Source organism: Nycticebus coucang, chromosome X (assembly GCF_027406575.1).
Source record: "Nycticebus coucang isolate mNycCou1 chromosome X, mNycCou1.pri, whole genome shotgun sequence".
NCBI classification, from domain to species: Eukaryota; Metazoa; Chordata; class Mammalia; order Primates; family Lorisidae; genus Nycticebus; species Nycticebus coucang.
Window position 1 is genome coordinate 170,870,650 of NC_069804.1, and position 72,089 is coordinate 170,942,738.

Here is a 72,089-nt window from a genome sequence, read left to right on the forward strand (position 1 = left end):
CCGGTTCTGTGATTTGGGGCCATTTGCTTGCTTTCTCATTTCTAACATGGAGGTAACATTAGCACCTATATTTAAGAGTTGTCTGAGGATTCATTGAAATGAAGGGCTTGGCCTAGGTGCTTAGAATGTCAGATGCTGCTGCTGCTACTGTTTTTTCTTTTCTTTTTTTTGATTTTGCTACAAAGTGCTTAGCTGGGTAGGGTTTGATTTTGTGCTCAAACTGCATGGTTATATGATAGAGATGTATTAATTAACATTATTTATAAATATCTCAACAATAATTTATTAATGTCTCAATAAAAATAGATTATGTTCACAATCAAGGCCATTTCTGAAATTCTCAAGAAAATGATAAGGTCTCATAACTGTCTCTGGCAAATAAAAAGACATGAAGCAAATATTGTCTGCTGTTGTTGTTTGTTGCTGTTACCACTTTCATTAATATTCTTTTCCTTTTTGCAGGAGATAGAAGATTGAGAAGGGAGTGAAGATTGAGAAGGGAGCGTAGAAGAGGGGGAGAGGCGGAAGAGGGATGCAGGCCCAGTGCACATTTGCCACCTAGTGACCAAATCGAGTAAGTACTGCATTCGTGCGTTGCTCAAAAACAACTAAAACTTCACCCTTTGTAAGAGTGTGTAAGCTCCCTGGCGAATAAGCACATACACATCAAGTTACAGCACTCTCGGCTATATCCAACAATAAAAATAATCATAAATTGAAAAGAAATTTTTCTTTCTCATTTTCTCCCGTCACCCCACATTTTCCTGTAGGCTTCATTGAGACTGTGTTCTACAGCAGTGGTCTTCACGCTTTCTAATTATTTGCCACCTGCAATCATTTTGGAAGATGATCTCCTCTACAACTTCTAAAATCTCTTATCACATGTTTAAATATTTGCAGCTATTATTTCTAGTATATAGTATGTATAATTTTAAATAAATTGAGTTTATCATATTTTTGAATGCAGTCAATGAAATAAAAATACCATAATTACTTGATACTCATCATTGTTGATTTAAAAGAAAAAACAATGAACAGGGTCTTCTTTAACAATCAGATATTTTATGTGAGTTTTCTATCTCCTTGAAATCATTCTATTCAACTTCCTTCACATAGTTTTTTCTAATGTAATATACTTTGATGTTGAAAAGCTCTTTATTGGTTACTGTCCATCTCTGCAAAAAGTATACAAGGATTGAAATAAGTTTTCTGTGACTCTAAGTCTCTAAGGTATTTTATCATCAAATTATTAGGACTATACAGTCAATCAGAAGAGCATAAAATATTGCACACTCTGACAAGTAATTAGCAGAAATTAAAACAAGAATTGGTTGGGAGCACCTCTCTCAAGTAAACATGACTTTATTTTTCTCCATATTAGTTCTTGAATCTCAGGCTAATTCTTACTTCCATGAAATAGGCAGCAGTGTAAATTGTGTTCCTGTTTTTTATTTTTACAGATAAAAGAAATCAGAAAACATTGTTCCCATAAAAGTAGAAAAGAGTGAAATGAATGCAAAAGTAATGGGTCAAAAATCACACAGTGATCCATCATTGAAAGTAATTTTCAATGATTAAATAATTTTTAAGTAAAATTTTTGACAACTCAATTAAACCTATCTTCAATTCTGTGAAAGCAAAGATACCCTTTGATTTACTAAAGGATTTATTGCTGAGACATTTACTTCTTCAGTTTCAAGGAATTCTATAAAAATGGCTTTCCCTAGATATAAAGTGACTATTTTATCTGTACTTTCATTTTGAGGTATTATTTTAAATTCACTATTATTTATGAAAAGTTGGGAAAAGCAAAGTTTTTAGGTCAATATCTCTTTGCCTATTCAGCAGTTTTCACTAAATGCCTTTAATTTATTACATCAGTTAAATATAAAAACTTGAGGCTACAGATTTGAATCAATAATTTTATAGAAAATATTTATAATTTAACTAGGCAAGGCAGTGTTCATATGAAAATAATTAGCCAAATCAGATTTCAAAGAAGTGCCTGACTTCAATTTTGAGTGAAGAAAAACTGGCAGTATGCATTTTAAGGAGCCTTACTAAAACCAGGGAGAAATCGATTATGGAACCCCTCATGCTGACTAGGTAGGTAACTAACAAAGTAAATTTAAGATTTACATGAAAATGAAGTTTCTGTCAACTTCAAAATAAATTGAGAAATTAGATAATAATCTTATTTCTCGTATATAATTTAAAATTAAACAATGCAATATGTAGCTAACATTATACGTCATATGTGAAACAAGGAATTTCCCTTGGTAAACAGGTATGCCTGTGTTTTCAGAATATTGGCAGGGAGTTTTGGGAAATAATTAACTAAGAATAACATATAAAGAATAACATATAAAATCCACAAATTTTAATAGACCACAGAATACAACTTTTTGACTATAATTTACAAAGAAGTGTGTGTTGCTAAAAAATAGTTTGTCAGACAGCTAGCATATCATTTTCTTTGTGATAACAGGAGATAGAAAATGTGCATATTAATTATAAAATGCAATGAAGATTGCTTTTAATTGGAAAAGATATTTCAAGATACTATCTGAGAACATATGTTCTCTCAAGTTTAGTTGAATGATGTACATTATCTGAAAGAATTCACATATATCTATGTATAACTTTTACCAGTGTAAACATCTTTTAGTAATGGCAATCAGTCCAATTATATTGAGAAGAATCAGCATCAGCAACATACAGTGCTGTTAGGTGGTGCTTTCCTTTCCAGATGAGGACACATTTTAGTGACCTGTATTGAAAATAGGTAAAAAGTAATGGTTTGTTTTCAGCATGTGAGGGATAAAAGTTGTTCCTACGCAGATTAATTTTAGGTGAGAATACACATGAAAAGTTGAGAATCTGAGAGTGGATTCCCTGACACTCTCCCTATTTACACTATTTTGTGTTAACAGTAGCCTGGTTTGAAGACCACTGTTCTAGACAGTCACCAGCAGGATTGCTCTAGAGCAGTATTTTGTTGCCATTGTTAGAATAAATCCTAGTTCACGTTCACAAGGGTGCTGTGGAAGTAGCTGCCACCTTTGCATTTTTGCTGAATGCCTTTATGATTGATCATGTTTCAGCAAAATGTCCTAAAAGGGATTATTTTGTTTTGTTGATAATCACGTATATTGACCAGACCTGTGTTGTCTGCTATGAGGCCCACAATCATGTGGCTATTTAGCATCTGAAATATGCTGTAGATGTAAAATACACACTAGATTCTAAAGACAGAGAAAACATAAATAAAGCATTTTACTGTATTTTTATATTGATTACATGTTGAAATGATAATATTTTGGGTCTATTGAATCAAATAATCAAATCATTACGATTGATTTCACCTGATTTTTAAACTTTTTACAAAGTTACAACATGAAAATTTAAAATTACTTATTTGTAGGGCTCACTTTATATCCACTATATGATAGCACTGGTCTAAAGCTTATATTGGAAATGTCTAAATTTCTCTAAAACCACAACTATAGAAAAAACTGTTCCCTAATCTGGCCCAGAATATGTTATTCTAATATAACTAGTACTTTTTACTAGTTTTTGTTTTTCATGTTGGGGAATTTCTAGTAGTAATTAAGAAAAAAAATATTAAAAAAATTTCATTAAAGGTATTTGAAAAGTGGTCTTATTAGTACCTAGACATTTTCCTAGTATGAACTTTGGAAGGCTCATCTGTAATTTCACAAGAAGCTTTTCAAACTCTTCAAAATTTCCTGTGGGAGATGTTTCATTTGATTCAAGACGTGAAGTATTTCATCACATCTGAAATATTTTTATGTCATTATTTCTTATGTAACACTAAGAAAAAACACACTTCTATGCAAACTGTCATGTTCTACTTTCATACTCATAGAATTTTAATTTTATATTTACTGAAGGAATTCTTTCAGAATTATTTACACATACAGTTCTATTATATATCATGATAGAACAACAGCTGTGATGAAGTTCAAACATATGCAGACAATGCCCACTTTCATTCCCCTATTGGCCCACAATGAGTGTATAATGCCATTAATGATAAGGCGCATTCTGATTTCAGAGATGTCAAAAATGTGGAAAAAATATGCATCTTAGAATCCATTAAAAATGGTAAGTCATTTTCGTCAAGAATGAAGGATTATGGAAGGTAGGAAATCAAACTCCAAGACATTAGCCTGAAGCTCTCATTTAAAATTTTATCATAATCCTCTTAGATCACATTTTACATGAATTTCATCATAATTAGTTTTTGATGGTTTTCCTAGCATTCTATTCTGTTTCCTGGTGTGGAAGTGGGAGGGCTGGGGAAGAATGGTGACAGGTGGGACCAGGGCTGGGAACAGCCTGGATTTTTCCTCCTCAAAAATGTCTAGTACCTGTGTTGGGACACTCACTTAGCATAGCTTTGTGAGAGGTGGTGCCTTCAATGGCCTTTTGTTCCTCATGAAGGGGTTGACAAAGAAATCCTTTCTCCTTGTCATTGTTTAGTTTAATGTAAACATAACCAATGTGTCCTTGATTGAAGGGCCTAAGAGGGGAAGGAATGCTATTGAACTGCTTTCCCAGTGTTTGTTTCATATTGTATTTGAGAGGGTCAGCAAGATGCATCAAAATTCCCCAGGAAATACATTATCTCAAGAGCAATGAAATAAAAGCCAGCTTTTCCATCTAGGAATTGTACTATATCCATGATTCTGATGACACTCTTTATGATATAAAAGACTTATAAAAAGTAGCAAAGGGAAAATTTTTGTGAAATAAGAAGAATAAGGGAATTGATGACATGTTTTCTCCTTTGTCCCTACAGGGAAATACTGTGCTAAGACTTAGGTATCTCTTGAAGGTTCCTAAGTGGCCAACTTCATAGGCTTGTGACCTGTGCTTCCCCACAGGGCCCTTGGCATAGAAGGGCTCCATGCTTTGCTTAATGTTCTGCAGTCACTGTCTTGAAATTCTTTTCCTTTTATTTATTTTGAATTAATATAAGGGTACATAGGATTAGGTTACATTATTGGTATTTGTTAGGTAAAGTCCGAGTTAGAGTTACAATTCTTAATAATTTTTAGAAAAGAGGTGTCCCATTTTAATTTAGCACTAGGCCCTACAAATTATTTAGCTGATCCTATTCAAAAGGAGACACTTTCTACTTGCCAGTTAATTATTAGCTAACATTGTAAAATTAAGTTAGAAGCATTGCTTTTCTCATGTTGTGCCCTGAATTATTGCTATCATAACATAGTATTCATAAACTACTACTGCTGCAGCTGTCGTTGTGAAGAAGAATAGTTGTAGAAATGGTAGTTAGGAGTGGTAGTATTATTCAGCAGTACCTTATATTGACTCCCCGTTTACTCATGATATGACCTGGATTATCATCTGTGTCTCTATTTTCTCATCTGTAAAATTGTGACACAACATTTCCCCTCCTTAGCCCAGACAAAGCACTGGTTAGAACCAAACTGACATGCCCATGGAAGTACTTTGTGATCTCCAAAGGGGGAAACAGTGAAAATTGAAACAGATGTAAAAGATAATTTACTCCTCTTTCACAAAGCCTGCAGTCTGGTGGCATCCATCTGCCCAGGGCCCCCCGGGCTTAGGCACATGACTACAGAGCAAATATCCTAGGGAACACTGGAGCTTTTAAATCCTAAGAGCCCAACCGAGGCATCTCACTGCCCTCAAAAGGGCTAGGTCCGGGTACCTGGATGGAAATTGCAGAAATGCAGACAGGCCTAAGGGTTCACTTGGAATAAAGGAGAGGAAAGAGGAAGTGCAGCCTGGAAAGATCCTCCGAGCCCCTGTAACAGGGTAACAGGCACTTCATCTTGGGTACCAGAATTAAGGAAAAAACACCCAAGGATGTTGGCCAGGTGGCCAGCCATGTTGACACAGACATTTTCTTATTGTCCGGAACAAAATCGTATTCAGACTTGCCATTATCTGAGTAAAGAAAGGGAACTTTTGTCTCCATTGTGTGATGAAACTCATTTTTCTGGATGTAAAGGGGGAAAGCTCACAATGGAGACCTTGAGGAAGTCAAGGTCTTTCATACCAGATGGCTGAAGTATGCAAGAATGTCTACAGATGACTGACTTCCCTAGTACATCCGGAGAGTCTGATTTAAACAATTACAAGGGTTTGCTATACAATTCCGTGGGGAGAGATGAAAGTAGCACTTCAGAGGAGGCCACAGAAAATGGCTTTGAAAGATGAGTTACAAATCATCTTGGCAATGTTTTTCTCTTACTGATGGGAGCTTGTGATCAAGTATTTGCTTTATTTCACATTATCCTTTCTACAGTGCTGGCAGAATGGTCCGTGTTTTCCTCCCCATCTCTCAGCCCTGATCAGTCCTAGGAAATCAACTTAATTTAACCTTGTTTTATCTTTTCATGGGTCTTCTATTTTTATAATGACTAAAGTGAGTATATTGGTTGTATCTTACTTAAAGAATGCTTTTCCAGGGGCACTTTTTCTTTATAAAAGTTTATTGGAAAATTTTTATATAAATTGGATTATGATTAAAATTATTTAATGGAGCTTATTAAAAGGCTCTGTGCTGAATATTTTGCAAAGCTACCAATTAATTACACCTTGTTTATTTTTAATATGTAGGGCTTTTAGTTTGATCCATGGAGCGTACTTTTGTGATTTCTGTGAGAGAAGGTTAAAATCCAATAGTAAGTGACTTTACTATTGGCAAAGTAAGGATAATTAATTCATTGCCACTTGAGATTTGCTCTTAGATTTGTACATTGAATCCAGGCTACTCAAAGGCAGAATAGAAACACTTTTTTGGGTCTCCCCTTAATATCTATTTTTATTGTACATATCCCTCGTAAATCCAAGCAGATACCTTTTTAATTTTTCCTTGTCTGTATTTTGCCCTGTTGGAATGTGGCCTCATTTGCAAGTGAAGAAAAATGAACTATTTAAAGGCCTCCTAGTGTGCATTCAGGCAGTGATTCAATATCTGATATTTGTTCATATACATGTAGGCAGAAAACTGCTTCATGACTACAAGGTATCCCTGTAAAATCCTTATGCCTTGACCTTGTGACCTTGAGTCCACAACACACACAGTGAACAGCAGAAAGAAAATTTCCTAGTCTTTATGATAGAAGTGATATATGGAGACATAGATAGGTGATAGATAGATAGATAGACCTGGTAACATGCCAAGTTCATTATTAGATTATTTTGATTAGATAAGCATGAGAAAAGGACACACAAGTAATAGAGGGAGACGGGTAGTTTTCACAAACTCTGAAGTTTGAAATAAGGGCTAAGGATGAAAACCACAGTCTTATCAGCTTGTGCAGCAGGAGTCTTTGCCCCATTTATTCTGCTTTCATTGCACGTGGGATGAGTTTCTTTACCCTGAACTTGGTATTACCTGGTGTGAATTTTTACCCAAAAAAGTGACAGACAGCCTTCCCAACTAATGATACATTTACAAGATATGCAAATATTTGCACAGAGAAAGCAAGCAAGAAAATCTTTATTATGAGGCTTGCATAGAGCTCAGTTCATCTGGCAGTATTCACACACAGTATTGTGAAAATACAAGCAAATGATCGTGCCAAAAGATTGGACCAATAGAGACAGTGAAGGACTGTTCACGTTAGGAGCACAGCAAGCTTTCCTCCAAGAAAGTCTGGAGGCTTTCCCTCCACCTTCTCTTCTTGACCTTGAACTTGATAGGATTTTGAGATGTTCCTACCGACTATGCAAAAATTGCTGAAATTGTTATTGTGTATGGTAGAAAGGAGGTTAGGGATGTGGTATTTTAGAAGTTAGCATTTATGAGAAAGATGTTTGTTTCCTTGCTAAAATGATACAGTGTATTTGTTTGAATATTTCTGTTGAGAAATGGTGAGGAGTTACTGTGTCATTAGAATGCAAGGGTAAGGTAGCAGGACTGTACAGGCAGTTTCCTAGTTAGAAACATTCAACTTAACTTACAACTCACAGGAAGGGAGGCTATTACAGGTAATAGGTAAATACACCTGTTCCAACTTACATACATATTCAATGTAAGAACAAACCTATAAACCCTACTTCCTTTGTAGCCCTGAGACTGTCTGTATTTGCATCATTTTGATTATTTTAATTAATTAATTTTTTGAGATAGAGCCTCACTCTGTCACCCCAGGCTAGAGCACCATGATGTCATAGCTCAAAGCAACCTCAAACTCCTGGGCTCAAGCGATTTTCTTGCCTCAGCCTCCCAAGTAGCTGGGACTACAGGCACCAGCCACAAGGCCCAGCTAGTTTTTGTAGCTCCCTTCCTGTGAGTTGTAAATGTTGAATGTTTCTAACAAGTTCCCCAGTCCTGGAGAAAGTTGAATGTTTCTAACTGGGGAACTGCCTGTACAATCCTACTACCTTACCCTTGCATTCTAATAACAGGGTAAACTCATCATCATTTCCCAACAGAGATATTCAAACAAATACACTGTATCATTTTAGCAAGGAAATAAAGATTTTCAGCAGAGACTGGTATCAGAACTGGCTGGTATCAGAACTCCTGGGCTCCAGGGATCCACCGGCCTCAGCCTCCCCGAGTGCTAGGATTATAGGCGTGAGCCCCTGTGCCTGGCCTTTCGCACCTGATTTTGCACACTAGATTCAGGCTGGGAAAAGGAACAAAGGCCAGCAAACCAATAGCAAATACCCAATGTCTGGTCTGTGATTGGTTCAGGTCAGAGACTCCCAGCTGGCTAGCAACTTGGCGTGGGGAGAATGAGTGACAGCTTAGAATTGCAAATAATCCTTAAAGGCCATTTAGAGTAATCCCTATATATTGATTTTGAAATTATCAATAAATGGCATTTCCTACCTCTGCTTGAACATCTCCAGGACTGGGGAACTTGGTGTTTTCTGAATGTATTACATTCAGTTTCTGGCCTTGTTTATTAGATAGCTCTTCATATTGGAGTGAAATCTGCCTCCCTGAGCGCAGGTTCTAATCATTTGGGCAAATCACCTGCATCTCTTTTAAATCTTCTCTTTGCCTAGCTAAGTCTCTCGCCATCCTCATTTGATGGCGAGAGTAGTCTGTTTCCCCCCTTCACAATCCAGATGGCCAGGAACCAAAGGCTCACACAGTATCCCTGGTGCAGTCTGACTACTCATTCGTTACACAGAACATCATTCTTCTACTGACCGTGTGACATTTATGGTCAGATCGCATCGTTCACTCACCCAGAGTTTCCAGACAGCCTAAACTCAGCTGGTAGAAGCCCCAACACTGCTTCACTAAGAACTATAGAGAGAAGCATGTTTCTAGCCAAAAGTATTTTACTTACTGAAAATTAGGTCCTGGTGACACAGGGTGGGGTAAAGTAGAGGTCTGAAAGTTATGTGGCATTGTTTTGTGTTGAGAACTTTAGTATCTTTTATTTTACATATTCCTAGTTTATTCTCTTTTCATTTCATATGGTGCCTGGGAGACCAGGGAGACCAGGCCCAAGGAAATATAGAAAAGCGAACCTTAAATAAGATTGAGGAATTGTAATCTTGCGCATTGCTCACAATGAATCAGAGGTGAGCTTGAAACCCCTTTCTCCTTCATTCCCCACCTCCCTCACCACAGCATCAGGAAGGGATGACACTGCCTTCGAATAGAGGAAGAGAGAATTCGGTCACTTAAAAATACAGCATTTTGATTTCTTCCTTTCTCTAGATTAAAAAAATTGATTTACAAATAGTAATTGTATAATTCATGAGGTACAATGTGATGTTTTGATATGTAATTATTAATCCATTACAAAATTATTAAATCAGGCTAGTTAACAAATACATCACCTCATATACTTGATCATTTTTTGTGATGAAAATGTTTCGAATCTACTCTTAGCAATTTTGAAATATACAGTGCATTATTATTTAGTTTAGCCATCATTCCGTGCAATAGCTCATTAAAGCTTATTCCTCCTGACATTTTGTACCCTACAACCAACATTTCCTTTTCTCCATTCCTCTAGATTTTAAGTAAGAGGTTTTTTTATTGCATGGGCTAAAAACTGTGATATGTTCTGTATCTAATTCAGTAAATGTTAATCCCCAGTAGAAGGTAAAGAAGATATGATCTGGCAGATTCATGCTTCTTATCACTGAATGAGAGCAGGATCCGGTGTGAAATTACATTTTAAGAGGTTCACATTCCTGATGGATTTATATAGTCAGCATACACTGAAACGATCACTTGCTTAGAATTGTGTAGTTAACACTCTCTTAAAGGGTTAAACTAGAAAAAAAAAACGACAAGAAGATTGACAACTACAAATGTGTTTATGAAGACAGCAGAACTATTTGTTATTAAGAATGTTCTGTTAGAAGAGTCATGTGGTAGTTTCGAGCAGCTGCTGAGGACTTTGCTTTCTTGTCCCATAGTCATGATTAGGTATTCTGCCTCCTCCCACTCCACCCTTGACATTTACTACATTTACTATTCTGTCTACTTCCCTTCTTGGGAATGAGGTTCATACGGTATCTACCTTGCAATCGCATTTGATCATGCAAACATCTGTCTCACTGCACCACTTCAAAGCCAATTTCAAATGCAGTTCCTTCCCTTTGCTCTGTCTTTGGTGTTCCAAAGGACAGGGCTTCTAAAGTGCAACTGAACTCATCTTAAAAAAAGAAACGTAAATACATTTTTCCTGCATTTTCAAGATTTTCCAAAATAAATGCATAGGTATTTTCCTAGTAGGAAAGATAATTAGTGCAACAAAAACTTTAACTATAAGATGAGCTGAAATTTGTACATTTTCAAAAATCGGATATCTCTGGACCAATGAATAAAGAATTCCATCAGTGTGCATTGAGTCCTGGCCTGGCTTTTCATGCGGCCAGCACAGTCATTGTGCACATGTGGAGCCAGGTGTACTGGCTTTGATCTTTGTTCTGTCTCAGACGGCAGTGGGATGGATGGCTGTGCCCAACTGCCTTCACTAAGAGTTGCCACCTTTTTCTTGTAGAGGGCAGAATTGGTCATGGACAGCAAAATTTCTCTAGCTGTGCCTGGGATGCCTGGCCTGTTTGGCCACATCCCTCCCTTGTCTGGAATAGCTCTCCTTCTGTTTGTAAGGAGCAGAGTACACTGTAGATGGCAAGGCCTCCTGCAATTAAAGGGGCATTTCCTGCTCCTTTGCAAGTAAACAATCTTGGATAGAAGAGATATTAATTTCCACCCCGGAAGAAACCACCCCATGTTTGTTTTAATGAAATATTATTGAAATTATGAGCTTGGAATTTAATATATATATTCAGGAAATAATGCTTTTTGTTTAGAGAAAGTCGAACCATTAAACCAGCAAAAGTATTTCATGCAGTTTCATTTTAATGGCGGCAGGTCAACACTTGATGTGAAAGTGCTACAGATCTCTCTCTCTCTCTTTATATTCATCTTCTTTCTCTTCCCTCAACCTAATCAGTTAAGGGTCTGCTCTCCAACATGTTCTATTCATTTTATTCAGACGATGAAACATCTTGAGTGCTGGTTAAGTGCCATTTGTACCATTGCTGTGTACTGTCAGTACACACATCGAATAGGAAGTCTGAAAACAGATTCAACATCTAGCTCCACTCCACTGAGTGATCTTTAGCTCATTACCAGTTTTCTCATTTGTTAAATGGGAAGAACGATAATGTTTTCTCTGCTTACCTCAAAGGGTTATTGTGAGGACAAATGAGAAAATGCACGTGAACACACATTATAAAATTGAATGTGATCTACAAGCGTGAAGTATTGTTATTGTCAATTGTAATGATAAGCAGAATTAACTTTCCAGATGTGGAAAACAGTATTCATGTAAAATGAGTGGCATTTATTGCTCCAGTACAATTATTAAAGCTCTAGATTTCAGTGTTCACTTCTGTTTCTTGGATAAAATTTGCAGATAGCTTTTAATATACTTTGTAAAGATAAGGATAATTCAGCTGAATTAGATTCCAACCTTTTCTTACAATTGATCACTTCTCCTGAGTATAAAAAGAGGTGATTTCCTCAATTCTAAAAAGCTTTTAGGTGACAAACCATAACATATCAAATGTAACACAGTTGTTCAGATGTTACATTTTGAGTATTCATAGTTAAAGGAATATAAGACATTTTTGACATTGAGAACTTTCCAAAACATTCTATAATCCTGGATAACAGGGAGATGGGAAACATTTATCATAATTTTTAAAATAATTAATAACAGAGGAAGAGGCATTGCAACCTGAAAAGCAAAATGGGTTCATTCTGAACCACACAGGTGCCAAAATGCAATGACTTTGATATTGACTCGCCCAAGAAAGACTTGAGAAGCCTGAATAGAGAAGCAATTTGAGGTTCAATAAATTATCCAGACACCAAAGAGAAAGGCACACAATACCCAGTTTGAGCCCAGGGAAGAAGACTCAGAGTCTTTATAAATTATAAGAAGAAGTAGGGCAGGAGGAAAGAGGGTGATGAAAGGAGGAAGAGAAGCAATATCTGTGGATAACTACTTGGAAAGTATTTTAAATTTTGCAACTTTAAAAATGTGCCCTAAATGTCCATCCATGGATAAAAGGGTAAAGACAATGTAGTCTATATATACAGTGGAATACTATTCAGCCTTAAAAAAAGAAAGAAAGAAAGCTTGTCCTATGGGAGCATGTGAATGAACCTGGAAACCATTACATTAAGTGAAATAAATCAGGCACAGAAAGACAAAAACAGCGTGATCTCATTCATGTGTGGAATCTAAAAATGGTGGACTCGTAGAAGCAGAGAGTAGAATAGTGGTTATCAGAGGCTGGGGGAAGGGAAGAGAGGAGCTAAGGAGATATTGGCCAAAAGGTACAAAATTTCAGTGAGGCAAGAGGAGAATGTTCTGGGGATCTATTGCACATCCTAACCATGGGTAATAACAATATATTGCATATTTGAATATTGCTGGAAAAGTAGATTTTAAGTATTCTTACCACAAAAAATGATAAGCATACGCATCATCAATACATGTGTTAATTTGACTTGGCCATTTCATAACATATTCATATTTCCAAACATCTTGTATACTATAATTATATATAATATATCATTTTTTAAATTATAAAAGTTCATTTTTCAGAACATATGATTATTGACAGAAGATTAAATAATCTTCTGTCAATAATCATATCACTATGAGTCCCAAATGAGACACATGGGTATAAAATAAGGCCTGAAAACTTAAACTGCTTTGGCAGTGGGCAGAATAAATTTGGGAGCGGCCTCGATGTCTTTCTATGGCTGGATGAACAATTTACAGAGGTGGAAATTCAGAGGAAACCAGAAGATTAACTTTGTATTTGATGCAGGGTATTAAGAACTTCCTAAAGAGATTCAATCAAAACCTTATTACAATCTCCTAATGCTTTATTAATGTATCAGACATTTTTGGCTTTTCAAGTTTTTCATTTAAACTTGTATTCATGAATATTATTAAACCTCTTGGGATTAAGGTCTTTTAAAGAGTCTTGTTTGCAAAGCCCCATTATTCAGTTCTCTGCAGGAATTCAGAAAGCCCTCTGCATGTCTACCCCACAGCCCTCCTTATTACACAGGGGCTTACAAAACTCCTTTGGCATTTTCTTTTTCACTCTTTCTTCACATGCCCCTGCCTTTGCCTACAGTGCTCCCCTTCCTAGTTCACTTGAACTAGTTCACTTCCTAGTTCAAACTCATCCCATCCATCAAGAGTCATCTCAAATGCACCCCTATCTTCCCTTCCACCACAAGGCAAGAAACAAAGCCTGCAGTAGTCTTTGCTATCTCCAGGTCTGCACAGTCGGTAGGAACATCTCAAAATCCTACCAACTCCACAGTCAGAAGGAGGAGATGGAGGGAACCAAGCCCCTATACTTACTTACAAAGGTAGGTCCTTTGCGTTCCTAATATCAACAGGCCCTCACTGTCTTTATTGGTCCAACTGCCGGGCACGATCATTTGCTTGTATCTTCACAATACTGTATGTGAATACTGCCATGAACTGAGCTCTGTGCAGGCCCCATAGAAAAGATTTTCTTTCTTGCTTTCTCTGTGCAAAATATATCATTAGTTGGGAAGGCTGTCTTTCGCTATTTTTGGTAAAACTTCGTACCCAACTCATACTGGGTCATATCAAGTTGGACAAGCAAAATATGTTCCTATTCAGGGTAGAGGAACTTTGCATCACTGTGCAATGAAAGCAAAATAAATGGGAAAAAAAGCTCTCGCTGCAGAATCTGGTAGCTTTTCATCCTTATCCCTGATTTCAAGTGTTAGAGATTCTCAGAACGGTCGCTTCTCCCTCTGTTATCTGTGTGTCCCTTTCTCACACGCACCTAGTTGAAATGACCTAATAACAAATTATGCAGATATACATCCGTTAAAAGATGTGATATCAGGGTGGCGCCTGTGGCTCAAAGGAGTAGGGCGCTGACCCCATCTGCCAGAGGTGGTAGGTTCAAACCCAGCCCCGGCCAAAAACTGCAAAAAAAAAAAAAGATGTGATATCTCCCATAACATTGCATAAGGCATGGCTTTGCATACTTAAGATTTCATTTGTTTCAGCTTTTTGTATGTTCCCTTCTACATGCACCTAAGCACCTTAAGGGTGTAAGTTGTATTTCCTTTACTTTTGTGTTTGATGGAGCGTCTAGTACAGTGCCTTGTATAGGAGTGTCCAGTGATTGAATGCATAAAGGATAAAATCAGCATGGATATGTTGGTATATATCCATGTGTTGGCTATTTGCGCAGTTATTTACTGGTGTAACAGGGAACAACCATGAACAAGCCAACATCAAGTGAGACAGATCTGTCCCCAGGTAATGTCCACACAAACCACTGAGGAGGATAATTAACAGAAACGAAGGAGGGCACAAAAACATTGACCCTCAGCCCTCTGCAGTACACATAGTTGCACGTTCAGGAAGTTTGTGTTGATAGTGTTGCTTTTTTTTTCTTTAAAAGACTTTTGGATACCACAGGCTTGTGAATATCAGGAAGGTGACTATTAGTATTTAAGTGACCTTTACTCATACTTACTTCCTAAAAAACAGAAGAGGGACTAAAGAGGTTGTGTAAATAACCAGTGGCCTGTAACACCCCAAATACCCTTTTGTGTAACACAGGTCTGTTAATGAGGTGTCCAATTGCTCCTCCCAGATGTGTGAATTGTTCCGGAAAGCAATCACTCCATTCAACTGGGAACCTCCTGAGTTAACTTGAGTTTTTAACCACCTCATTCTTTGTGTACTGAACCTAGCAATTAAGACATCAGATAAACTATCCCAAGCCTGTTACACTAAAAACAGTAACAAAGTAAGAATGTGTTATTTAAATTTAATTTAAACCTTATTTTTTGACTTTTTTGAAACTGAGATTCACTCTGCACCCAGGCTAGAGTGCTGTGTCGTCATCCTACCTCACAGCAACCTCAAACTCTTGGGTCCAAGTGATCCTCCTGTCTCAGCCTCCTGCGTAGCTGGGATTACAGGTGCCACATCCAGCTAATTTTTCTATTTTTAGTAGAGCCAGGGTCTCACTCTTGCTCTGGCTGGTCTTGAGCTCCTGAGCTCAAGGGATCCTCCTGCTTCGGCCTCCCAGAGTGCTAGGTTTACAGGTGTGAGCCATTGTGCCTGAAAATTTTAATTTTTTAACATAAAATAAAAAATGTCGGATAAATTTTCTTAAATTAAATAAATTTTCATTGCTGGAGATATAATTTTCTTTGTTATATACATCAGAGCAGCGGTTCTCAACCTGTGGGTTGCAACCCCTTTGGGGGTTAAATGACCTTTTCACAGGGGTCGCCTAAATACATCCTGCATATCAGATATTTACATTACGATTCATAACAGTAGCAAAATTACAGTTATGAAGTAGCAACGAAAATAATTTTATGGTTGGGGGTCACCACAACATGAGGAACTGTATTAAAGGGTCGCGGCATTAGGAAGATTGAGAACCACTGCACTAGAGGAAGGTCAATTTCTTTGTTTCATTCAGCATTTGAGAAAACACTTCTTTGCTAATCAAGCAAAGAAAATTAGATGCCACCTTTTGAACTACCTTTTTTTTTTTTTTAGAAGAGTGAGAAAGACTAAGATTCCAGAGCCATTGTGCTGCTACTAATTATCAGTACAATGTCGGACAAGCCTTCTACCGTTGGGCCTTGATCACAGTATTAATAGGTAAATGTGTCAGACCAAATATCTCTGGGCCCTTCCAGTTCTGAGTGTCTGTGGGTCTGTGAAACATCTTTGCCTTTATTGCTGTATATAGTGTAATTTTGGAGTGATAACCAATAAGGATGTAAAAGCAATACACTTTTAGGGAGCATTCCTTTGAGTAGAGTCCCATGGTAGAAGAATGCCTTTGCTTCTAGAACTGTATTGTGTACTGCAGAGGCTATGTTGTACATGTAAAATAAGCACCACCATTTCAAAGAATTAGTGTGAATATAGCAAACTATTCTATTATTTTTATATTGATTACATGTGGAAACAATATTTTGCATGTTTTGTTATATAAAATGTTAATTTACCCGTTACCTTCCTTTCTCATATGCTATCTAGAAAATTAAAAATTACTTATAGACTTCTATGACATTTCTGTTGGACAGTTCTGGTCTGGAGGGTTACATCCTGCTGCATGTAACCTCAGTTCTGGTTACTCGGAAACCTCTCAAGGTTGAAGTCATCCAAAACTAGTGGCGCTTAGCTTTGAATGCACACTGGAATAACACTGGCACCTTTGAAAAAATACTGATTCCCCTCTTCCCTATGATTTCAATTCAACAGAATCATAGTGCTCATTCTTTTATGCTCTAAATTTCCACCATAAAGCTACGGGTGATGTAATCATAAAGGAATAAGACTCTGTTATGTGAATGCCAGAAACACATGTAAGCTCAATTCGGGCAACTGGTAGATGAAGGGGGAATGCAACTCTTAGCCCTGACTTTTTACCAGTCTCGAGAGCAAAAGGGCATTCTTTCCAGCTCTTCAGTTCTTAAAAATCGAGCAAACAGAGAGGAAACAGAAACTTGAATTAATTCTGTTTTAACTGCTGCTGCTTATTTGAACTTCTGAAAATCAGCTTACTGCATTCCATCTGGCCTCCCATGGTGATAATTGGCATTGCTTGGTCTGTTTTCAGAGGGGAAAATGGGGCTCAAGGAAGGTGACCATCTCCTTGATTAAGGGAATTTCTTCCATTAAATTTCTTTTTGTTTCACTTTGTTTTCTTAAGTTTTTTTGACTCCTAAGGGAACTAAAAAAGGGAAAGTAGATAATGTGGTTTGATTGGGATTGGACTGGCCTATAAAATAGAGCAAGAAGCCATAAATTTCATGTTAATTTCTTGTAGTGTCTGCTGTGTTTTTTAGCCTCACCCTCAAATTTGGGGAGTCACCCTCTCTGAGGTCTGCCATCCCCAAGTGCTCACTACTTCCACAGTTACTTGTGATTAGGCCCTACCATGTAGCTGTCCTTTTCCTCTCCTGATCATTGGCTTGCTTCTCACAGCTGTAGGTACCTGGCCAACCTCTGCAGATAACTAAAATTAGAGTCCTAGTAATCAATGAATTTGGAACAGATTTTCAAACTGATAAAAACTCTAGACTTTTCAGCCAGGCAATGCTGAATTGTATCTTGGGATGCTGGGAAGTCACAGAACTTCCTGACTCTACTTGAAAAAGAAGTGATGAATTACTGTGATCATGAATGCCTAACTTTGGTGCCCCCATAAATGGTGGGCATATCTTGTCTAGGCAGTGGAGAGTTAATAAAGCTTCCAGTAAATAATCCTATGTGTTCACAGTGCCCTGAGGATCTGCCAATCCTCTGAGTAAGATTTTTGGTCAAATATCACTTCCCTGGTTAAGTTTAAAGTGTCCACATTGTCTAAGTTATTTTGGAATGACTCTGTCAACTTCCTAGCTGGGTGGCTTTGGGCAAATAACTTCTCTAAGGCCCACATGTAAAATAGGAATCATAATATTGCTTATTGCATATTCTTCTTGTGAGGATTTCACAGTTACTCTATATATTTCCCAAACCTTGCACAGAGAATAGCAGCTGAGGAAAGGTTTGTAGAATGAATAGATGAATGAATTCATGAATATGCATGTTGTTGTGCAAGTACATGCTTATCCACTGATCCTCTCTTTGAATCAGTCTGAAAGTACCAGGGTTAGTCTTGGAGCTAATTGGTCAAAGCTAATTAGTTTCTTTATCAAATATTTACACTCAGCATATCTCTATTCCCTGGCATTTTCATAAAACAGATGCTAGAAATAGATGGACCGTCAGCAAAAGCACATCCTACCAACTGTCTTTGAGTCTCACACTGGCCCCAGTGCACATTTATCTTGCAGAGAGAGATATTTTAGGGGATTAGATTGTCCTCAAATGTGAAAAATAATGAACAGGTAGGTTATAGTTGAATAAAAGTAAATTTTACTAAATAAGTACTTGTTAAAATGGACAAGCATGTCTTAGATTGGTAATTGTATACTATTGAAACATGCACATTTAAGTGCTTGAAGAAAAAAGTAGAATTCTGTGATCTGCTTATATAACCTGTTCCCAACCACCAGGTTGAACCAATGGGTAACTAGGACCAAACTTTTCTTATTAAGAACAGCTATAAGAGGATAGTGATAATAACTGAGCAAAGAGACTTACATGGAGCCATGGATTTAGATATTTTTATGTAGTTTCAAAAGATAACATCTGTTATTTAGGACAGATTTTCTGAAAGTCCACCCTCATACTCTAGTCACAACCTAAATCACATTTGAATGAAACTTTGGAGAGGGTAAAATCAGAACCTTCTTGTATTTAGAGGTAATTGTGGCTACAGTGAATAAAAGTGACATGTTTTGAAGTTAGGTCAAGTGTAGAGATATTCAACTTTGGCACACTTCAATGGAATTCCAATTATAAAGCCAGATCACCTCTGCCCCTTCATTTTATTACTTTTTAATCTTACGAATTTTTTTCTGTTGGCATCTTCATCATAGGAACTCTATGGAATGGGGGAAGGGAGAAAAAAATAATAGGACTTTTCACATGTGTGAGACAAAGTGAGAAAGAAAAAAGAGTAAGGGAAGCTGCATGTACAGCTGGCCCAGAAGGTTCTATGGTGAGCTGGCTCACAAAGCGAGTTGGGGGTGTACGTGCCTGGGTGAACATAAGGAAATATGCATTCACAATGTCATTACTTTATTTTCAATTTAGTTAACAGCTTTTCAAATCAACATGGTGTTTCATAGCAATTAACTATAATTACAAATCAAAAACATTTTTATGGATAATTACTTTCCAAATTCTTGTTCCATCATTTTTCGTTTAATTCTAGAAGAATTTAATGATGCCATTTTGACAAGTGCTTTTAAAACTGGCTGTGAATGCTATACCACTTAAATATTTTATATATTTTCACAAACTTTTCTCCAATCTGAAAATGTCTATAAATGTTTGCAGGGACTCTCTGTTGGCTGGTCACACTCTCTCACGCCTATGATTGCTTGGAAGGGACTGTCCCTTTTCCACTGCCAAGGAAAAATGTTTCTGACAATAGAATGACAGGGCCAGTTAATCAGTGGCAGACAAGAGAAGAATTGGCTCCATATTTTCTGATGGTGATCGGTCTCTTGGCAGCAGGCCACCAAGTGAGTTACTGATCCATTGGAACCCAGCTTATTGAGTTTTGGTTTTCTGTCACCAGGCTACTAAATTTGTATGCCTGGGGGAGCTTAAAAATTTTTAAACACTAATCTGTGTAATGTAACAGGTTTAAACTATCCAAAGTGAGATATATGTTAATATTGACAATGAGGTAGCTAAATGGCAGAAATATTGACCACTTGGATTTAGATGTATTGAATGAGTCTCTGAAATTCAATTAATGTGTCGAGACAGCATCTGAAATGCTGTTAAGCAGTACTGATGAGGAATTCCAGTAAAGGATTTGCAATTAATTTTTAATCAGAGAGGGAAGAAGAAAAGGGAGAATACAGAAGAGGTAAGTTCAAGTTCTAGTTCAGATGCTTATTAGCTATATGACCTCACTTTGCATGATTTCTTAGGAAGATAAATTAGATAATATGGGCCAAAGCATCTGGGACAGTACTTGACACATAGTAGATCTCAGAAATGTCCTTTTTCTTTCTTCCCATAAATCTTGGAGTTTTATTATTCTACAAAAACTCAGTTTTGAAGATCATTTCATTCTGAGAAACTTTACTTTTTTATTTAAATTATCAATCGATGGCATAACAACAATGACCCACTGTTAACTTATGTACCCATAGCATTTTTTTTTTTTTTGAGATGAAGTCTCACTATGTTGCCCTTGGTAGACTGCCGTGGTGTCACAGCTCACAGTAACCTCAAACTCTTGGGTTTAAGTGATTCTCTTGCTTCAGCCTCCCGAGTAGCTGGAACTATAGCTGCCCACCACAATGCCCGGCTACTTTTTGGTTGCAGTTGTCATTGTTGTTTAGCAGGCCCGGGCCGGGCTCGAACCCATTAGCCTCGGTGTATGTGGCTGACGCCCTACTCACTGAGCTATGGGTGCTGAGCCTGGACCCATAACATTTTTTATAATCTTATAAAACCTTTCATAATCTTGTAAAACCTACCACTGCATTATAACATAAGCATTTTAATCTATGACTTTTCTTATCTTATTGGGTACTAAGATAACTAAACAATTACCTTTAATTATTTAAAAATATTTTTTAATTATTAAATTCTTTGATGTGAAAGACAAACTAGAATTAAGATACAATTGCCCTGGCAAATGAACACACAGTTTATTTTTCTAGAATAGTTGCAGCTATTGTATAATGTACTGTGTGAAAGTAATGTTTTCTTTATAGGTTTTTATTCCTTTGTCCTATACTCTTGGAAGATGTTGATGTTCGTTCTCTTAATTTCTATAGTGACAGAGCAAAGAATAATTACCTCTAATTTTGCTACTGAGAGTGATATGTGATGGTTGCTTGTCTGTATAGGTGTAAGAGCCAGACCCATAGCTCATAATCTATCACATACAGTTCCCTTCAACCAGTATGGTTAATACCCACCCAGCTCGGCCTTTTCTATGTATTCTTGGACAACACCTATGAGCTCGTCATTAAGGGTCCATGGTCATTGTGATGAATAATTCCATTCTGGTAGTATTTACTGAGTCCATTTACTGGATCAGGGTATCTGCCAAATGATGGGACTGTGGAGATACCTGAACATAAAGCTCTAACCTCAAGGTGCTTCTGGTCTATCAAGGGAGCTAATGCCTGTCTATAGGTAACTCTAAAATAAGACTTTTTAAAAAGTGTCACATGGAAGAACAAATTGCTTTTGGAGTTCAGAGAAAGAAAGGAGTGAATATGTCTAGTTGGGGGACTTCAGGAAAGGCCCTACTCATTCATTCATTCATTCATTCATTCATTCACCAAGCTCAGGAGCAAGGCACAAAACATTGCCCACTCTCAAGGAGTTTACCTTCTAGGGGGAAGTAGATACCTGGATCGGTGACAGCATCCTGGAATATGATTCAGTGTTGTAGATAACTGAGGTAAGAACAAAGTGCTGTGAGGTTACCATCTTTGGGGAAACCAAAGTAGTCATCGTTGAAGCAGAGTCACGGTTCATCTGGTTTTTCTTTAGTGAGTTCATGGTCTAGTGAATGTGCACAAGTAATTCCAACACCAGCTAAAAGATTCTAAGTGCCCTAAGAGAAATTAATATAAAGAGCTCTGAGGGAGGTTCAAGGGTGATATTCTTCCAGCTGGGATATCAGGTAAGGATTTACCAAAAAAGACAAATTGGAAAGGTCAAATTGGAGGTGGGTCTTAAAGGATGAGTAGAAGTTCAACAGAGAAAGCAGAGGGAGAGATAAAACATAAGGAACAGCATGAATAGAGGCATGGCTGTAAACAGTGTTTCCTTTGAGTAACTAAAGTGGAAACAGGTGGAAGAAAATATAAGTTAGTGCCAGATCTCAGAGGTATTGAATGCCAACATGGGTCACTGGAGTTTATTGAGTAGACAATGTGTTGTTGATGGTGGGTCTTTTCTTCTTCTAACAGTGCTTTGGGACTGAGGCAATAGTAATTAAAAGTGAGGGCACTGGAATCAGACTATGTGGGTTAAAATGTTGCCCCATCATTCACTTGCTGTATGAACTTGAGACTCAACCTTTGCATCAAATGAGGATGACAATAATACTACACCCCAGAGTGCAATCAATGAGGATCAATTTAGTTTGATCTTATTAGAATAGTGCCTAACAAGAGGGAATACTATATAAGTGGCAGTTGTTGTCATCAGTAGTAATAGTAGCAGTAATAGTTGTGACATAATTGGTAGCAATTTTAGGGAATTCTTATACTGTGTACTTATAGTTCACACTTGGGATGACCCGACATGTTGGAAAAAAGCCAGGAATGAATCTCAAGAACTATTAGACAAATGACCAATACCATCCTCTTTGCACAGACTTGAGTGGAAACACATAATAGCCACATAAATAGATAGCTGGTCTCAACAACTAGAAATGGTCTAATCAGAATGTTGGCAGCCACGACAATGGAGACAACCAATAAAATGTTCCAGAGTCATGTCCAAGCTAGAGAGTTTTAGAGAACTCCATCTATGATACTCCTAAATCATCAGGAGAACTTGCAAATAGTAGGGTTTACCTGTAGTTAAACTTAAGGCTGGGCATAAAGTCTAGCAATAGAAGCATTCCATTCCATGTCCTAGGTGCTTTAGTCTTCACAGCTCCACTTCGAGTTGAAATTTTAATATGAAAGTGCAGCTATCTGTAAGTAATACTAAGCGTTACCTTAGGGGGCTTGTTTATAAGAAACAGGAACAACCTGGGAATGATGATCTGCAAAGCTCTCCAAACAGATTTTTTTTTTTTTTTGCACCAACCTTTTTGGCCATTTATTTTATTATTATTTTTTCCTCTTTCTATTTTTGGACACACTCAAGTATGGTTGCCTTTAGCAGCAGGGCCATGATTTGGTACATTTTTATTGTGTGCCAAACTGCAGATGGATGCCATCATAAACATGATTCTTGCTTATGAGTTGGCCTAACCTTTGGTTCTTGGTCAACACGAAGCCCACAGGCTGCTGTTATAAGACGGACATACATTATTAAGTACTAGAAACACCCAGAAGTTCCCCTTCTCAAATGGGATTTAGCACAGTGAGCTCAAAGTTCCCTTTGGAGATTCACTGAAAGCCCCTGGAAATTGCTCAGACATCAAGCAATTAAAATAGATTTCCTTTTGAGACTTCTGTGACTTACGGTCTAAAAGCTCTATGCAAACATAGAGCCCAATAGTTGGGATTCATATTGGAATGAAAAAACTGTACATCTTAATCAAAAAAGGATTTAGAGTAGCTTGTGCCAGATGTTCTGCCAATAATCACACAGCCCTCCAAGGTTTAAGCCTTAGGTGTCTTCCAGCCAATTTATACACCTTCCATCAGAAAATGGGTCTAAACTAACAACATCCTGCAAATACAATAAATTATTTTATGTTCAAAAAAAAAAAAAACACTAACATCCTGTCTTTGATAAACATTAATTAAACCTTTACCTAGAAAAGATGTGTCTGCCTCCTTAGAAACTTTTTCTTGAGAGTGGATGTTTTGGATGGCTCAGGTTTAAAAAACTTTGCATGCAAATTTCCTAGAATAAACGTACCTATGGCAAATAGAGACTTGCAAAATCATTCATAGAATAGAAGTGAAAAAGTGGAAATGACAGAACCCAAGTTTGGGGCATTAGGTTCTGCAAAAAGAGCGTGACTTTACCTGTATGACTTTGAGTAAGCCAGCATTTAGACTCAGTTTCTACATTTGAAAAAATCACGAAGACCTGCTTACATCACAGTACTGTGGTGAGGAAGGAATAATTTTAGGATATTGGAGTTTAGTAAATATATTTTTTTTAAATTACAAGGTGATAGTCAAAGTAAAGAATGACTATATTAATCATCATTGTCCAAGACCTATGGCTTAAGAGTTAGCAAGTCAGTTGTCTAGAGACAAATAATTACAAGGGTTTATGTGAAACTTAGTAAATGTGGAATGTAAATGTCTTAGCACAATAACTAAGAAAATGCCAGGAAGGCTATGTTAACCAGTGTGATGAAAATGTGTCAAACGGTCTATGAAACTAGTGTATGGTGCCCCATGATCACATTAATGTACACGCAGCTATGATTTAATAAAAAAAAAAAAAAAGAGAGAGAAATATATAATGCACTCTTATCTTTCTCCACTAGATGGCAGGCGAGCCCCCTGGTACATAGCGACTTGAACTAGGGCTCTAAAAACCAAAAGCAACATTCCGGTTTGTGAGGCAGTGTAGTTATGGACAAAGGACGAATTAGAAGTCATTAGGAGCAGATAGCCTGCCTGCATTGTTAAAATGAAACTCATTCAAATGCCATTGGTTTTTTATTTACCAAAATTTCATATCTGTAAAAACATGGTGTATTGCTTTTGACAACGAGAGAAATGACAGCTAAACAAGTAATTTCTCCAAATAAGGAAAATGTTTACTTCATTCTGGTTTCAGTCCATGGATTTAACGACTATTTGTAATACCACTTAACAAGTAATGACTTCATCTGTATCAGGAATTGACAACATGCTTCTGTAACAGTAAATATTTCTGGCTTTGCAAGTTACGTGGTCTGTGTCAAAACAACCCGACTTTGTCCCTGTAGCCTAAAAACAGACTGAGATAATATGAAAATGAGTGGATGTGGCTAGGTTATAATAAACTTTTATTTATGGACACTGAATTTTGAAATCCATATCACTTGTACTTGTCACCAAATAATTCTTCTCTTTTTGTTTGCTTCTTTGTTTGGAGAATTTAAATTGTAAAAATCATTCTTAGCTCAAAGACCATACAATGGTCACAGGCAGTAGTTTCCAGATCCCTTGACTAAGAGTTTTAGCTATCAGATTGTCAATCTTTTTGCTAATTTATACACATATTTATAGCTTTCATAGTAAATATTTCAAGGTAGTAATTTTTTTTTTTGGCTGGTATAAATTACTAAAAATCTATGTGGTATTTTTGCCGACCTCTACTGTTGTCTTGCTTGTTGAAGACTGTAGGAAAAAGATTTCAAATAGTCATTGCATTTTCTTAGAGTTGCCAGAAAAAAAACAGAACACCAGCTAAATGTGAATTTCAATTAAACAACACAAATTTTTAGTATAAGTGTATCCCAAATATTGCATAGGACATATTTATATGAAAAAAATGTACTCAATGTTTATCTGAGATTCAATTTTAACTGGGTGACCTCCATTTTGATTTTCTAAATCTGACGTGGGTTCTTGTGTTTAAAGAATTTTCCCAATCCTCATTTATTAGGCCTTAAAAATAGCCAGAGATCTGAAGACAGGAATCCTAAAGCAAAAAAAGTCTTTAGGAGTGGGGAGACATATGCATTACAATCAAGTAACTGCCTGGAATGTGTTTGGCATCCATTTTCCAGAGGAGCACATTCCAGTGGCAAGTCTCTGTTGGAAAAGCCTTTTAAACACCTTATAAGAAACTCAAAGTAACTATGGATAACTGTTTGCCCTTTTTACATTGCACAGGGCTTCAGAGAAATTTGAGGACTTAACAAGGAGTTGCGTGGGAACAGCAAATCCAGTGCACTCAATGCTTGTGTTAGGGGAATGACCTTGTTCAGGCAGTTTCCTACAAGAAACCCCATTTTCCTCTAAAAGCTTTATCACATCCCTTAATGGAGGTTTCCAGCGTGCTCAGGCAGCCATTGGTAGGGCTTGCTTTAGCGGAGTTTCTTTGTGTACCTGTTAGGAGTCCCTACTGGTACTCACTATTGACCCATGTTTAATTTGCTTGGTGACTTTTTACAAAAGACATCGATTGCTAAATCCTCCTCCAATCTGATTTTCCTTCCCATTTTAATATTTGCCACCCTGGTGATCTAGCCAATCAGCGGCTGTTCTTCCAATACCAAACAGACCCTTGCGGGGGGATGTCCTATCACTTTGCCATTGAGGTGGTTAATCCCTCTGTGCGGACTGAGTGAGGAGGGGTGTGTGTGTCGGGGGATGAGGGTGTAACTGAAGAAAAGTCCTGCGACCTGGTCATAAGTGCCAGCACACGGTCCTCCCAGGGGGTGGCAGGGAGCGGGCGGCCCGCCCAGCTTGGAGGGAGGAAAGCCGCGGGCCGGCAGGCGGACTGCCGCTGGAGAGGCTGTCGGTGGGGGCTGATCTCTCCGAAGAGCAGCCTGCTGATAAACACAGCACTCAAGGGCACTGCGTCAGGGGAGGCACACTGCAAAGACCAAGTGCAGCCTCCCCAGAGGGGAGGAGATCAGTGCCTTGGAGGTTCAGGAGGGGCGATGCTCGGAGCAGCCAGACCCGGTAAGCCGACATCCTTCTGGTATTTCATTTTAACCCAGCTGCTTTCCTTGGAGGCTGCTTCAGACTTCGGAGACCAGCATCATCGTGAGCTCTCAGCCAGCCAGGCAGAGCCGCTTGTGCGACCTCCTCCTTCTCCCCCGCCGTAAGCGGCCGGTGCTTCGGCTCCCGGCGTCTTCCTCCAGGCTGCCTTTTATCTCTTTTCTAGCTGCAAAGTCGTGTAGGTCACTTAGGCCCTCACTCAAAGCACCAGTTTCAGAACTGGGGCAAAATGAGTGAGGCGCTAACCTCAAGCGCAAAAGTTAAGAGGAAGTAAGACACTAATCAATGTAAAGGTTTTCATGCAATCTCTTTAAAATTCAAAGTTAATGCAAACAAATTCCTGGGGGGTATAAGGTATGAAAATATTAAACACAGAATCTGCCCCATGGACTTGCAGGACTTGGCCCTACCCTGGTCTCTGGCCCTGCCAATCAACTCGGAAGCGACTCTGTCCTCTCCGTGGTGCCAAGTCCTGGACGTCTGTGGTAAGCATCACTTGGCCATCCCTTGCAACATACTAGATTTTCGTTGTGTACATGGTTTTTTTTTTTTTTTTGCGCGTGCAGAAGGGGACAGGGACTGGTGCTTCACCACCATAAGCCTCAAGGAGAGCAACCTAGTGCTTTGCTCACCATTACCACGGGGGACAATGGGGGACAATGTGGAGTTTGGAGGAAGCTGACGGTGGGAACTTGTGCGACTGTCCCAGGTTGTAAAGCTCAGCATCGGGAACGCCACAACTCCACAGAATCAGGGAGCAAGGGGAAGGTGTGCCATTCAATTAGGGCTTAAGAACCTATTTGCTAATTAGATTGAATGCAAAATCTGTAAAGTAACCACAAATAGTAGGGAAAGACTTGGAGATTATTTTACTGACAAAGTGGTACCTCTGAGCTTCAGGGCGCCTTGTTCCTCTCTAGCCCATCCATATGTATTTGGTGTTAGTGCAGTTCAGCAAGGGTTAAAGGTATGATGATAAAGTACTTTTAATGCGAATCTCCCCTCACCCTCACATAACTCATTTACCCCTCCCAGCCGGCGACCAGATCCTATGCTGGTGCTGGGGGAGAGGGGCTGTTCATTCCCTTTATCCCTGGAGCCATTTCACACTAATCTTGTATAGCTTGCTCCCTTTCGGGTTAAAAAAGGTGAAAAGTGGCCCCGAGTAGCCAAGGAGTAGGAGTTTCTTTGGCTGTATTTTTAATTGCTTCCTTTTGACTTAGACTGGCTGGTAAAAAATGGAGATCAGAAAACTATTGTTCAAATATATGTCTTTGCTTTAAAAAAAAAAAAATCTTTAGAGGATTTGGGTGTGGCCAGCTCTCCGAAAGGAAGAAAAGTGAATTTGTCTGAGCACTTGCCTGATCCCTGGACTGCTAAAAAGTTTTCTTCCCTCCTGGAGCTATTGTCAAATTCTACTTAACCCTAAAGGGGAAGGAGGCGGGGAAAGCGGTCACTATGGGCTTGTCATCCCACAAGCGTCACTGTGGGCTTCGTCATCCCACTTTCCTTAGCTTTTGCATTTCTTATTGGCCCTGTTTAGTTGTTCCAGCTGTCGCCAGCAGAGGGCACTAATGCTACATAAAATCTATTTTGACTTTATGGTGGAAAATTTTCACAGCTATTTTTAAAACGTTTTCATCCAGTAAGAAATATGAACTATTTCCCACGAAATTTTAATGTGAAAAATAGATTATTATTATTAAGAATTTACTGATGTCTATTTGGTTAATGATCCATTAAGCCATATAAGGAAAGTGAAGATGTTTCATAATTCTTGTACATATAAGATTAAAATAGCAAGAAAATAAAAGCAGTGCGTTAATAAATGTCAGCATTATATCCCTAAATTTTTAAAGACATACCTGGGACTTTTGCCCATAAGGATGACACTTACATTTTTAAATAAAATTAATTTTTGGATTTATATTATTCATTTGGAAGAATGAAAACTAGAACATGAATAGTCATATAATCTTACAATTTACAAATCAGTTCTGTAAACAGACATAAAATCCAGTAAAACATGATATTACATACAGTGGGCATCTAAGAAGTAAAAATGTAAAAGATTTATAATAAAATTGCAAAGAATATGTGTGATTTTGAGTAGGATTAGAATTGGAACCTGTCCACTGTGTTCAGTTAGTATTTGTGGAAATTTAATGGAACAGTTGGTTCAATACTAATTTACTTTTTACAGGTTTGATAGGAATATATGAAGTCAAGGGGAAATTCAAATTGGAGAAAGTTGAACACTCACACTTTGTATTAGAACCTATGAGCTATTCTGGGTGTTTCATTTTAATATGGCTTTTGCTCATTGTTAGTCTACTGGTATAATAAATATATTACAATAGTGGAGGCCTTTATAATTTAACCAGAAGGATGGTTAGGATGATGATGATTTTGGAGCAATTAAGAATGGCAAGAACAGATCTTAAGGTCATTAGTTTTAAATATATTATAGTGGTTAAGAGTGTGGAGTCTGAAGTGAGATTGCATAGGTTTAAATGCTAGGTGTTGCTATTTAATAAATGTGCGACCTTGGATAGATTACATAACCTCTCTGAGCCTCTGTTTCCTCCTCAACAAAATAAGGATAGTAACACTAACATCTACCACATAGGCTTGTATTAAATGTTAAATAAGTTAATATAGGCAAAGCACCTGGAACAATGCCTGGCGTAGAATAATTCACCTTACAAGAAACTTATTATTCTTCCTATTATTATTGTTAGCTATATTTCAAATTGAAACATTATGGATAATTTCCCCTTGGCTTATCTTTTAGATCTAGAGTTCCCTCAGTTCACTGGCATATAATATGTTCATTTATTCTTAAGTAAGTATTTCTATCCATATTCAGTAACCTGTGATTTTTAAACACTGGTTGGGTAATACGGTTCTTGGATAATTTTATAAAGTATACTGGGTCTTTTAGCCACCATAGAATGTTTCGAAGACACCCTTTTCCCTGAAATTTTTAGATAATCTATAAACTAGCTTGTATCAGTCAGGGTTCTACAGAGAGACAAAACCAATAGAATGGAAAGGTGGAGAGACGACAGAGGATTTATTAGGGCAATTGGCTCATGTGATTATGGAGCCAGAGAAGCATTAGATCAAGGGCCTGGAATTTGGTGATGGCCTTTTTGCTGTTTCATCATGTGCCAGATCCCACCTCTTAATACTGTTACAGTGGCAATTATCAACACAAGTTTTGGAGGGGACAAACATTGAAACCACAGCACAGTTCTATGACAGAATTTTTACATGTACCAGAATGTTAATGATAAGTAATCAGACATTTTAAGAGAAAGCAACTTTGCTCAATGAAGAAAAACGCAGGCATTACAAATTTCAGCTCTAAAGGAGGCCTGAGAGATCATGACTGATCGAATCAATTTATAGTTACTGTCAGAAGCCCCTGTCAGAAGCCCAGACAGGGGAAATAGCACTGATCTTTAACAACTGCTCAGATTACTAGGGCACCTCTACCATAGAAGGCAGGTTTTAACACCAACTCTTTTGTTACACTCAGTTTGCCTGAACATTTCATTTCCTCCCTGGTCTTGAGGTCTTCCGTCTAATCCTGAGTCTGGAGTTTGGATGCTAGCTGTGTGACCTTGAACATACCATGTGTCATCTTTCAGCTTCTGCTTTTACAAATACGAGGCCATTGTGAAGACAAAATGTGGTCCTATTATAAAGAGTCTGCCTCATAGTGAATACTCAACATCAAAAATGTTAGTTCTTTCATTCCCTTGACCTTACCACCTTTCTGCTTTGATGTTGCGTCATTCAAACACAGACAGAAGACCTCAGGACCAGAGAGGAAATGAAATGTGAAGGTGATTCGACAGTAACTAAAAAAATGGCATTACTGCATCGGTTCTGCATATATAGATAGTAGAGGTGCAGTAGTAATCTTAGCAGCTATTAAAGATCACTGCTGCTTCCTGTGTCTGCGCCTCTGAATGAATCAGCTGTAAATTGATTCATTGGGTTGTGATCTCTGAGGCCCTCTTTAGAGCTGACATTTTGTAAGTCATGTGGTTTACAATTTATGTGGATGGGGAGATTTGAGAAATACACACATACATGCACACACATTTATGTGTGAACAAAGGTACAAATGTGATTTTGATCAAGGCCAGTAAATAAACCAAGAGAATCTTTTTTTGGGGGGAAGGGTCAGTGTAGTACCAAGTAATGCAGGAAGTAAGAATTCTGAGGAAGTCACTGACAGTTAAGTCCAAGGAGTTTGTAATGTATCCTGTAGGTATTGGGGAGTCCCCAAAGGTTTTTTTGAGCAAGAGCAACATAGCAGAGATACTTTTTCTGGAAATAACAAGCTTGTGGCTATGAGGGTAGACTTGGTTATAGCACAATCAGTCAGAAGATCTATCATAATAGTCTGAAGCCAGATAATGTAGGGCCTTGTTGACCCCAACTGTGTTCCCTAATCAGCATTGTTTATCAGCTTTGACCTTTTATCTGGACTAGTTGTATATTTTTCAGATGATTTCCATTTTAGTCTTAGATCCCATGACTTTTGTTTGCAAGTGGTAATTCCGTATGCCCATTTGATTTCTGTAGCATCTAATGAAATGATCTTGTTTCTCGAAATCACAAAGGAGTAGAATATTTTATACCTTGTGAGTGCCAAAACTGAGTAACAAGGAAAAGATAGGTCTGATTTATCCTAAAAATGTGCCTTTCTTATTAATTGCAAACATAAACCTTATCATTAATATCAAGACAAGTAAACGTAACTCCATCTCACCAAAGGAATCTGGCATCTGAAGCCCACCATGATTTTCCTCAACCTACTTTTCCAGTTTTACTTTTACTACCCACTGCAGCCACCCTTTATTTCAGCCTCACCTCTAATCTACTCTCCATACTTACCCAGCATTTTTCTGCCTCTACATTTGCCCTCCTCTCTCACCTCCTACCTGATTGCCCTCTTCTCTACATGCTAGAAATTCTTCCCTTTCTTCAAGGTCCAATTCAAAGCAGCTCATTTGGAGAATGTTGCTTCCAGCTCTTATTCTCTGTACTGTCAGCACTTATTCCATACAATGAGGACTTATACACTGTTTCAGATACCGTCAAGGTGTTCCTAAATGGTTAAAACACAGGGCAACACGTGGCACTACAGTGAAATGTCCTAAGTGCTGTAATCAGAGGAAGCAGGGGAGGCAGGCTCTGAAAGCTTCCATCAGAATTCCAGAGCCCACAGGAGGGAGCAGGAACACTTCCTGGAAGAGGTGGTGCTTGAATGAAGTGTTGAAGGTTAAGAAAATCTGGATGAGTGAATTAGCCCCCTTTGCTGGGTGACATGTAGATTATAGAGGAGGAAAGGAAGTGTTAGTGAAAGATGAGTCTGGGAAAGTGAGCAGGAGCCATCATAAGGGGAGAGACTGGACTTTATTAGTAAGCTGTGGGACTAAGGGAAGTCTTTTAAAGTGGAGGAATTACTGGATGTTTTTACTTCTGTTAGACTTCTATCAGGATGTTAAGACTTCTGTTTTAGAAAGGTCACTTGAATTCTTAAAAATCAGTTGAATGGCACTTTTTTATCAAATTAGTACATGCATTGTGGGTGGGTTACAAATTTTGGGAAAGAAATGAGATTCCTCATGGGAACCTCACCATTGGTTACCATTCTGAGTATTATGCTTTAAATGTTAAATGATTCATGATGACCTATAATTTGTGAGCTCACCACTTCAATGCGTGTGGGAGTTTAAATTTTTTTGAAAGAGGAAAATCATCATTCTGAGTAGCTTGATTAAAAATGAATCCCTTAAGACCCAATGTCCTTTCATAACAGAAGCTGCAATTAACTCAGTCCTGTTTGCCCATACAAATCTCCACTGGGTGTGGCATTTAAAAGAAATCCCTTATTCTTCTTGGTTAAAATGCTGAGAGAAGAAAAAACATCCTGAATTCCTCCTGCCCTTTTGAGCTCTTGAGCAGTAGAGCACCGACTCCTGACTAGGGAGGTCAGTCAAGCTTTATTTCTCCTTAAAGAAGATGCCAGGTATTCTGAGACTCACAAGGATCAGAAAAATGACATTACACTCTCAGCCTTGTAGATAAACGTACTTTACAAAAATATCTTGAAAAGAGATATGCTTGATTACACCGTTATTTATTAGCATCCCAACAACTTCAAGTTTCTGTACAGCTTACAGAACAGAAAGGTAACATAGGAAGTTTATTTCAGAGGCATTAATCTTCACATGGACTTAGCTCCATCATCTTATAACAGTGACATATCCTTAGCAAGGGCAGAGAATATAAAGGATGAAACTCCAACCCTAAGTGAATCTTAGGGGTAGAGGCATATTTTAGCATTTGAAATTCAGGACTTAGGTCAAGATCTATCAGTCATTCTCCCTATCCAGAGTTAACCAGTTTGTATGTTCTCAACACTTTGCTGCTTATTTCGTTTCTTAAGTCCCCATCTGTTGTATGGAATAGAAAACACTTGTTGTCAGTATTATGAAGTCAAAATGCCCTCATGTTCAAATAATCTGATTTTGGCTAAAATTCCTATAATTTTTTTTCTTAGATTTTGGTAGAGAAAGAGAAGAGTTGGAAATTGAGTCTCCTCCCTTTAAATTGATATTGGCATTCAGGTTTCATAATACTTTAATATTTGATCTACTTACTTAATGTAAGGAAAATATTTCAGGTGATTTCCCTCCAGTGATCAGTTTTTTAGGTGCAACTTGCATTTAACCTAAAAGCCACTGATACATACGTAATTGGGTCTAAAATATAGCCAAACCAACTCATGTTAAAATTTCTCCCCAAACTGTGAATAACTATTTATTTATTAACTATTAATGAAATCATTATCAGCTCTTTGATCTGAAAACTTGGTATTGTTACTCAGTTGATATGAATCAGTAGTATGGACTGGTGGCACAGCAAAGCATAAACAACCAAAATGTATAGTAACTATTTGAAAACACTTCTACCCCAAATTACACTAACCTCCTGAGAAATTGAGGGATTAGCTAGGATCAGCTTGAGCCCTCAAGTTGGTCACCTTAGGGGCTATGATGCTACAGGACACCATTGGATCTAGTACAGAGGACAAATAATTTGAGATGGTCAGTTATTTATTTTCCAACACCATTTTTTGAGAACTCCATCCTTTCCTCAATGTTTTGAAATTATACCGCAGAACTATAAAAATACTAAAAGAGAATAAATGAACATATTTTTATTATCTTAAAGAGGGCAGGCTTTTGAAAGCAAGGCATGAAACTTTTGACTACTTATGTATTTGGAACATCTCTATGGCAAAAGACAAAAGACATGAAGTGAAAAACTAAATGACAAGCTTGGAGAAAATACTTGCAACAGAGAGAGGCTTAAAAATAAGAGTTTTCTAAAATGCTAACAGAACCTACAAATCTGTAAGAAAAAACTAAAATGTTGGTAAAGGATATGAACAGACCTTTTAAAAGAAATAGAAACAGCTTACCATATTGAAAGATGATTAAAGAAATAAAAATTAAAAGAAAAAATGAGATGGCTTGTTATTCATCTCCTAACTGACACAGGTCACAAAGGGTGATAAGGTTTCATGTTAGTGAATACACAAAGAAAAATTAGTTTTATTCACTTTTAGCATACAGATTGGTGCAACCTTTGTAAGGGCAATTTGGCATATATTTTATTTTATTTTATTTATTTATTTATTTATTTATTTTATTAAATCATAGCTGTGTACATCAATATGATCATGGGGCACCATACACTTGTTTCATAGAATATTTGACACATTTTCATCTTATTAGTTGACATAGCCCTCCTGGCATTTTCTTTGTTACTTTGCCAAGACATTTACATTCCACATTTGCCAAGGCTCACATGTACCCTTGTAAGATGCACCACAGGTTTTCAATCCCCCTCCCTCTACCCACCTCCCCCCTCCCTCCCCATGCTTTCCCCCTTCCCCCTGTTCTTAGGGTGTAACTTGGTTGTAGCTTTCATGCGAATTTTTCCAAATTTCTGTCCTCCTCAATAGCTCATAATGTACTCACTCAGATTGCCTCTGTCCCAGATTTCATTTCCTATTTTTGTGTCTACTTTCTCACAGATGGCGGTGTTTGTGTTTCTCACTTCAGCCTGGGAACCTGACCTTGACTCCTGAGTTCCATGATCTCTTCACAACTGCAAGTCATTCTCATACAAAATATGGGTTTACCTAGTCTGCACCTTTGAGAGCTTTGGAACAAAATGCAAGTTCAAGTCACCATCATGTTGTCTTGCTGACTATCTCATGCGATAAGACCAACATTTGGGTTACGTGCTTCTACCCTTGTTCTTCTGCCTGTTGTCCCCTTTGCAGCGATTGATCAAACACGTGTTGTCATTCAAAAACTGTTTAGTCTTTTAAAAAATTTGTCTTGTGAATTTTCTCATTTGGTTCTTAAGCATTAAAAATCAATATTGTGTACCGCTCAGTCATATAAAACTGAATCATTGTCAGTTTGCATGAATTAGGGTAGGCATGGCCTCCAAGCAAAAGAACAAGATGATGGATGATAGAAAGGCAAGAAGAGTGAAGAGGGCAAGGAAGGTGATGTCAATAGTACACAAATGGGAGTTCGTGAAATGCTTGGTAATGGTGAAAGCAACACCTCTGTAGGGCATTCTTTTTGGTGTTACTGAATCAATAGTTCATACAATAAAGAAAAAGTGAGAAAGCTCTTGGAGCCATCCCATTCAGGGACACACTAGAATTGTTGAGAAAATTATACATTACTCAAAATGCCAAAATAGGGAAAATAAGGAGATTTGCATTTATGGCTTCTAAACAGAGAAGGCTGCATGGGTGTCTTTCTATATAAATAATCTATCAGCAAGCACCACACAAATGCAAGTTTAAATTTCTATCTGGGTGATGAGTTATATCATTCATAGCAAGTAATGGGTGGTTGGATAGATTTAAGAAGTGCTATGACCTGTAGTGAAAAGAAGTGGCTGGCAGAGGAAGCAGATCATGAGGCTACCGGAGTATCCTGAATACCTGCGGAAACTGATGGAGGAAAATAGTTATTTTCCTGATCAGGTCTTCAATGCTGATGAAACAATCTTGCTCTGGAAGAGAATGCTTACTTGCACATCTATTGCAAAGGATCAGTAAAGAACCAGAAGCTTCAAGGATAAAAGAAGAAGCAGAGGCTTCAAGCCTAGAGAAGTCAAGCTCAAGGTTTTGGTTTGTTTCAATGCTTCTGGTGACTTTCTGATTAAAGCTATGTTGTTTCACAGACTCCAAGTCCTTGCCCTCTTAGAGAATGCCAGGAACATTTTTCTGTTTATGTGAAGGGAAATCATAAAATACGGATTGCTGAGAAACGCTTTTTGGACTGGTTTTTGAAGTGTTTTGTTCCTGAGTTTAAACAATATTTAAACAAAAAAGTATCTTGAATTCAAAGTGTTGCTGGTTGTAGACATTCATTACTCCCAATGACAAAAGTACAACAACAGTAAATGCTGCTCCTTGTGTTCAAGTTACCTCTATCCCCTCCCCACCCCATACAACTCCACTTCTTCAACCCATGCATCTGGGAGTGCCAAAAATATTTTTGAAGTTCTATGCTTGGTGTCCTACCTTGCAGATCTTATCAAAAGGATGCCAGAACTTACTGCGAAAGTAACTTGGCAAAATTTCTCCATTTGTAATGCTTTAATAATACTAAAAGTATTGGTGGAAGAAATAAAAGAAAATCAACCCTCCCAGAATCTCGACAGAAACTTCAGAATGAGGTTGTAACTGATTCTGAAGGTTTCCTCCCAGTGATAGAAGAAATCGAAAATGTTATAACATCTGTAAAATGTTTGGGTGATGAAGGGTTTGAAGACATTGAGTTAAGTGACATCGCTGAACTGTTGGACTGTCATCATTGAAAAGTATTTCAGAGATGTGATCATATCAAAATAAAAGAGGCAAGCATGGGTTAATACACCCAGAACTCAAAGAATGTTGATGTGTCTCCTCCACAAATCAAATTAGCATGATGATTCAGAAGAAAGACAGTCTTCAGTGGACTGTATCTCCACCTTCAGGTAAGGATTAAATGATTACTCGCAACCTTTTAAAGCAGTAATAAGACACCTTCAAGCAAAGGCCAATCAATCTTTTCTCTCTGCTTGCCTGACAGGAGAGAAGAGGCTGGACAATCAAACTGTGTCATTCAAACCCATTCCATACACAGGAAGCAGAAGCACCGCACACACGCAGTTGAACCCTGGGATTCAGACTCTGATAGCTCTGATGAGGTGATCCACGTGCTGCGCGATAAAAATGACGCAGAAGACTGAGATGACTTCTCTGCAGACAAAGTGCAATCTTGTGATCTTCTCTGTTCTTTCCTCGTCACTATCGCCACAACCAAGCATTTTCACTGGTGCATCCTCACCGTCACCTTCTGATCAGAGAGAAAGAGAAATTAATTTCTCAACGTTGACTATTGCTAATGTACAGTTTATAAAATATCATCGAGACTTACTTTATTATTTCATTTCAGTAAACAAACCAATTGTCTCAGCTTTCATAATACTTCTCTCCTTGCCCCCATTTTTTTCCCGAAAGGTCTTAAATTCTTATAACAGATAGTATGAGGGTGGAAGGAAATCAATTGCAGGGTCTAGGGAGAAGGCTGATTTACTGGGTTGGATAATTTGATTTTGTACTCTTGATCCTAAAATTGATTTTACTTAAGCCTAACTTGCTATCTCGCCAGAAAGGACTAGTTTGGTATAAATTATTATAATAAGTTAATTAGTTTTGCAGCATATGTTAGCTATTGGCTGTTCCTGAAAGGCACTGCATTTATGATGAATTCCTGAATTTCTTTTGGTACCTGATCAGGGAGGAAGAGCTGCTGGAGTTGATTTCACTGATCCTCCGTGTTCCTTTTTTATAATTTTTCAACATACCAGTGCTGGCTTGAAAGCTCCTCTTTGTTCTCATATTTGGCCTTGCAAGTGATTTGAACAGAAAATGGATCTTGAAACTTCAGGGATACTTTCTGTTCCCTGAAGGTGGTGAAGACTTCATTCCCAGATTGTTTTTTATATTCCCTCCATAATTCCATGTTTTTACTTTATTTGACTCATTTTTGTTACAAACGTTATTGTTGTCATGGCAATTTTAATTTTGGATGTATAGAATTTTCCTGGCAGATTTAACAGAGGTAAAAAACATCCCAAGCCAGAGATAGGAAGCTGCTATCTTGTTCTAAGAATTCTTGGCAAAGAAATATGGTGAACCTACCTGTAGTTTTAGCTACTCGTTCACATTCCCACTCGATATCCATTTTGAACTCAGCTGGACAGTTATTCTGGGGCATAGAGAGACATGAAGTCTAAATAGCACTTAGATTGTTGCTTGTGTCTTAACTGTGATTTGGGCCACAGTCACAGCACTGGCACCATAATTACATCTGATAATGATGTGTAAAACACCTGACTAGGGAAAAGAAGAAAGATAATTAATTGGCATGTACTTGCCAAGGAAGGACCTTAGATAGCTTGAAAAAGCATAAAGACAACCTGAATGATGAAATTTATGTGCAGTAATGAGAAAAATACTGCTTTTAAACAACAGTGACAAAAAATGGTATCAGACAGTAAATTGAATTTGGTCTTGGAGGAAGTGAGGAAAAGCCCACTTGAGTTGAATTTGGTGCGAGTTTGAAATTATTAGGGAAAAGTGATAAAAATAAAAAGGCTGACAGGGCTGGCTTGCGTGGTTACTGTTGAGGTGGCAGATGTTTTTCTTTTCTTTTTTTTTAAATTAAATCATAGCTGTGTACATTAATGTGATCATGGGGCTTTCAACAAGCTCAAATGAGGAAGATGAGGGTTGAAAAAATGCATTGTAAGTTGCGATGGATCTCATGACACAGTAGCCCCAGGTGAGCTTATGCTCTCCCTAAGCCACAGTCGTTCTTAACACTGATGTACGTCAGAGTTATAAGGAGGAGCTTTGAAAAATAAAGATTTCTGGGAACTCTTGCAGACCAAGCCAGGGATAATATCAGGCTAGGGATATATATATATTGCCAAAAGTTCCCCAAGTGCAAGTGGTTGTTTTTTTTTTTTTAATTTCTACAAAAATATCCTCATGGGCTTTTTATTTGAATTGCATTGAATCTACAGGTCAATGTAGGGAAGAATGACATTCTAACAATATTAATTTTTTTATTAAATCATAGCTGTGTACATTAATGCGATCATGGGGCACCATACACTAATTTCACAGACCGTTTGACACATTTTCATCACACTGGTTAACATAGCCTTCCTGGCATTTTCTTAGTTATTGTGCTAAGACATTGACAAGGGTATATGTGAAACTTAGTAAACGTGGAATGTAAATGTCTTTTTTTATTTTATTTTATTTTTTTTTTGCAGTTTTTGGCCGCGGCCAAGTTTGAACCCACCATCTCTGGCATATGGCGCCGGTGCCCTACTCCTTTGAGCCACAGGCACCACCCCCAAGTGCTTCTTACATAGTCATGTTGCAAACTGCTGCCTTAAGGCTAAACAAAATTACAATAGAAAATATAACAGGAACTAGGACACCTTGATTTAAAATGTTTTTTTTTCTGCCACTAGTTCAAAGGATGTACTTAATCATGCCACTCTCCTCTTTCTTTATCTGTCATAATGAGAGGGTAGGACTACTTGGTCACTAAGGTCATTCCATTTCTGAAATTGTCACCTTGAAAGAAAGGTTCAACCTCACTGGTTAATATTGAGAATATCTGAGCCCTTCCATGAGACCAAGGTAAGTAATAGGGCTACGGAATTGTATTCTTGTTGTTGTAAAATTTGTGCTATTGTTCAAGTTTGACCACCACACCATATTTTAGTTGCTCCCAGAAAAAGCAAGATGGGCAGAGATGTCTTAGGAAAAAAAGGCAAACATATCCTCAATTTCATGAAAGGAAAGGGAGAGAGAGTATCACTGGAGATTTTCTTTTTCTATGATAATTGTTGCTTTTTTCCTCTGAGTTATAGATTTTGGGGAGAATAATGCATAAATGTTATGTGTAAATGCTCTAATATTTTGTACCTACTGTTTTCCATAAACTAAAGAAGATAACTATGTATAGTCAATATTTTAAGTTTCCATAGACAATTTGTTTATTCTTAATCATGTCTACAGGTAAATATTTTTATCAGTGATCTTTTTACCAGTATTGTAAGTGGTTCCATATGTCCTTAACGAATATGTTTTCCTGGTAATTCATTGCGATTACTACCTTGGCAATTTTTTCTCTTAATTAGACCAGAATTTGAGAATTCAAATTTTAAATAGAATTGCATCAATTAGGAGCTTTTAATGTAAAATAACAAAATGAGAAATTGAATATTAGAGTATTTTAATTGTCATAGGAATGTTTCAACTTTAGCTTGATAGATTGATATATTTATTTAAGGCCGAGATAATTTGAAATAAAATATTGGGATGAATATAATTCTTGTTTAAGGCAATATCCAGTTAAAATAACCTAGGAAGTATCGTTGATGGCGTAAAAGATAGAACATATAAATGAGACTGAGTTTAACAAGAAAGTAGAATTTAGAGGAGAATGTGAAAGTTTGATACAGGCCAAAAGGTAGAAATAGAAATAAATACCATGTACTTTTTTCTTCTTTAGGTACAGTTCCCCCAAATGAAACGCTAATGTTTATTTTAGCATATTTTATGCACAGTTTGAGTGGAGAGAATCTTGCTGTTGTCAGATGGTTTGGGTAAATTATTGAGCTCAGTATTATGAAGCACATGGAGATTTCTTTCTTCGTAGACATATTTAACCACTGTGGCAAAAAGAAAAGAAAAAAGGAGATGGGGAGGAAATCCAGTCCAGGGTGCTGAAAAGTGGGAAATATATTAGAAAACTGGTGTTAAATTTAACAAGAACCTTTCGTTTAAAATCTTTCAAGTTCCAAATGTAGAGAAGGCACTTTAAATCACACATTTGGATTACATAGCTGCCACCACCTGAATGCTAATAAAGGGTTTTGACAGTGTATATAATCTAAAGCTTGTGTGAACAATGTTTGTGATGTGAAATTCATTGATTGCTGAACTTTACATAGTATTATTGTCTTTTAATGGCCTTTGATGTCAGTGTGTTATGGTTGTTTAAGAATTCAAAAATAAATATGATGTGCTGTGAGCAGAGTATATATTTTTGGAAACCATAAAATCAAACAGAAAATGGATGAAAGAATAAATAATATACTTCATTAATATGAATAGCAAATATTGAGAAATGAAATATGAATATGCTGTGTTTGAGAACTGCACTTCATCTTTCTTGCATTGCTACACGAAGCCAATTTAGCTCATCATTGCAAACACCTAGAGTTGGGTCTTAACTACGTGGCAATTGTATGACAAGTTTCATAATGAGAAGAACATGGGATTAGAGTGGGGGTTTTGCTACTGGTTTCTGCTGTGGGCTGGGGACTCCCTCTCTTTGGATGAGTGGAGCTTAATCCTTGCAGGATAATTCTTGGGTTATTAGGGTGTGAGCAATCAGCATGGAGCATACAGTATTAGAATCTGACAGACCTGCATTCAAATCCTTCCACTGCCAGTTGTCAGCTGTGTGACTGTGGGCGTGTTTCTTAACCATTCCAGAGTTCAGTTTCTAATCTGTAAAACGGGGTAAAAAATACCTGCATTATAGGATTGTTATGAAATTATATGAAATGCTTAGCACAGTGCCTGGCACAGAGGAAGTGCTCAATAAATTGTTGCTATTATTATTATTATAACGTAAATAAGAATTATATAGTTAGAATATGGTAGTTTTACTCTTATCTTTGCAAACTTTTTTTTTCTTTTTTTTTTTTTTATTGTTGGGGATTCATTGAGGGTACAATAAGCCAGTTACACTGATTGCAATTGTTAGGCAAAGTCCCTCTTGCAATCATGTCTTTCTTTGCAGACTTTTAATATTTTGATATTTTATTTCCCTCAAAATAAGTTATGCATGATGGTCTTAAGAAAAGTAATAAAAAATGAGTTTAATTTTTTTTTTGTTTGCTGAGGGATACTTGAAACAATGATTTCCTTGTCCCTAAGTTACTCCGTGATCTTCAGTTATTATTTTTTATAAGAATTAAGAATAAATTAAAAAATCATTATGGGTACATTATGTCATTTATGTGGTTATCATTGCATGATATTTATGTAGTGATTAGAGATCATGACTTTTTAACATGGATTTTTTTCCTATTCTTTAGAAAATAATCCATTCTCTTGATTCCACTTTAAAGATGATTATGTAACTTTGATACAGGGGTAAAGATAAAGCTATAGAGGATCTGATTTGCTTCACCACCAAGTTATTACCTCAACTCCCTTTAAGCAAAATTGTGTAAATTGAAGTAATTTTATTAGACAAGGTTGTCTCCTCATACCTGGCTTCTAAACTTTGTATTTCATGTATTCTGTGATGGCATTCTAGAACTTTAAAATAGGAATATTTTGAATGTTGAATATTCACCCTAACTTTGATGCTGTGTCTGCTAAGTTGACAGAATTATTTACTGCATTAACTCTAGCCCCCAGTGTCACTTAACCTATATGACTGTATTAGCATCACATCCCAACACCTCAAGTGTTTTAACTCGGAGTATTTGGTGTTCTAGTATACATTATCTAGTAGGCTTTGTTATTCAGCAGCCTGTTGCTTGACTAACTTTACATGTGTACAGTTCTGATTCTGATACTTCCATTATCTATGTTATTCCACTAGTTGATCTTAATCTTGAAATCATTGTCTAGTCCCAGTATACCTTACCACTTCTGTTTACCAATGTTCTTTTTCATATAATACCTGTGATAGTTCTTATCTTTCTCAGCCTTGTCTAAATACCAAAACCTTTAGCCCACAGCTCAATTCTGATCCTTTAAGCTTGTTATTTATGCTCTAGTGGTTAAGATCAGAAATTACTTGTATGACCTACAGTCAGGTTGCCTGAGATGAACCCACCAAGCTATAATTCTCTTTCCTGTTCCTTTCCATATATATGCAATCTCTAAGAGGGGTTTCTTCTTTAATTTTATTCTTAAGCCTCCAGCCTATTAAATTAGGACGATGTCACTGATCCCCAGACCCTTTGGTCGAGGCCCAAAATTCAACCCATTTAATTATGGCTCTGAATATAAGGCTCACTGTTTGAACAGTGTTTAACCCTGCCCCCAAATTGCCTAGAGATTTAAACTTCATTCTTAGGTTCTTTCCAGTCTCATCTCCTGAGTATCATCTCATTACATGGTATCATTTTTTACTATTGAGCTTAAAATTGCTCTATCTCCTCTCTGTATGTGAATTCTAGTCTGGAATATACTTAAGTTTATTATACCATAGATGTTGGCTTCTGGAACCAGGCTTGGTAAACTGAAGCCTTTGAGCCAAATCAAGCCCCCATTTTTTTTTTAAATAAGAGTTTTATTACAATACAACCATCCTCACTCATTTACTTATTGTTTATGGCTGCAAAACAATGGCAGAGTTGAATAGTACAACAGATATCATATGGCCTGCAAAGCTATAAATATTTCTTATCTGACTCTTCATTAAAAAAATGTTCACTGACCTTTGATCTATAACCCAAGTAGTTCTCCTAACCTGCATACTGGTTATTGTTTGATACTTTTCCATTCCTATCCTATCCATCTAGTAAGGCCTAAAAACCCAGTTCATTTAGGCTATGAAGATAGGTTCCAACCCATTCAATTTTCTTTGCCTTGAACTTCCTTCCCTCTTCTTTGTCATCTTCCTAAGATATCCATTACCTGTGTTTTGATTTTTAGTAGAAAAGAGGTAATAGTTTTAAAGACTGTAAGAGTAATCCCATGATGTCTTTTTAATGTGGCATCTAGGATATAATATGTACCTTTTAATATTGCCAATATCTTTCAACATGACTTTCCAATATCTTTAAGATTAGGCCTTTCCATTCTTCAGCGTTTCTAACTCAGGTTTTCTAAGCCTCACAGCTTCCAAGATCTTTCATTACCAAATATTTCAAATATTATAATATCCCCATTTTCCATTATCTGGTCTGCAGCATCTCCAATGTCCATGTTTTCTAATCTCTCCAATATTAGGGTCATTAAAAGGTGAGGTCATCCAGTGACTCACGTAATCAATCTTCAAGGTCCAGAGCTTGCCTTTTGAGATCCAGAGTTCTAACTTCCAAGTCTTCTAAGGTTCTAATCCTTCAATGTCTCCTATGTACAGGTCTTCTGGAGTCAATGTATTTTATAGTATTTAAGTCTAGCTTTTCCAATATCTGCTAGCGCTTATATCATTCCATTCCCATAAATTTTAATGTCCCCTAAATCCAATTTTACATTTTTTATTGCCAGTTCCTCCAATGCCTAAGTATTTCAATATCTCCCAAGAACCAAGTCTTCCATCTTAAGGTATTTCGATATCCCCAATGTATTAATGACTAGATCTCTTATGATCCAGGAATTTAATCTCAGGCCTCCTAATGTCCAGGGCCTCCAGCATCCTTGACTTTCAGCATCATTAAAATTTAATCCTTCCAAATTCTATGTCTTTTGACCTAAATACCTTTGTTTTCCAATATCTTCCAATATCCAGGATATTGGAAGGATTTATTTTAGGATTTCTAAATGTCCCTATCCTCTGTTGTCTGTATCTTTCAGTATTTAGGAGTTTCAAGGTACAGGACTTGCAGTATCTTTAATGTACAGGGTTTCCAGTGTCTATGGCTTCCAATATCCAATATTTCAATGTTGAGGGTCTCCAAAGTCTCTGATGGCATGAGTAACCCTTGTCTCCAAAATTCAAGGATTCCATTGTCTCCAACGTCCTGTGCTTACCATGTTTCCAATGTCCAGGGTTTCCAACGGTGCCAGTGTCAAAGTCTTCCAACAACTCCAGGTCTTCCAGAACCTCCAAGTCTTCCAACAACCTCAATGTCTTCCAGACAATCCTGGTCTTCCAGAAAATCCACATCTTCCAGACAATCCATGTCTTCCGGACAATCCATGTCTTCCAAGAACCTCCAAGTCTTCCAGTAAGTCCAGTCTTCCAACAATTATTGGTCTTCCACAAAATTCAGATCTTCCAGGAAAATCCATGTCTTCCAGAAAATTTATGTCTTCCATCAAATCCAGATCTTCCAGCCAATCCAGGTCTTCTGGAAAAATCTATGTCTTCCAATAAATCCAGTTCTTCCAGAAAAAAATCCATGTCTTCCAGTTAATCAACGTCTTCCAGAAAGAAATCCAGGTCTTCCAGTCAGTGTCTTCCAGAAAGAAATCCAGTTCTTCCAGAAAAATCTACGTCTTCCACCAGATCCAGGTCTTCCGAAGAAATCTTGGTCTTCCAGACAATCTGTGTCTTCCAACCAAATAAAGTCTTCCAGTCAATACATGTCTTCCAATAAACCAACGTCTTCCAGAAAATTCACGTCTTCCAATAACTTCCAGGTCTTCCAGCCAATAGGTCTTCCTAAAGATCCATGTCTTCCAGTAACTTCCTAGTCTTCCAGAAAATCCACCGTCTTCCAAATAATCCAGATCTTCCGGACAATTCGGGTCTTCCTGAAAATCCATGTCTTCCAAAAAAGCCAAGTCTTCCAGAAAATCTACGTCTTCCAATGATCTCCAGGTCTTCCAGCCTATCTGCATCTTCCAGAAAATCTACGTCTTCCAATGATCTCCAGGTCTTCCAGCCTATCTGCATCTTCCAGAAAATCTACGTCTTCCAGCAAATCCACAGCTTCCAGCAAATCCACGTCTTCCAGCAAAGCCATGTCTTCCAGCCTACCTATGTCTTCCAGCAAAGGTTCGTCTTCCAACAAAGCTTTGTCTTCCAGAAAATCCACGTCTTCCAGCAAGTCTGTGTCTTCCAGAAAATCCATGTCTTCCAACACAGCCATGTCTTCCAACTAAGCCACGTCTTCCAAAAATCTATGTCTTCCTACACCTCCAGGTCTTCCAGCATCTCCAGGGCTTCCAGCATCTGCTCGTCTTCCAGCATCTCTACGTCTTCCAGCGTCATCATGTCTTCCAGCATATCTGCATCTTCCAGCATCTTCACGTCTTCCAACATCTTCAAGTCTTCCAACAACTACTCAGTCTTCCATCAGTGGGCTCAACATCCACGTCTTCCAGCGTCTCCAGAGTGCTGATGTAGTATTCAGGTCTTCCAGTGTCTGCAATATCCAGGTATTCTAACATGTTTTATAGTCTAAGTCTTTCAAACTTTCTCCAGGCCCAGGCTTTTTCAAATCTAGTCTTCCCTTGTCTAAGCCTTCCCATGTTCAGATCTTTCCACAGACAGATCTTCCAATTCAAATATTTCTGTTTCCAGCATAATTTGCTTCAAAAAATTAGTAGGTCATTATAGACCAGATCTTATGAACAAACTGTACTACAGTTTGTGGTTTTTTTTTTCTGTTTGGAAGTGTGTATTTAATTAATCTCTACAACTTTCTAAGATAGTGTTCATAAAACTTCTACAGAATGAATAGATGGGATTGATGGAACATATTTTACTACTTTGCTATAGTGCTTAGGGTTTTTATACAGTCAATCGTTTAAGTGCAAGGTGAAATTTTTGCTAAATGAGAGAATTTCTGATTAAGACTGTTAGATAAAGTTAACATACAATTGTATAAGTTGTATTTTTAATAATATTAATTTTATAATATTAATTTTTGTTCATTTCGTCTTATGTGACTAATTAATAATAATAATGCATAGCATTTGCACATCCAGGCACTGTTCTAAGATCCTTACATGCATTAACTCATTTATTCTTCACAACAACTCATTGAAGTAGGTACAATCATTATCCCCGTTTTACAGATGAGGAAACTGGCACACAGAGGTGAAATAACATCTCTAAAGGACACAAATACTCAATAATAGAGCTGGCATTTAAACCCAGCTTATCTGTATCCAAAGTCCATGATCCTAACCACTATGCTTTAATATTTGCTGTTAAAAATCAAGATGAGATTTATGGGATCCATGGCTCGATTGCACCTGTAATATGTGTAGAATACTATAATATCTTATATATAAATGATCTCACTTTATCCTGTCACAATCAGAACATATTTGCAATCACAGCTTTTATTCCTCAACCAGTTACTATCATTTCTTTGCTCATGTATATGAAAGTAGGTGTAAACACTTACTGATACTATTTTCAGTTTTGGTAGGAAGAATATAAGATAGCACTAAGTTCAAATAGTCTTTGCTTTAGAATTGTATTTATAGCTTCATGATTTGAGTACTAGTGCCTGGAATTTAACTCTCCTATCTATTTTAATCCCTTATCACTGGCCACTCTCCAGTTTATACCTTACTATCTAGACCACTTACCATTAGTTTGTTTCTGACCTCTAGGACCTACCTGCATCTTTAAATATGACCTCCAGGGTTCCTGACCCACTGCCTTGTATCTGAGTAATGGTAACTACAACTCCTAAATCCCAGCATGCTGACCTAGAGAACTAACTACTTGGTTCTCCCAAATCTCAGCTCCCACCATGTACTTAAGGCAACATTTCTACCCATGCCTCCAGCTGGAGTGAAAAACATAGGCAAGGAATCTCTAAAGATTTAGAACAATTTACATGGTAATAAAAGGAACAATAACAATAATACTAGTTAAAATTGCAATACCTTCTGAATATTTAATGAACATTAAAAGTTCATTAAACTTTTTAGAAAGTGCTATCGCCTTATTCATTCATTCATCATTCATTCATTCATTTAACAGATATTTATTGAGCACCAACTGTGTGCCAGGCATGTTTTAATGGAGCTTAAAATCATCTTGGGGAAACAGACAATGTACAAATAATTGAAAAATTATTTATCAGTTGCAATAAGGCCATGACAGAAAAGTAAGTATAGGATTCTGTGAACGTCTCAAAAGTCAAGGAAAGCATTTCTGAGGAAGTAACATTTATAAAGATTCTTGTTTGGTTATTACACTATAATCTGGTGACGTAGATGAGACAGATGTTTTGATACCAGTTTTACAAATCAAAGTACTAACGATGGACATGGGAACCAGGTGTGACCTCTTTTTTTTCCTACCACTGCATTCTGCCTTAAAATATATATTAAGTACTGTTTGACATTATATATCAAGGGATATAAACATGTACTCTTTGACTTACTACTTTCCACCTCAAGGAATCTATCTAAGGAAATTATCTATGATGTGGATAATTCATGAACAAAGATGTTCTTTATATAATTATACATTATTTGATATACAGAAAAGCAGGGAACCTGCTAACATTAAGGAAATAAGTAAGTAAATGTGCTATGTACCTATGATGGAATATTCTATTAAAATATGTTATGTTCATTTTATAATGTTAAATAAAAATCAGCTTACAAAACTACATAAAGTGTGATTAAAACTGTTTTTAGATATATAATCAGAGTCAAATCACTACAGGTGAACATATTGGATATTGTAAACTAATTATTCCTGCATGGATAGGATTATGTGTGATTTTGTTTTCTTCTACATATTCATTTTGGTTTTCCAAAGTTTTTACCATCTGAAGGTGTTTTCTATTCAGGAATAATAGTTGAACAATTGTTCACAAAATTCATTATTTAGTCATCTATTTTATTGTACATGTAATGGAGTTTTACTTGAAAACATTTCCAAATATAAGTAAGAAATGTGGAAAAAATTAAGTTCTAAAATAATCTTAGTACCCAGAAATAATCACTGTGAAGTGTTCAATGTATGTTCTTCCAGACTCTTTCACAGATATTTTAATTTTCTTCTACAAAGTAGAATCATACTGACATTTAACCTATTTCTTTCATGTAACAACAAAGTGTTAGTAATTTTCCATGTCAGTACCTACATCTATGTTTTATTTTTAATATATAATTTATTTATTCCATCTCCTATTGGAGTAGGCTTTATGTTCCTTCTCATTTTTTTGTATTATAAAACTTTAGATGAGTACATATGTATGTAAGTTGTGCTACATGGTGGCCCTGGACATACCTCTGTGCAGATTTGTTCAGATATTATTTAGGGTAAATTTCTAAAAGGAGAGCTGCTGAGCCAAAGACCATGTACATCATAATGCTTATCACAGCAAAAGAAAATATAAAAAATCCAGATCTTGAACAATTAGGAGTGGTTAAAAAGTTATATTGTAACTATATGTAAATACTGTGCAGCTGTTTAAATTTATTTCATAGAAGAATATTAAATATTATATTTATAGAAATGAGAATATGTTGACAAGGTATCATCGGTGAGAGGAATATGTCACACAAAAGTATATGTAATATTCATATTTTATAGAAGGGAAACCACATAAATGTCCTCAAAAAATAACTGAAGATATATATTAAACGTAAGTAGTAAAAGTCCCAAAAGGAAAATGGATGAATCATGGTGTATTTACACAATGAAATATTATATAGCTATGACTACTTTACAGCTACCCATAATAATATGAATAGATTTTACTTCTAGAATGTTAAATTAATAAAGCCCCAAAGACTACTAATAATAGGATATCTTTTTTTTTTTTTTTTGCAATTTTTGGCCAGGGCTGGGTTTGAACCCACCACCTCTGGCATGTGGGGCTGGCACCCTACCCCTTTGAGCCACAGGCGCTGCCCGGATATCTTTTTAATATTATTCAAAAACAAGTAAAACTAAGCACTATAATATTTACAATGTTAAGTGAAAATCAGCAAACAAAATTACATAAAGTGTGATTACAACTTTTTAAAAATATATGATTAGAGTCAAACAATTACAAGTAAACACACTGGAGATTGTAAATTATCATTTGCTTGCTATGTATATATATAATATAAATTATTAAAAATAATGAAAATTTCAGGACAATGGTTATTGGGATTGAGGAAAGGGGGTCAGAATAGGGGAAGATTACATACATGAATTTCACTTGTCAATATTCTACTGCTGGTATGATGTATATTATTATGTAATTAAAATCCTATTTTGATTATTTAATAATTTAATGATTTTTAATAAAATTACATAAAAGAAAAGTTAAAGAATAAAAATGATAGAGGGCCATGCATGAATTAATAAGACAGTGTACAATATAATCAATCCAATTTTGTGCACTTTATTTTCATTATATTTTTAAGAAATTACCTCTGGGTGGTGAGCATACATGGAATTTCATTCTCTTTTTGCTCTTCTCTAAATTTGAGCATGTATTATTCTCAAAATTAAAAAATATTAATTTAAGCTTTATGTTGATGTGTTTTTAATGATATGGGAAAATGCAATATATTTATTGAAAAAAGCTCCAAATTGCATAAAGGTCTAAAAATATGTTTAAAAGTCATAAAAGTGTTGAAATGTTAATAATTGCTTCTGTGTAGAGACTTTTTAAATTCCTTTTTTTGTTTCCATATATTGATATATATTTAAAACCAAATGTTACAGGGTGAGCTTATATTATTTTTCTTACAAAAGGAATACGTACTTACTATCAAATGCTAAAAAGGCAGTAGTATATGAAATAAAAAGTGAAATTATTCCTCTCCTGATCCTACTGCCCAGAGATACCATGATTATTTATTTGTGTCTTTCTGATACTTCTTCTGTTTATGTGGGTGTGTTCTGTGTTTTACAGAATGAAATCATCCCATATATAGTATTCTCTGAGTTGCTTTTTCCCTGCTCAAAATAAAGTCAAACAGCTTTCTGGAGAATTCCAGAGTAGGGTGTACTGTAATATTTATTCAGTTCTTTCCACATGATAGATACGTAAGTTACTAACAGTTTGTTGCTATTGTGTATAATGCTATAAGAAGCACATTTATTAATAAATCTATTTTACATGATTACGAGGATTTTTAAAGTTGTAAAAATACAACTTCTACATCAATGCTTTTGAGCTAAATTATCCTCCTGCCCTGAGGAACACAATTATTCTTCTTAATTGTGGGTCAATATTCTGGATGGAAAAATCCAATCTCCTTCCTTTAAATTATTTCTCTTCATAGCTAGCAAAGTTAAGCATCTTTTCATAGGTTTATTAGCTATTTGTATTTCTTCTTTGGAAATTACTTGTTTATGTCCTCTGCCTATGATTTGTTGTATCATTTGACTTTTTTCTTATTAATTTATAAAACAAGTCTGGATATTAGAACTGGTATGCTTTTGTGTAGTATATATTACAAAAATGTGTCATTTGCCTTTTACATTAATTTATGGTGCTATTTGCCATAAAGATTTAATTATGTGAAGAGACAAACATTTTAGTCTTTCATTGCATCTAGGTTTTGTCTCATACTTAGAGTTCTGCACCCCAATGAAATTATTCTCCTACATTTCTGCTGCTTGTATGCCTATTGTTTCTTTGACACAGAGTCTTGCCTGTCCCAAATTCCTGGGCTCAAGCAATCCTTTTGCCTCAGCCTCCTAAATAGCTGGGACTACAGGCATGTGCCATTGCACTTTGCTCTTATAATATTTTGTATATATTTATTGCTTATTGCACTTATATATCTGGAGTTGATTCGTCTTGTATATGTGTATGTATGGTGGGAAGTTGGAATCTGAGTATTTTTTCAGAAAAGATAGTTTTTCCAACTTATTTATTGAATTGAATTATTTCCATATTGATTCAGGATTCCTTTATCATGAACTATATGGTACATTTCTTATGTTTCTCTTCTGTTCAGTTGATAGTATTTGTCAATTTCTGAGCTAATACCTCACTGCTTTAATTTTACTGTAGCATTGTTTTCTTTTTTTTCTTTTTCCAGATGAATTTTAGAATCAACTCATCAAGTTCCATTAAAAAGTCCCTTGGAAATGTCCCAGACCTTTTGAGTAACATGTCAAGGATCACCATCTTTATGATAGTGAGTTTTGTGTGTGGGAACATGGTGTCTGTTTCAATTTATTTAATCATATTTTAGTTCCCATTAAGGTATTAAATGCTTGTTAGGCTTATTCTTCGTTATTTTAAAGTTTTTATTGTTCTTATGTGAATTATAATGCATTTTAAAGATCATTATCAATAGTGTATAAAAACCTATTGATTTATAATAATTATCTTGTATCCAGGCATCATATTGAACTGCTCCTAGCTCTAACAGTGGTTTTTATTTTCAGTTGATTATCTTGAACTCCTAGGAACCAAATCATGTCATTTGTAAATAATAGAACATGTGTCTTTTCCTTGCTAATGTTTGTGTCTAATTTTCTTTTCTTTTAGCATGTGGTTAAAGACTTTATGACTTCCAGGACAATGCAGATTGATGTTGCTTAATAAAGAAAAGGCAAACTTCTCTTGTTTTTCACAGTATTAGTAATGCCTCATTGTTTTGCTCTAAAATATTATAATTGCCATTGTTTTGATCAATGTGCTTTGTAATTATGGGAATGCCTTTCTACTCCTGATTCACTTATAATTTGATCAGGAATGGATATAGCCTCTTATCAAGATGTCATTTGTGGCATCTGACAAGCTGATATCAAGATGATAATATGGTTATTCTCTTTAATCCATAAATGTAGTTCATTGCCCAATGTTGAGCTTTTCTTGCATTCCTGGAATAAAACTGATTTGGTGGTATTTTTGTATGTGGTCATTTTATTTAGGATATAAAATTCTATATTAACAAGTGCCTATAAAAGTGCCTCCTCACCTTTCTCACATCATGTCACACTGTGATAAATAGACAAGATTGCTCAGGGCAGAGGCAACTGGCTTCTCAGGCTCTACCTTGCTGCCACAAGGCCTTAGGAGATAAAGATTATAGCACATGTACAACCCAATCACAGAGTACCAATGTGCCAAGGTACACATGTCGGAAAATTCTCATTTATTGTTTTCCTTTGTGTGATGCACTTTTCCTAATTTGATGTCAGGATTATGTTACCCTTTTAAATGAATTTGAATTTGTTTTCTTTTTCTACAATGTAAGTAATTTAGACACAAACTGTTCTTTAAACAGTTGGTAACACTATGTATAAAATCGTTTTGTCTTAGTGCTTGTTTGAGGTTAAAACTTAAATATTTTTTTCAGTTTCTCCTATAATTAGTTTATCCAAGTTTCCTCTCTCCTCTGGAGTCTATTTTGTCAAGGTCTCATCCCTTAATCTGGATTTTCAAATATACTGATTGGAAGTTGCACATAATATTTTCTAATGTGTCTTAATTTGCATATATGTGGCTATATACCTTTCTAAAAGTTCTTCGATGGAACTTTCCACAGGTTTATATATTTTATTTTCTGTCATCTATTTTTTTAAAATGCCAAGTATTTTTCAAATAACACTTCCTGCTCTTGTAAATTTCTTCTTTTTACATTCTTTGGTTCTGTTTGATCTTTTTCTAACTTCTTTGGGAGAATTCTTAGTTTGCCTTTCAATATTTCTTATTTTCTACTTAATGCATTTAAATTCTAAATGTTCCTCCCAAAACAGCTTTGATTGTATCTTATATCTTTCACAGGCAGTATTTTCACAGTCCTCCTTTTGTCACTTAGTCTATAGTTAAAGTTTTGTTTTCCTTTTTAATCCAAGAATTATTTAGAAGTGTATATATTTCAGCCTGATTGGGTTTTAGTTGTTATTGTGTTTTTCTATCCTTTTTTTCCTCGGTAATTACTACTTTTACTATTTCATGAATAAAGTATGCATCCTGCATGAGTTACACATTTTGGAAAACTTTTTTTTGTATCCTATACTAATAATATTTTATAGATATTCCATGGGCAGCTTTCTTTTGGTTGGGATATGTAATATGTCATGTTTCTACATATTAAATATGTTCATTGTTACTAAAATATTCTATTTTTGTCTACTTGACCTAAATTTTCTAATAAAAATATCTAAAATCTCTCAATTATTTAGTCACAGTGTCCTTCTATTTCTATCTTACAGTGTCCTTCTATTTCTATCTTCTTGTTTTATATATTTGAAATTATTTCTCAGTGCTTTAAGTTTTATGATTATCTTATTGGATTGTGTTAGTTCACATTATATATTAACTCACAAAGATACCTTCTTTGACTCATTTAATAATTTTTTTGCCTTGACTTTTCGATGCTACTTCTACTTTATTTTTGTTAACCTTTGCCTGGTATATTTTTATTCATTTCAATTTTTAGCTTTTTTCTATTTTTTTGGTCTATCTTTTCAAAACAGCACATGATGAAATTTTCTTTGTACTCCATTTGACTTCCTCCACCTTTTAAGTTCACAATTAAACCTTTCAAATTTGTTAAAATTATAACATTAATTTTTTTCTGTCATTTCATTATTTTTTTATCTTCTTGTTAGATTATAAAAGTGCATGTACTCCTTTTCCTATACCGGTTTAGAAGTTCAAAATATCACTTCTAACAGTTATTACACTGATCTACCTATCTATAAATATATACTTTCACACTTATGGAACTTTTAAATGAGTATGTAATACTTTTGTGATAAAAATAGAGAGGAAACATCTTCTTTTACATGCATGTGGTATTGGTTCCTTTCTTACCAGTCTCACTCCCCTTGCTTGGGCTATCATCATCTAAATTTTAGACCCTACCACCAAATTCTGAATCCTCACTACTCTCTTGTCCATCCTGTTTATTGCTACCAACTTAGTCTCCCTAAAGATCATTTTCTCATATCACTCAAAAACTTACAATTATGGCTTCCAAATTAAATCCAAACTTTTACCTGTGATATCCAAGTCCCTCATGCCCCTCCTTACATAACCATCTCTGTTATCTACTTGCCCAAGGTTCATCTACTCTAGACAGACTGATTTCCTTTTTGCTTTCATTCATTTTGTTCTCTACTCTTTTTTTTTATTTCAGATTAAGATGAGAGTACAATTAAGTTACATTGTTTGCATTTGTTAGGTGAAGTCCAAGTTATAGCCGAGCCCTTCACCCACAAAGTGTGCCATATACCCCTACATTATGCTTGTTAGGTGACAGCTTACCAATCCTCCTCCCTCCTTTCCCTACTTGAGGTTAATTGTGTTTTTCTCTTGTCTACAATTATTTCTATTTTCACAGAGTCCCACTCAATCATGCCTGTCTCAGAGGATTTGTTATCCTACCCTAATAGTTTTCTATCAGGAAACATCTGCATTTTTGGGGAGGAGAAATATGAGGGCTGTCTAGAAAGCATTAAGCCATGTTATAAGAAAAATAGAGACATACATAGTTGCATACTTTCTGGACAGCTTTTGTACTCTGGTTATAAAACTGTAAGAACAAACTTCAATGTTTTACGTTGAAACTTTCAAATATCTAATGTTCATCGAAAAAAAAAATATTTTGACCATATTCTAAAATGATTTAGTGTGATATTAATCCTCCCCTCACCCCAAACCAAAGTTTCCTTATACTTTTACCTAGGTAACAATGCTGGACACTGTCACCTCAATTTAAACCTTTCCCTATTTTTGGTACTTTTTGAATCTTCCCTAGCAGAAGAAAATTGATCTCCTACTCCCTTGAGAGTTGGTTACTCCATTTATCTCTTAGTCCATGATCTTGAGGTCTACTGGAAGTTTCTAACAGCTGCTTTAAACCTGAAGCCCTTACAGAGCCTTTGTTTCTGTTTCAGTCATTCTGGCCCTTCCTATCCTGGAATGGAACCAGGAATGGGGCCCAAGAACTCTAGGCACTGAAAAAAACGTGTGTTTGAGACAGAGTCTCACTATGTTGCCTTCAGTAGAGTGCCATGGTGTTACAGCTCATAGCAACCTTCAGCTCTTGGGCTTAGAAGATTCTCTTGCCTCAGCCTCCCAAGTAGCTGGGACTATAGGAACCCCCCACAATGCCTGGCTATTTTTTTGTTGCAGTTGTCATTGTTGTTTAGTTGTCCCGGGCTGGGTTCAAATCTGCCAGCCTTGGTGCATGTGGCCGATGCCATAACCACTGTGCTACAGGTGCTGAGCCTGAAAAATCATATATTTTCTTAATAATATCATCATGGATTAATGAATTCTTTATGGTGCTCCTATTCCAACAAGACAAGGTGTTTTTTATACTTTATACTTTCACTTCTACCCTTCCCACCTCTTCTAGATGTCTCTGCTTCCAGAATTTCTAGATGTGAGACCAGATGCAAACATACTGACCTCCTGAGGTGGAGTTCTGCTGGACCAAAAAAGCTGAATTCTTGCTAAACTACTGCCCTTTTTCTAGATTTACAATAAGTTTCTTTGTTTACACAATGCCATTTTTATCTATGGATTTTTACTTACAAGTTTTCTTAATTTTATGGCCCCATTACTAGTAATTATTGAGACAATTTGTTTTCCTGGTGATCATTGTTAGCACAAGTCTTCTCCCTTTTTGCTCTTATTTCTCATTTTTAGTGAAAAAAAGCATGCACATCCCCCCACTAATGGGTAGTATAAAGTCTGAGTTTTTTCATAGCTCAGCTTCTCTTGGACTCCTAGGATGCTTTAGCATGTGTAGCTGATGTGGTCCTGACACATCTGAATGACTACTATCAGTCCTTTCTGAATAATGATATGATAAACTCCTATAAAATGATAGTGAGACAGTAGTCACTGTCTCACATTCACAGTATCATTTTATATGAGTTTATCACATCATTTTATCATTAGTCAGAAAGGACTCATGCAATATATATCCCTCTATTTTGAACCAAGGATAGTATCACAAAGGTCTTGTCCTCATCAGCAACATGAAAAATGAGGCAATACCCAAGTGCCTGTGCGATATATCAATTTCCCAGTAGGTGAGGAAGCACATATATCTGGTTTAATACCCAGACTCAGGTAGAGCTGATTGTTTGAGGATCACAATTACTCATGCATTTCTCACAGTTCAGATTATTGCTACAATAATCTGTACTTGTTCTGAATCTAATTACATAATATATTAATAGAAACCTTCTTACATCCTTACTGCATGTTGTTCTCGTAAGCTTCACTATGGACTTATGGCCTTTCATAAACCACTGGTTCCAGGTGACAATAATCACTTTTTAAAAATTCAAATTTTTATAGACTAGTGGGAGCATTATTGACCTGACTTCTGTGTCACAGCTTTCAGACATCTTTGAAAGTATCCTTGCTTCCTCACAAGAATAGGAGGTCCTAAACTCTTTTAAAGTATGCTACTCTCTAATGACCCTGCTTTTGTTTTAGTGAAAAATTAAGATACTAAACCAGTATGCTAGAAATAGCAATTATTTCACATGAGTGCTTGAGGTAGAACAGGGCAACATAGGGCTACTATCTACTTTCATGATTAATCAAAATTATTTCTTCTTTGGAAAACATACCACAAGTTAACATTTTTGCTATTAAGTAATTGTTTCTTTTTGCTTGGTTTAACATGAGTTTATTAATCCAATCTTTTATTTGTGTTCTTGTGCTAACTGTTTGGCTGCTTTTCTATTGACAATGTGACATGAAACCATACTATGTGTTCTAATCACACTGTTGTCCTCACTTCCAATTTAGCAGCCTTCATTCCCCACCCCCTACTATTAGCTTATGTTTCTTTAAAGTGGTCAGAAACTGTGTAACTTCAAACAATGTCCATTAATGTTACTCAGAGCCCAGTTATCTGAAAAGAAGAATCCACATACTCCTTCAAGGAATAAAAAGGACATAAATAGCTCAAAAAGAATATCAAAGAATTGTCTAAAAGTTCACTTTATTGATTTAGTTCCAAAGAAACTAGTTTTTCTTAAAAACATTCATACAGGCATCTTCAATATTGAACTTCATTTCCTTAAAGGTCTTTAGATAAATGCAGATCTTTAGATAAATGCAGATATTTATCTCATTTCTATACTAGCTTATCTTTACAATTGGCAGTTAAAACTATCAGAAATGTGGCTATATTAATGTCAGAAATTGTCAGATGTCATATTCAGATATGTCTGTATAATTCACAGTATTGTTTGTTTGTTTATCATAAGAACCAACTCATAAAACCAGAAGATTAAAAAAGCAAACTTCCATTGCAATTTTATGCTCAAGTCATATTTACTTGCCTTCTTTGTCCATTCAGGCTGCTATAACAAAATAACAAAATAACATAAACTGTGTGGTTTATAAACAATAGAAACTTATTTCTTATAGTTCTGGAGGCTAGGAATTCCAATATCAAGACAGATTTGGTATATGGTGAAGGCCCACTTTCTGGTTCATAAATGGCACCTTCTAACTGTGTCCTCACATGGTGGAAGAGGCAAGGTTGCTCTATGGGGCTCCTTTTATAAGAGCATTAATCCCATTCATGAAGTCTCTTCCCTTATGTGCTGATCCCCTCCCAAAGACCTCACCTCTTAATGTCACATGAAATTAGGTTTCAACATGAGTTTTGGGGGCATACAAACATTCAGACCATACTACTCACACTCCTTTTAATTTTGTTCTCACTATCCCACCAATTTTGGTGTTGTATTTTTACAGGGTTTCTTAAGAAAACAAGGACAAAAAAAAAAACATTTACAATTTCAGTGCAGGAGGGGAGAGGGAAGATGGCCAACTGGAGCCAGCTTTCAACAGAAGCTCCCATTCAGAGGGAGAGATAATGGCCATAAAGAACCCAATAAAGCTGGAGGTCAGGAGCTGAGCTAAGAGAGAAGATTGATAACTGTGCATCATCTCTTCTGAGGCGAGCTGCAACTCCAAGAAAGCAAATTTTAGGTACAAAACCTATCCCAAAGAGGACGAGTGTCTATCCCCTCCCTCAAGAGAGTGGCTTGCTGTGTGAGCTCTACAAGTGAGCAGTGAACTGAAGACCTCTTGTCTCACCCCCTGGGAGAGTCTCTGGAGGCTGGGACTCCTTCTCAAGAGAAACCATGCTGTGAGCCTGGGCATTTTGTTGTCAGGCACAAATATTTTCCTGGCCATTTTGAACTCCCAGTCCACTGTTCCCCTCTCACCTGATGGTCTAGAAGCCCAACCCCTACAGAGACCAGAATGTCCATGGTTCTTTCCTAGGACAGGGCATTGCATGGGCTGTGGCAGTGCAGCTGCACTGAAACAGTGAAACCAGTAGCAGTGCAGAAAGGCACAGGGGGAAGGTGTCTTGTCTGGCTCTAAGAAGGTGCAAATCAGCAGCAGGTGGAGGTACGGATAGCTGCATGGCGGCTGGAGGCTTGGGAACACACACAGAGGCTCGGAAACCTGTGTGGTGGTGCACGAACCTGCATAGAAGTGCAGAACTGCCTGAGGCAACTGCCACACAGCATCACCGATAGTAGAGTGATCCTGCCAGGGTCAAATTTGAAAGAGACACCTCCCCAATTCTGTGGACTGCCAGAGGGAGCCAGACTTCACCCTGTAGGGGTACCAGTGGAGTAGTGTGGCTAGGGCACAGGAGCTGTCTCTGGGGCATAAAAACATTTGCTGCTTTGTTAACCTCTGGTTTGGAATAAACTCATGAGGAACACTCCCCAGTTTCCATGGGGCACCTGAGGTAGTCAGGCTTCAGCTCCCCCTCCAGCTGATGGTAGAGTGTGGCAGCCTGGCCAAGGAGGCATTGACTCCCCTTTGACTCTGGCAGGCACAAATCCCTGGTGCATTTGCTCATTGGAGGGAACTGGGTCATAGCCCCGTGGGGTTACCTGTGACTGGGTGTGATGGAGGTTCAAGGTGGGAAAGGAGGCACCAGTCCCCCTGAACTAACACTTTTGCCGGGTAGGCCTTTCTGACTCCATGGAGCACCAGAGCGAGTCACACTTGAGCTGCCAGTGGACTCCTGTGATCTAGTTGCTGGAGACCTTTTGAACTTTCCCACTTGATCTGTGTATGTGCTGATCAGGACAATTGGTTTGGAACTCTTGACCAGGGCCGATCACCTGGGTTCCTTCCCAGGTTTTACTCTGGTTGTGTTGTAGTGGGAGGGTCTGATTCTCCTCCTTCAGTTGCTGCCCATAGGGCACAGGGTGTCTTAGTTGCTTATATTTCTCCACAGCTGAGATTTGAGCCCAAAGCCACTGGTTCAATAGGATTGGACTGAGACTAGCTGAATATAAGACAGAGCCACCTAGCCCCATCACACCAAGCAGGTCCCCAGAGTCTCAGGCTGCAGTACTGAACAGAAACTTTGTAAAGCTTTAGGGGAAAAGCCACAGTCACTAGTCCCAGTTCTTTGGTAAAAGGCTGGTAAATTACAACTCCAGGAGCGCTCAATCCAATTTCACTTTATCAGCTTCTCTAGCCAAATGGTGAAAAATAATCATGGGGCAGAATCAGTGGAAAAACCCTTGCAACATGAACAATCAAAGTAGATCAACTCCCCCAAGGAATGACAAAGGAGACACAAAAGAAGATCTCATTCATAAACAAATGGCTGAGATGTCAGAAATTGAATTCAGGATTTGGATATTTGGATTGCAAATAAGATTAACAGAATGGGGACAAAGATGGAATTAGAAATTTGAAGAGCAATTCAAAAGTTGTCTCAAGAATTCAATGAATTCAAAGACAAAATCACCAAAATTCTTGAGGCAAGAACTTGCAGCCCTCAAAGGTCTGACAAATATGATAGAATCCCTCAGTAACAAAATGGAGCAGGCAGAAGAAAGGATCTCTGAAGTTGAAGACAAAGCATTTGAATGCTCCTAAATGCTCAGAGGGAAAGAAGTGGAGAGCAAAAACGGATCATTCCCTGAGAAAGTTGTGGGACCACTTCAAAAGACAAACATTCAACTTGTAGGAATTGCTGAAGAAGAGGGTGTTCCTAAAGGTGCAGATGCTCTACTCCAAGATATAATCTAGGAGAATTTTGGAAGCATGGCAATAGAAACTGAAATTCAGTTAGCAGACAGTTTCAGACCCCATCAGGACTCAATCCAAGTAAAGCATCTCCTAAACACATTGTAATTAACTTTGTCTAAGTTAATTTGAAGGAGAAAATTCTACAAGCAGCCAGACATAAGAAAGTCATAACCTACAAGGGAAAGAATATTAGAACGACAGGATTTCTCTGCTGAAACTTTTCAAGCCAGAAGAGGATGGTCATCGATCTTCAGTCTCCTAAAACAAAAAAACCCTTTCAGCCCAGGATTCTGTATCCAGTTAAACGGAGTTTCAATTGTGATGGAGAAAACAAATACTTTAATGACATACATATGTTGAAGAAATTTGCCATAACTAAATAAGTTCTCTAGTATATTCTCAGACCCATCCTCCACAATGACCAGCACAATGCTCTACCATCAAAGTAAACTCACTCAGAAACTTTTTTTTTCTTTTTTTTTTTTAAACTTTTGATCAAAACCCAACTTCCACAGTGGCGAAAGGATTAAAAATATCCACTGGACTTTGAAAAAACTTGACACCCAAAATACTACCAGGCTTATCAATTCTCTCAATGAATGTGAATGGTTAAATTGTCCTCCAAAGAGTCACAGGTTGGCTGACTGGATACATAAACTCAGACCAGATATTTGCTACATACGAGAATCTCATCTTACCTTAAAGCAGGGGTCTTCAAACTGAGGCCCGCAAGCCACATGAGGCGGTGTGATTGTATTTGTTCCCCTTTTTTTTTTTTTTTTTTACTTCAATATAAGATATGTGCATTGGGCATAGGAATTTGTTCATAGTTTTTTTTTTTTTATTTTTAACTACAATCTGGCCCTTCAATGGTCTGAGGGACAGTGAAATGGCCCCCTGTTTAAAAATTTTGAGGACCCCTGCCTTAAAGGATAAAAATAGTCTCAGGGTCAGAGGATAAACATCTATAATTCAGGCAAACGGAAATCAGAAAAAACAGGGATTGCAATTTTATTTGCAGATAAAATAGGCTTTAAAACAACAGAAGTAAGGAAAGACAAGGATGGTCACTTCACATTTATTAAGGGAAACACTCAACATGATGAGATGTGAATTATTAACATTTCTGTACCCAACCAGAATGCTCCTCAATTTATAAAGGAGACCCAAACAGACATTAACAATTTGATATCTTCTAGCACCAGAATAGTTGGCAGTATTGGATAGACCTTCCAATAAGAAAGTAAGTAATTAAATTTTGAATGTAAACTTCACCATACAACAATTGAATTTAACAGATATCTGGAGAACATTTCATCCTAACAAAACTGAATACACATTCTTCTCATCAGCCCGTGGAACATCCTCCAAATTGATCACATCTTAGGTCACAAGTCTAACCTCAGCAAGTTTAAAAGAATAGAAATTATTCCTTGTATTTTCTCGGACCATCATGGAATAAAAGTCGAACTCAGTAACAACAGGATCTGCAAACTCACACAAAGACATGGAAACTAAATAATCTTATGCTGATTGTTAGCTGGGTCATAGATCAGATTAAGGAGGAAATAAACAATTTTTTGGAACAAAACAATAATGAAAACACGAATTATCAGAACCTGTGGGATAATGCAAAGGCAGTCCTAAGAAGGAAATTTATAGCATTGCAAGCCTTCCTCAAGGAAACGGACAGAAAGGAAGTCAACAACATAATGGAACATCTCAGTCAACTGGGAAAGGAAGAACATTAAAACCCTAAACACAGCAGAAGAAAAGAAATAACCAAAATTAGAGCAGTATTAAATGAAATTGAAAACAAAAGAATTATTCAAAAGATCAATGAATCACAAAGTTGTTGTTTTTTTTTTTTAAAGATTAACAAATTTGATAAACCTGTGGCTAACCTAACCATAAACAGACAAGTAAGATCCTTAATGTCATCAATCAGAAATGACAAAGGTGAAATGACAACAGGCACCTCAGAAATTCAAAACATCTTTTTTTAGATCTCTAAGTGTTCTCCATATCTCTTTCCAAAAGGAATGTATTAATTTGCATTCCCACCAGCAGTGCAAAAGTGTTCCCTTTTCTCCACATCTGCACCAACATCTGTGGTCTTGGGATTTTGTGATATAGGCTAGTCTCACTGGAGTTAGATGGTATCTCAAAGTAGTTTTGATTTGCATTTCTCTGATGATTAAAGATGATGAGCATTTTTTCATATGCCTGAGGGCCATGCACCTGTTTTCTTCAGAGAAGTTTCTTTTTAAATCCCTTGCCTAGCCTGAGATGGGATCCCTTGTTCTATTCTTGCTAATGTGTTTGAGTTCTCTGTGGATTCTGGTTATTAAACCTTTGTTGGAGACATAACCTGCAAATATCTTCTCCCATTCTGAGGGTTGTTTGCTTGCTTTACTTACTGTGTTCTTGGCTGTGCAGAAGCTTTTTAGTTTGATCAAGTCCCAGTAGTGTATTTTTGAAGCTGCTTCAATTGCCCATTCAATCCTGTAATCCCTCTCCTGGGCATATACCCAGAAGACCAAAAAGCACATCATAACAAAGATATTTGTTCCAGAATGTTTATTGCAGCCCAATTCATAATTGCTAAGTCATGGAAGAAGCCCAAGTGCCCATCGATCCACGAATGGATTAATAAATTGTGGTAGATGTACACCATGGAATATTATGCAGCCTTAAAGAAAGATGGAGACTTTACCTCTTTCATGTTAACATGGATGGAGCAGGAACATATTCTTCTTAGTAAAGTATCTCAAGAATGGAAGAAAAAGTACCCAATGTACTCAGCCCTACTATGAAACCAATTTAGGATTTTCACATGAAAGCTATAACCCAGTTAAAACCTAAGAATAGGGGGAAGGGGGAAAGGGAGGGGAGGGAGGGAGGAGGTGGGTAGAGGGAAGGTGATTGGTGGGATTACACCAGTGGTGCATCTTACAAGGGTATATGTGAAACTTGGTAAACCATCTGCGAAGCTAGTGAATGATGCCCCATGAATATATCAATGTACACAGCTATGATTTAATAAAAAAAAAAAAGAAATTCAGAACATCCTTCATGAATACTACAAAAAATTCTATTCTCAGAAATATGAAAATCTGAAGGAAATAGACCAATACCTGGAAGCACACCACCTTCCTAGATTTAGCCAGAAAGAATTTAAAATGTTGAATAGACCTATATCAAGTACTGAAATGGCATCAAGTATATGAAATCTCCCAAGAAAGACAAGACCGGGACAAGATGGCTTCACATCAGAATTCTACCAAACCTTTAAAGAGGAACTAGCACCTATATTGCATAACCTTTTCCGAGACATAGAAAAAGAAGGAATACTTCCCCACGCATTCTATGAAGCAAATATCATCCTGATCCCCAAACCAGGAAAAGACCCAAAAAGGAAAGAAAATTATAGACCAATATATTTTATTAATATAGACGAAAAAATATTTAATAAGATCCTAGCAAAAAGAATCAAGCAACACATCAAACAAATTATACACCATGACAAAGTTGGTTTTATCCAGGGTCTCAAGGTTGGTTCAATATACGTAAATCTATTAATATAATACATCACATAAACAAAATAAAAACTATATGATTCTCTCAATTGATGCAGAAAAACCTTTTGATAACATCCAGCATCCTTTCATGATCAGAACACTTAAGAAAATAGGTATAGAAGGGATATTTCCTAAACTGATGGAGGCCATCTACAGCAAACACACAGCCAATATCATATTGAATGGAGTAAAATTGAAAACATTTCCACTCAGATCAGGAACCAGGCAAGGTTGCCCATTGTCTCCACTGTTTTTTAACATTGTAATGGAAGTTTTAGCCATCACAATCAGGCAAGAGAAGGCAATCAAGAGTATCCAAATAGGGTCAAAGGACATCAAACTTTCAGTTTTCACAGATGATATGATTTTATACCTGAAAAACCCTAAGGACTCAACTACAAAACTCTTAGAAGTGATCAAGGAATACAGCAGAATCTCAGGATACAAAATCAATGCTCACAAATCTGTAGCCTTTATATATGCCAACAACAGTCAAGTTGAAAAAGCAGTCAAGGACTCTAATTCCTTTTACAGTAGTGCCAAAGAAGATGAAATATTTGGGAATTTACCTAACAAATGAAGTGAGAGATCTCTATAAAGAGATCTATGAAACTCTGAGAAAAGAAATAGCTGAAGATGGTAAGAAATAGAAAAACATACTATTCCCATGGCTGGGGAGAATCAACATTGTGAAAATGTCCATACTACTCAAAGCAATTTACAAATTTAATACAATCCCTATTAAAGCACCATTGTCATACTTTAAAGATGTGGAACAAATAGTACTTTGTTTTATATGGAATCAGAAAAAACCTTGAATAGCCTAGACATTACTCATAAATTGAAAACAAATCAGGACAAATCACACTACCAGACTTCAGACTATACTATAAATCTATAGTGATCAAAACAGTATGGTACTGACACAAAAATAGAGAGGTAGATGTATGGAACAGAACAGAAAACCAAGATATTTACCCAGACACTTACGGTCATTTGATCTTTGATAAGCCTGAGTTGGGGGAAAGATTCCCTATTTAACAAATGGTGCAGGGTGAATTGACTGGAAACTCTTAGAAGACTGAAACTGGAACCACACCTTCCACCATTAACAAAAATTGAATCTCGGTGGATAAAAGATTTAAACTTAAGTCACAAAACTATAAAGATTCTTTGAGACAGTGCAGGAGAAATACTTGAAGAATTGGCCTGGGAGAATATTTTATGAGGAGGATCCACACGGGAATCGAAACAACACCAAAAATACATTACTGCGATTTGATCAAACTAAAAATCTTTTGCACAGCCAAGAAAACAGTAAGTAAAGCAAGCAGACAGCTGTCAGAGTTGGAGAAGATATTTGCAGGTTATGTCACTGACAAAGGTTTGATAACCAGAATCCACAGAGAACTCGAACATACTAGCAAGAAAAGAACAAGTGATCCCATCTCAGTGTGGGCAAGGGACTTGAATAGAATCTTCTCTGAAGAAGACAGGTATAAGGCCTACAGACACATGAAAAAATGCGCATAATCCTTAATTATCAGCAAAATATAAATCAAAACCATTTTGAGTTATCACCTAACTCCAGCAAGAGTAGGCCACATAACAAAATCCCTCAACTGTAGACGTTGATGTGGATGTGGAGAAAGGGGAACAATTCTGCACTGCTGGTGGGAATGCAAACTAATACCTTCCTTTTGGGAAAGAAGTTTAGAAATTACTTAGGGATCTAAAATTTGACCTGCCCTTCGATCCTGATATTCCTCTACTAGGTATATATCCAGAAGACCAAAAATCACTTTGTAACAAAGATATTTGCACCAGAATGTTTATTGCAGCCCACTTCATAATTGCCACGTCATAGAAGCAGCCCATGTGTACATAGACTCACAAATGGATTAATAAACTGTGGTATGTGTACAGCATGGAATATTATGCAGCCTTAAAAAAGATGGATATTTTACCTCCTTTATGTTTACATGGATGGAGGTGGAACATCTTCTTCGTAAAGTATCTCAATACTGGAAAAAATGTATCCAATGTACTCCGCTCTACTATGAAAGCAATAGATAAGGACCCATACTTCTATGTGAAAGCTATAACCCAACTACAGCCCAAGATGAAGGGGAAAGTTATGAAGGCAAAGAAAATGAGGAACAGAATAATCAAGAATGGAGTTAAGAAGCTTCAAAAAGCAGCTCTTCTGAAAGCTTCTCCCAGAAAAGCACCTGCTAAGGGTGCTGCTGCTGTTGCAGCGGCTGCTGCTAAAGTTCCAGCAAAAAAGATGACCCATGCAGGCAAGAAGGCTGTAGCCCAGAAGGTTCCTGCCCAGAAAGCCACAGGCCAGAAGGCAGCACCTCCTCCAAAAGCTCAGAAGGGTCAAAAGGCTCCAGCCCAGAAAGCACCTGCTCCAAAGGCATCTGGAAAGAAAGCATAAGAGTCTATAATTAAAGTAATAAAGGTTCTTTTTGACATGGTGGCAAAAAAGAAAAAAAAAGCTATGATTTAATTTAAAAAACCTGAATTACAGAAAAGAAAGTCAAATTTATTTAATCAAAAACTAGAATGAAAATTAGCAAATGCACACAGACACAAAAACACACAGCAGCATTATGTAATGACTCCCAAAGGGGGAAAGCAGTGGTCCATAACGACTCAAGATGGCTTGTCAGTTCAAAAGAAAATAACCTACACATGCACACACACACTCACACACAGGTTCATTTGCTCACACACACAAAAGCACACACACGATCACATGCGCACGTACTCGCAAACTACAAACCCAGTACTTTTCAGCAATACAATCAATGTACTACAAGCACAAAACTCAGAATTATTTTACAATGCTTCCATTTTTAATAACGAAGATGCCCACTTTGGGTGTACAAATATACATTTTCAGTGGTTTACTGTTGACTCATTTTTAAATCAGTATTACTACACGAAACTGCTTCCTGTATTTTACAGCCTTTTATTTACTTTTATGTATCTACCTTGCACCAAGCAAAAGACTTTCAGGTTGGCAGGCAGAAGGGTGCCTTATTTTCTGCGAAATTAAAGTTTTAAACACTGGCCAGAAAACGTCTTACTGCCATTTCAACACTGGGCAATAGTTACAGTGATGCTTAAATCGCCATTTTTTGCAAAAAGCTGTGCAGTGTCGGTGTCAAAGGCAAGGCAGTCACTGTTCATCATGGCTGTCTCAATGCCCTCTCGAATGGACCGAGGAGTTGCTTCCCAAGTCAGTTGCCGTCTATGACCTTTGAGCTCAAGTCGGTAAGTAAAATTTTCTGCTTGCTGGGCTGTTCCTAGCAGCTGTAGAATTGCGCAGAACCGCTCTTGTCCAAGGTGGTTTTCCTGTTTCTGCAAGACCACCATGAAGTGCAAGCCAAAACAGGACTGCATCATGACCCAGTAAAAAGTACCATGAACATTAATGTTCATAGCAAGGAAAATTGTAGTCTCTCCCTGTAGTACTGTAATGGAGTCATGCTGGTCCATCAGATGGGGCAGCACAGCATCCAAAGTGCCTTCCCACTGACAGAGAATACCAGGGCACGGACAGCAATAAGGCCTAAAGTCACAGCTCTCTTCGTGGTCTGCTTTTTGTGCGGGTGGCAGAGTTAGTCCACACCCAGAGGAGGCATATTTACACGGAAACATAACTGAATTGGCCACTTTTTCCATAGCCACGTTGCGAATAGATCCCAGTGGGCCCCGGCAAGTTGGACAAGAAGCCAGATTTTGGCGACAGCTGTTACACACAAGATGACCATGCTGACACTGAAGGATGGGTGGTAAGATGTACTCAAAACAGACCGGACACTCAAAAAGACTCCTCAAGTCATTGCTGGGTGGAGTCGTGTCAGGCAGGGCCGGCTCCCTCTGGGATGGTGGACTCTGTGAGGGATCATCAGGCTGTGCTCTGTCAGGCTGATGGCTCATTTCTGTGGGCCGAGAAGGCTCCTGGAGCCCGGTCCTGGCTCAAACGCGCTCAGCCCTCAACTCCTGCCAATGCGAGTAGCGCCACTGCCTTGGTGCCCAAACCAAACAGACACTCTGGGTCGCCGCCGCTGCTGGAGAGCGTTCCCCTCAGTGGCCGGGCTTCCTCTTAACCGCCTCACTGTCGCAGTCGCAGACGTTTGGCGTATCCTCCTTCACGCTGCACGCTCGCCCCCTCTAACTACTATAAGATGGACGTGGCCCAGGCCCCAAGGAGGGGCCCCCGGCATGCCAGGCTCCTGGTTGCTGTTTTATAGAAGAATTCTTCATCCAAATTCAGCATATGTTGTATGTGATTGTCTCATTGGACTTTTTGCCTCTCCTGGGGCCAATGTGGATAAATTGCATTTCACTAGAAAATTATCCATTGCATCTGTGTTCAAATGTATTTGAACAGAATGCTGCAAACTTTGCACTTAGGAGACTTGAAATTTTCTTTGTATTGAAGACTATGTCACCTTTGTCATTTTAAATTTCGAGCATTTGTCTTTCTCTTTTGATTAACTTATCCAATGACTTTTCATGTTTCTGATATCCACTCAAGTAAAGCTGCCATTCCTCTTAAAAATAAATAAATAAAGATATATTACATGCTTTGATATAAATTGTTTCTATTGTTTGAATTAGATCTTCAAAAATATCATAGAGTATATTTAACATGGCATGAGATAAAATAATACCATGAGATTTACATGAAAATCACTTTGTAGGGATCTGGGGGCCACATCCAGGAGTAAATGCACTCTAAAAGCTTTGACACTTGAGAATAAGACAACCAGATAGAAAAAGCACATAAGCAGCAAATCATGGCATTAGACAATGAGAATTGCATATCTTGATTTGCAATCAAGATGATTTTTCCACCTGAATTCAGGCAATCTCTAAGATTAAAGGGCTAAATTTATTTATTTAGTGACAGTTTATAATGCCAATATTCAGCAATGGTTTGTATTTTCAATCAAAATCCAAATAGATTTTTTACGATTATAAAAAATAAAAATAAAATTACATGTCAGAAGAAATGCACAAGATTTGCCAATAAATTTTTGAGGAATACTTTAAGGGACTTGACTTATCAGATATGAAAATACGTCATAATAGCCACAGTAACCCATAGAGTATGGTATTGACAAAAGAATAAACGAATGAGTGGAATCGACAAGTCAAGGAACATACTTATGTACAGACATCAATGAAACATACTTACATGGGGTGAGTCAAAGAGGTCAGGGAAAGATGGACTAATACGTATAACTGGGTCTTCTGAAAATACATTTGGAAGGAAATAATATAAATTTTTGCCTAGAAATATTTTTGAATGATTATCTGAGCTTCATATAAATAAAATGACAGAGTTAATGAAATGGATATAGTAAGAGGAAATACAGTATAATATTTTGTAAATTCAATGTGACGATTTCCTAGCAAGATCAAAAGTCCAGAATGGATAAAATAGAAAACTTAGTCACATTAACCACATGAATATTAAAATCCTCTATACATCAGAAGATTCAATAAATAAACTCAAATGACAAAAAACAGGTGAAAAAAATTAAAAATGTAAGAGAATTTTCACATCTCTAATTCTGGAAATCAATTATTAGCAATTTATCATACAATGTATGATTAATATAATTTAAAACAGGCAAAAGGGGCAGCGCCTATGGCTCAAAGAAGTAGGGTGTGGGCCCCATATGCCAGAGGTGGCGGGTTCAAACCCAGCCCGCCAAAAACTGCAAAAAAAAAACCAACAACAAAAATAATAATAATAAAATAAAATGGGCGAAGGACGTGAATACACTACTCACAGAATTAAAAATAATCAGCATGTGAGACTGTGTGCAACCACAGTAGTTTCTAAGTAAATGAAAATTGAAATAGCAAAAGGATTTTTTTAATTATATGGAAAATTTGGAAATGTATGAAGTGTGATGATATCTACTTCTAGAGAGAGTACAGAACAAAAATAATATTTCACAGATGTTTAGAAGGAGTATAAATTTGCTCTAACCATTCTAGAAAATAATTTGGCAATTATTATGAACATTTTAAGAGTGCATACCCTTTGATGCAGCTTTTTCACTTGTAGGAATTTACCCAATCAGTATAAATGAATATATAGACAGGGATACTCATTATCATATCCCTTGGTGTCTAGACATTGCAAAGCTCTTCATTGTCAAAACCAATTGAAATCAGTTGTCTTTCTGAGTCAAGATATTTCACTTTTAAAGTTTTACCCCCAAATCATACATCCAAATAATGTAACCAGACCAGTACCAAAAAAGAATTTATTTGATCAAGGCAGTTAATCATTCTCTAAAATTTATTAAGGTTCATTTAAATTCACAAAAACACTTTCTTAGAATCCCAGCAGTAGATATGGGCATTAGGACTAGACATAAACAAATTGTTCATAGCTGGGTGTTGTGACAGGCGCCTGCAGTCCCAGCTACTCGGGAGGCTGAGGCAAGAAAATCACCTAAGCCCAAGAGTTGGAGGTTGCTGTGAGCTGTGACACCATAGCACTCTACCGAGGGTGACAAAGTGAGACTCTGTCTCTAAAAACAAACAAAAAAAAATTGTTCAATCTATATCATTATTAGATATTTTATCCAACTTCATTCATTTCTCTCCCTATGTATAAATACGTAGATGTGGACTCAAAATCTATGATATTGCATGGTATGTGGTTTTGATCTGCCAATTTTCTTACTGCCCAATTGACAAAAACATAAGAGGAACTCAACTATTGAAGAAGTTCTATATTGTAATGGTTTCAGTAAGTTAGTTTTGATAATTAGCTATATTAAAATATTACTGGTATAAATTAGGTGCTCAATGTATATTAACTGAATGATTAAATAAGCATTATTTATTGAGAGGGGAAAAGAAAATGTGGAACATGGGTAGGAGAAAAACATAAACCATTAACCCAAGTATCTGTTGCATGTCTTAATTTCTGAATTTTTTTTTCTTCAAATGTTTTCAATGAATACTTTGTATCAGGCACCATTCATTTATTCAAAAAATATTTACTGACCACTTACTTTAAACTAGGCATGATTTTAAGAACTGAAGACATACGACAGCAAAAACCTTAAATGATAAAACTTAGACTGTTTGGGGAATTCCATAGCTTAGCCCTTATACACACAACACCTATCTAAAGGTTTCTTCAGCATGTTTCAGAAAAATATAAACCTGTTAGTAAGGACGTCTTTAAAGCTGTAGATTGTTTGAGATTTCATTCTTTCAATACATACATTTATAAAATGTCTACTGCTACTGCTCTGGGCACTTGGAAAACATCAACAAATGAGAAAGACAAAGTCTTTGCCCTCTAAGGGATTGGATTTTAGAAAAAAAATCATTTAAGTATTAGTAAGTGGCATGAATAAAATAATGAAGCACTGGTGATAAAACTAATGAGAACCACTGACCCCCGGCCTTGGGCCACAGGAGCCGGGCAGGAAGTCAGAGGGTGAGTTGCCAGCTTCTGGGGCCTCAGGGATCACAGGAACGAAGCAGGAGTCACTGGACCCTCTGGTTCCCTGCCTGGCTCCTGTGATCCTCGTAGCCAGTGGCAACGCCCTCTAGCTCCCCTCTGGCTCCAGTGACCTACAGATAGCAGTACCCCACACTGACGGCACCACCCAGGACAGTGTCAGTGACACCCTTGACAGTGGTGGTGGCTCCTTGGTCACTCCCACTGGGCTCAAATTGAGCTCACAGTGGACCCTGCTGCCTAGATGCTGAAGACCTTTTGCACTCTCCACCAGATTGGTGTTTATATTGACCAGAACAATTGGTTTGGTACTCTTGACCTGGGCTGATCAACTGGGGACACACCAAAGTTGTACACTAGTTGTGTTGTTGTGGGAGAGTGGAATTCTTCCCTTGCAGTTGTTGCCTATAGGGGGTGGGGTGTCTTATTTGCCTATATATCTCCACAGCTGAGATTTCAGCCCAAAGCCACTGATTTACTAGGATTGGGCAGAGACTAGCTGAATACTGGTCAGCACCATCTCGCCCCACCACACCAAGCAGGTCCCCAGAGTTTCAGGCTATAGTTCTGAATAGGATCTTTGTAAAGCTCTAAGGGGAAAGCCACATTCACCAATCCCAGTTCTTTGGTAAAGGGCTGGTTGTTATAA

The 72,089-nt window shown here is 37.1% G+C and overlaps 2 protein-coding genes and 1 pseudogene across 3 annotated transcripts; 1 reads left to right on the top strand and 2 right to left on the bottom strand.

The window, feature by feature from the left end:
* The first annotated feature begins 26,082 nt into the window (after window positions 1-26,082).
* On the top strand, window positions 26,083-44,970 carry LOC128577082 (uncharacterized). The gene is made up of 5 exons (XM_053579111.1): window positions 26,083-26,132; window positions 26,177-26,473; window positions 34,641-34,720; window positions 44,451-44,629; window positions 44,815-44,970. The coding sequence occupies exons 1-5, from the start codon at window positions 26,083-26,085 to the stop codon at window positions 44,968-44,970; spliced, it is 762 nt and encodes a 253-aa protein (XP_053435086.1).
* On the bottom strand, window positions 44,949-45,779 carry LOC128578116 (cerebellar degeneration-related antigen 1-like; annotated as a pseudogene). Its single transcript, XR_008377672.1, has one exon. The product of XR_008377672.1 is annotated as a cerebellar degeneration-related antigen 1-like (transcript).
* A 21,247-nt stretch (window positions 45,780-67,026) lies between these two features.
* Window positions 67,027-67,875, bottom strand: LOC128577083 (E3 ubiquitin-protein ligase SIAH1-like). The gene has a single exon (XM_053579112.1). The coding sequence runs from the start codon at window positions 67,873-67,875 to the stop codon at window positions 67,027-67,029; it is 849 nt and encodes a 282-aa protein (XP_053435087.1).
* Window positions 67,876-72,089: the final 4,214 nt, after the last annotated feature.

What these genes read in the sequence shown, in the direction of transcription:
- LOC128577083 (XM_053579112.1), bottom strand. Translation starts at nt 67,875, where the DNA reads ATGAGCCATCAGCCTGACAGAGCACAGCCTGATGATCCCTCACAGAGT.
- LOC128577082 (XM_053579111.1), top strand. Translation starts at nt 26,083, where the DNA reads ATGTCCTATCACTTTGCCATTGAGGTGGTTAATCCCTCTGTGCGGACT. An exon ending in AATCCCTCTGTGCGGACTGA is followed by an intron (nt 26,133 to 26,176) that starts GTGAGGAGGGGT and finishes GTGTAACTGAAG; the next exon opens with AAAAGTCCTGCGACCTGGTC. An exon ending in TGATCTCTTCACAACTGCAA is followed by an intron (nt 34,721 to 44,450) that starts GTCATTCTCATA and finishes TCCAATGTCCAG; the next exon opens with GGTTTCCAACGGTGCCAGTG.